Source organism: Ranitomeya imitator, chromosome 1 (assembly GCF_032444005.1).
Source record: "Ranitomeya imitator isolate aRanImi1 chromosome 1, aRanImi1.pri, whole genome shotgun sequence".
NCBI lineage: Eukaryota > Metazoa > Chordata > Amphibia > Anura > Dendrobatidae > Ranitomeya > Ranitomeya imitator.
The window spans coordinates 253,486,672-253,558,760 of NC_091282.1; the positions used below are offsets into that span (position 1 = coordinate 253,486,672).

The following is a 72,089-nucleotide window of genomic DNA, read 5'->3' on the forward strand; positions in this document are numbered from 1 at the left end:
GTGCGGCGACCACTACTCACCTAATACATGATGGCGTGCGGCGACCACTACGCACCTAATACATGATGGCGCCCGGTGAGCACGACTCACCTAATACATGATGGTGCACGGCGACCATGACTCACCTAATACATCATGGCGCCCGGCGACCACTACTCACCTAATACATGATGGCTCCCGGCGGCCACTACTCACCTAATACATGATAGCGCGCAACGACGACTACTCACCCAATACATGATGGCGCCTGGCGACCACTACTCACCTAATACATTATGGCGTGCGGCGACCACTACTCAGCTAATACATGATGGCGTGCGGCAACCACTACTCACCTAATACATGATGGCGTGCGGCGACCACTACGCACCTAATACATGATGGCACCCGGCGACCACGACTCACCTAATACATGATGGCGCATGGCGACCATGACTCACCTAATACATGATGGTGCCCGGCGACCACTACTCACCTAATACATTATGGCGCCCAGCGACCACTACTCACCTAATACATGATGGCTCCCGGCGGCCACTACTCACCTAATACATGATAGCGCGCAACGACGACTACTCACCCAATACATGATGGCGCCTGGCGACCACTACTCACCTAATACATTATGGCGTGCGGCGACCACTACTCAGCTAATACATGATGGCGTGCGGCAACCACTACTCACCTGATACATGAATGCGCCTGGTGACCACTACTCAGCTAATACATGATGGCGCGGCGACCACTACTCACCCAATACATGATGGCGCGGCGACCACTACTCACCTAATACATGATGGCGCGCAGCGACCACTACTCCCCTAAGGCTACGTTCACATTTGTGTTGTGCGCCGCTGGGTCGGCGACACAACGCACAATGCAAATAAAAACGCACCTAAACGCACGCTAAAACGCTGCATTTTGCGACGCATGCGTCCTTTTTTGCCGAAACTTGTTGCGTTTTCTGCGCCCAACGCGGCAAAAAAACCGCATGCGTTGCACAACACAGCACAACGCATGTCCATGCGCCCCACATGTTAAATATAGGGGCGCATGACGCATGCGTCGCCGCTGCGGCGCCCGACGCAAACACGCAAAACGCTAATGTGAACGTAGCCTAATACATGATGGCGTGCGGCGACCACTACTCACCTAATACATGATGGCGTGCGGCGACCACTACTCACCTAATACATGATGGCGTGCGGTGACCACTACGCACCTAATACATGATGGCGCCCGGTGAGCACGACTCACCTAATACATGATGGCGCGCGGTGACCACTACTCACCCAATACATGATGGCGTGCGGCGACCACTACTCACCTAATACATGATGGCGTGCGGCGACCACTACGCACCTAATACATAATGGTGCCCGGCGACCACGACTCACCTAATACATGATGGCGCGCGGCGACCACGACTCACCTAATACATGATGGTGCCCGGCGACCACTACTCACCTAATACATTATGGCGCCCGGCGACCACTACTCACCTAATACATGATGGCTCCCGGCGGCCACTACTCACCTAATACATGATGGCGCTCAACGACGACTACTCACCCAATACATGATGGCGCCTGGCGACCACTACTCACCTAATACATTATGGCGTGCTGCGACCACTACTCAGCTAATACATGATGGCGTGCGGCAACCACTACTCACCTAATACATGAAGGCGCCTGGTGACCACTACTCACCTAATACATGATGGCGCGGCGACCACTACTCACCCAATACATGATGGCGCGGCGACCACTACTCACCTAATACATGATGGCGCACAGCGACCACTACTCACCTAATACATTATGGCGCCCAGTGACCAGTACTCACCTAATACATGATGGCGTGCGGCGACCAGTACTCACCTAATACGTGATGGCGTGCGGCGACCACTACGCACCTAATACATGATGGCGCCCGGCGACCATGACTCACCTAATACATGATGGCGCGCGGCGACCACGACTCACCTAATACATGATGGTGCCCGGCGACCACTACTCACCTAATACATTATGGCGCCCGGCGACCACTACTCACCTAATATATGATGGCTCCCGGCGGCCACTACTCACCTAATACATGATGGCGCGCAACGACGACTACTCACCCAATACATGATGGCGCCTGGCGACCACTACTCACCTAATACATTATGGCGTGCTGCGACCACTACTCAGCTAATACATGATGGCGTGCGGCAACCACTACTCACCTAATACATGAATGCGCCTGGTGACCACTACTCAGCTAATACATGATGGCGCGGCGACCACTACTCACCCAATACATGATGGCGCGGCGACCACTACTCACCTAATACATGATGGCACGCAGCGACCACTACTCACCTAATACATTATGGCGCCCAGTGACCAGTACTCACCTAATACATGATGGCGTGCGGCGACCAGTACTCACCTAATACGTGATGGCGTGCGGCGACCACTACGCACCTAATACATGATGGCGCCCGGCGACCACGACTCACCTAATACATGATGGCGCGTGGCGACCACGACTCACCTAATACATGATGGTGCCCGGCGACCACTACTCACCTAATATATGATGGCTCCCGGCGGCCACTACTCACCTAATACATGATGGCGCGCAACGACGACTACTCACCCAATACATGATGGCGCCTGGCGACCACTACTCACCTAATACATTATGGCGTGCGGCGACCAATACTCAGCTAATACATGATGGCGTGCGGCAACCACTACTCACCTAATACATGAATGCACCTGGTGACCACTACTCACCTAATACATGATGGCGCACAGCGACCATTACTCCCCTAAGGCTACGTTCACATTTGCGTTGTGCGCCGCTGCGTCGACGACACAACGCACAATGCAAATAAAATCGCACCTAAACGCACGCTACAACGCTGCATTTTGCGACGCATGCGTCCTTTTTTGCTGAAATTTGGACGCAAAAAAAATGCAACTTGTTGCGTTTTCTGCGCCCAACGCTTGCGGCAAAAAAAACGCATGCGTCGCACAACACAGCACAACGCATGTCCATGCGCCCCCCATGTTAAATATAGGGGCGCATGACGCATGCGTCGCGACGGCGGCGCCCGACGCAAACACGCAAAACGCTAATGTGAACGTAGCCTAATACATGATGGCGTGCGGCGACCACTACTCACCTAATACATGATGGCGTGCGGCGACCACTACGCATCTAATACATGATGGCGCCCGGTGAGCACGACTCACCTAATACATGATGGCGCGCTGTGACCACTACTCACCCAATACATGATGGCGTGCGGCGACCACTACTCACCTAATACATGATGGCGTGCGGCGACCACTACGCACCTAATACATGATGGCGCCCGGCGACCATGACTCACCTAATACATGATGGCGCGCGGTGACCACGACTCACCTAATACATGATGGTGCCCGGCGACCACTGCTCACCTACTACATTATGGCGCCCGGCGACCACTACTCACCTAATACATGATGGCTCCCGGCGGCCACTACTCACCTAATACATTATGGTGCCCAGCGACCAGTACTCACCTAATACATGATGGCGTGCGGCGACCAGTACTCACCTAATACATGATGGCTCCCGGCGGCCACTACTCACCTAATACATTATGGCGCCCAGCGACCAGTACTCACCTAATACATGATGGCGTGCGGCGACCAGTACTCACCTAATACATGATGGCGTGCGGCGACCAGCACTCACCTAATACATGATGGCGCCCAGCGACCACGACTCACCTAATACATGATGGTGTGCGGCAACCACTACGCACCCAATACATGATGGCGCCCAGCGACCACTACTCACCTAATACAATCTGGAATGCTGTAGATAAGCCCCCGATGTAACCTGAAAGATAAGAAAAACAGGTTATATTATACTCACCCAGGGGCGGTCGGGTGTGGTCCGGTCCGGATGGCGTCACGGTCTGAGTCCAGTGCCTCCCATCTTCATGCGATGACGTCCTCCTTTTTTGCTTCCTGTCCCGGCTCCTGCGCAGGCGTACTGATTTGCCCTGTTCAGGGCAGAGCAAAGTACTGCAGTGAGCAGGGAAAGGTCAGAGAGGCCCAGCGCCTGCGCACTGCAGTACTTTGCTCTGCCCTCAACAGGGCAAATCCGTACGCCTGCGCAGGAGCCGAGACAGGAAGCAAAGAAAAGAATGTCATCGTATGAAGATGGGAGGCGCTGGACCCAGACCGCGACGCCCATCGGACCGGACCGCATCGGGACCGCCCCTCGGTGAGTATAATCTAACTTGTTTTTCTTATCTTTCAGGTTACATCGGGGGCTTATCTACAGCATTACAGAATGCTGTACATAAGCCCCTGATGGCGGTGGCCGCAGCTTATAGGCCAAAAATGAGGTGACAGATTCCCTTTAAGGCCGGCCTCACACTTGCGAGTTTTACGGACGTAAGAGCGCAGAAACTACGTCCGTAAAACTCGCAAAAAATACGGCACAATTATTCTCTATGCCCCTGCTCCTATCTGCCGTATTTTACTGATCAGTATTATACGGCTTTCTACGGCCGTACAAAATCGCAGCATGCTGCGTTTGTCACCGTACTGCGCAAGAAATACGCCAATGAAAGTCTATGGAAGCGTGAAAAATACGGATTACACACGGACAAGCAGTGTGACTTGCGAGAAATACGCAGCGGTGTTAGAGAGAAAAGCCGGTAATTCAGTGCGGTGTACAGTAAAATCACACTGACAGCTTACAGTAGAATAGGTAGAATAAATGTGTACACATAGAATAGGTATATATATATATATATATATATATATATGTCAGTGAGACACATATATGTATATATATTAATATTTATTCCAGCGCTATACAGCTTGAAAGCCGGTAATTCAATTACCGGCTTTTTCTTTCTCCTTCCTAAAACCCGACATGATTTGAGACATGGTTTACATACAGTAAACCATGTCTTCTCTCCATTTTTTTGCAGATTCCACACTACTAATGTCAGTAGTGTGTATCTGCAAAATTTGGCCGTTCTAGCTCTTAAAATAAAGGGTTAAATGGCGGAAAAAATTGGCGTGGGCTCCCGCGCAATTTTCTCCGCCAGAGTAGTAAAGCCAGTGACTGAGGGCAGATATTAATAGCCTGGAGAGGGTCCATGGTTATTGCCCCCCCCCCTGGCTACAAATATCTGCCCCCAGCCACCCCAGAAAAGGCACATCTGGAAGATGCGCCTATTCTGGCACTTGGCCACTCTCTTCCCATTCCCGTGTAGCGGTGGGATATGGGGTAATGAAGGGTTAATGCCACCTTGCTATTATAAGGTGACATTAAGCCTAATTAATAATGGAGAGGCGTCAATTATGACACCTATCCATTATTAATCCAATTGTAGTAAAGGGTTAAATAAAACACAAACACATTATTTAAAATTATTTTAATGAAATAAAAACAATGGTTGTTGGAGTATTTTATTCTACGCCCAATCCAGTCACTGAAGACCCTCGTTCTGTGAAAGAAAAAACATAATAAACCAACAATATACTTACCCTCCGCAGATCTGTAACGTCCAACGATGTAAATCCTTCTGAAGGGGTTAAAACATTTTGCAGCAAGGAGCTTTGCTAATGCAATGCTACTCCTCGCTGCAAAACCCCGGGGAATGAGTCTAAATATAGATCAATGAGCTATATTTAGCTTCATTTGCGGTGAGGCTCCCTCTGCTGGCTGTTCATAGATCGTGGGAACTTTCCTAGAAAGCCTGGGAGCTTTCTAGGTAAGTTCCCACGATCTATGAACAGCCAGCAGAGGGCGCCTCACCGCAAATGAAGCTAAATATAGCTCATTGATCTATATTTAGACTCATTCCCCGGGGTTTTGCAGCGAGGAGTAGCATTGCATTAGCAAAGCTCCTTGCTGCAAAATGTTTTAACCCCTTCAGAAGGATTTACATCGTTGGACGTTACAGATCTGCGGAGGGTAAGTATATTGTTGGTTTATTATGTTTTTTCTTTCACAGAACGAGGGTCTTCAGTGACTGGATTGGGCGTAGAATAAAATACTCCAACAACCATTGTTTTTGTTTCATTAAAATAATTTTAAATAATGTGTTTGTGTTTTATTTAACCCTTTACTACAATTGGATTAATAATGGATAGGTGTCATAATTGACGCCTCTCCATTATTAATTAGGCTTAATGTCACCTTACAATAGCAAGGTGGCATTAACCCTTCATTACCCCATATCCTACAGCTACACGGGAATGGGAAGAGAGTGGCCAAGTGCCAGAATAGGCGCATCTTCCAGATGTGCCTTTTCTGGGGTGGCTGGGGGCAGATATTTGTAGCCAGGGGGGGGCAATAACCATGGACCCTCTCCAGGCTATTAATATCTGCCCTCAGTCACTGGCTTTACTACTCTGGCGGAGAAAATTGCGCGGGAGCCCACGCCAATTTTTTCCGCCATTTAACCCTTTATTTTAAGAGCTAGAACGGCCAAATTTTGCAGATACACTCTACTGACATTAGTAGTGTGGAATCTGCAAAAAAAATGGAGAGAAGACATGGTTTACTGTATGTAAACCATGTCTCAAATCATGTCGGGTTTTAGGAAGGAGAAAGAAAAAGCCGGTAATTGAATTACCGGCTTTCAAGCTGTATAGCGCTGGAAAAAATATTAATATATATACATATATGTGTCTAATGACATATATATATATATATATATATATATATATATATATATATATATATATAGACAGTATATATATATATTTTTTTTTCTTTTTGGGACACATGGATCATTTCTATAGCGGTATGTTGGTTTTGCAAGCCTGCGAGAAAACCACACAGTACGGATGCCATACGGATTACATACGGAGGATGCCATGCGCAAAAAACGCTGACACACCCTGCCTACGGAGGAGCTACGGACCACTATTTTCGGGACATTTCAGCGTATTACGGCCGTAATATACGGACCGTATTTTCATACGCTGAGTGTGAAGCCGGCCTAAGAAGTCCAATTCTAGACAAAACGCCAGTGCAAATAATACAATAAGGAGTCGGGTTCCTATACTCTGGAACTATTTTTTTTTTCTAGTCACGCACAATTCTTGGAGTACAGTGTGCACTAGAGGTGAAGTGAGATATCGCGGGTGGCTTCAGTGTGGACAGGTCACCTCATGCAGGCGATGGACTCTCGCCACAGAATCCTCTCCTGGCCAGCATGCCTTTCGCCGTGCTGGCCAGCAGAGGGAGCCATTCTCTCTTCCTAACCTCTGCGCATCTCGCGAGACTTGACTCAGTTGGACGTTATTTCACGTTGGCTCGGGAACTGGACCTGTATCCTGTAAAGTTCGCAGGTCGGTGTAATAATGTGGGCGCCATCATGGCCGCCCGTGCTTCATCAGTGTATAGTCAGGCTGTACACATTGCAGCAGCCCGGGTCTGTGCCTGCAGGGCGCCATAGTACTGTGCATAGAGGGGTGAGGATGGGACAATTGTGGAGGGCAGTGTAGCAGCTTATTGTCTGTTGTCTCTTGTCAGTGTGTCCTTGTGATGACCAGACCTCATGAACGCCGCACCTCCCTCTCCACAGGTACAGAAAGCTCATGTGTGCATGAACCAGGGTGTTAGAGGCTGGCATGCTCAGTGAATCCTCACTCTTGTTTGTAGAATTTTGCATTAGAGAAATGCAAATGAGCTGCAAGTGCAGCGGGGCAGGACATTGCAGTGCAGCGGGGCGGGACATTGCACTACAGCAGGGCGGGACATTGCAGTGCAGCGGGGCGGGACATTGCACTACAGCAGGGCGGGACATTGCAGTGCAGCGGGGCGGGACATTGCACTACAGCAGGGCGGGACATTGCAGTGCAGCGGGGCGAGACATTGCACTACAGCGGGGCGGGACATTGCACTACAGCGGGGCGGGACATTGCACTACAGCGGGGCGAGACATTGCACTACAGCGGGGCGGGACATTGCAGTGCAGCGGGGCGGGACATTGCAGTGCAGCGGGGCGGGACATTGCAGTGCAGCGGGGCGGGACATTGCAGTGCAGCGGGGCGGGACATTGCACTACAGCAGGGCGGGACATTGCAGTGCAGCGGGGCGGGACATTGCACTGCAGCAGGGCGGGACATTGCAGTGCAGCGGGGCGAGACATTGCACTACAGCGGGGCGGGACATTGCACTACAGCGGGGCGGGACATTGCACTACAGCGGGGCGAGACATTGCACTACAGCGGGGCGGGACATTGCAGTGCAGCGGGGCGGGACATTGCAGTGCAGCGGGGCGGGACATTGCAGTGCAGCGGGACATTGCAGTGCAGCGGGGCGGGACATTGCAGTGCAGCGGGGCGGGACATTGCACTACAGCAGGGCGGGACATTGCAGTGCAGCGGGGCGGGACATTGCACTGCAGCAGGGCGGGACATTGCAGTGCAGCGGGGCGAGACATTGCACTACAGCGGGGCGGGACATTGCACTACAGCGGGGCGGGACATTGCACTACAGCGGGGCGAGACATTGCACTACAGCGGGGCGGGACATTGCAGTGCAGCGGGGCGGGACATTGCAGTGCAGCGGGGCGGGACATTGCAGTGCAGCGGGGCGGGACATTGCAATGCAGCGGGGCGGGACATTGCAGTGCAGCGGGGCGGGACATTGCAGTGCAGCGGGGCGGGAAATTGCACTGTAGCGGGGTGGGACATTGCAGTGCAGCGGGACATTGCAGTGCAGCGGGGCGGGACATCGCACTGCAGCTCTCCGTCTCTGGCTGACAGGTCACTTTTTCTTCAGTGTGTCCTACCTCTCATGCCCGAGATTTCACACTAAACCCCTTGTTGCCTGTCGCGGTGCATGTTCACTAACATACTGATAACATTGTAAGAGCTGGGCTATTGATCTACGCATACTCCGCCCTCCCTGCGACTCCAGGCAATGATGGCACCATTATCTCTGCATGCATGTAGTGGCGCTCATTGGCCCACCATGACTCGATCATGGGGAAGTAAAGTGCTACCATGGCAGCTGGAGACTTGCTGGAAAACATTTCAGAAATTTGTAAAAAATAAAAATTTCCCTTGTCATTTTCCAAGACTTGTAACGTTTTACATTTTTGGTCATTGGGGCTTTGTGAGACCTTATTTTTTGTGCCTTGAGTTGTCGTTTTTATTGATACCATTTTGGGGTAGATCTGTTGTTTTGATTGATTCTTTTTGCATTTTTTGCATTGTTGCAGAATCCGAAAAAACACAATTCCAGCATTAGGCCATGTGCACACGTCGCGGTTTTTCCCGCGGATCCGCAGCGTTTTTGACGCTGCAGATCTGCAGCAGTTTTCTATGCGTTTACAGTAACATGTAAACCTATGCAAAACCAAATTCACTGTGCACATGCTGCGGGAAAAAACGTGCGCAAATGCAGCGTTTTTTTCCGCAGCATGTCCATTCTTTGTGCGGATCTGTAGCGTTTCTGCAGCTCCTCTCCGCATTCCTTGCAGTTCCGCTCTGCTTAGCTTTTGCTGCTGCAGAAACCTTTTGCTGCAGCTCCTCTCTGCATTCCTTGCGGTTCCGCTTTGCTTAGCTTCTGTTGCTGCACCATCTCTTGCTGCTCTACCACTCCTATCCGCAGCCTTGTGGTTCTCTTCCTGTGTGAACAGGTCCCAACCTGTTCCTTCACATTTCATTCCTTCCTGCTTGTTTACATACCTGCATCTCCTGTTTGAACAGGTCCCAACCTGTTCCTTCATACTCCATTCCTTCCTGCTTGTTTTCTTACCTGCACCTCCTGTGTGAACAAGTCCCAACCTGTTCCTTCATAATTCATATTCGTACCTTCACCTCCTGTGTGAGCAGGTCCCTACCTGTTCCTTCACAAACCTGTTATGAAAGGCAATTCAGGAACACAATGTACATAGCGATCAGAGCACACACAGTGATCTGACAACAACCCAAAATAACAGAACGAGCTCTGAGACGTGGGAACTCTGTAGACCGCAATTCCTAATCCTCTCCAAACACAACTAGAGGCAGCTGTGGATTGCGCCTAACACTCCCTATGCAACTCGGCACAGCCTGAGAAACTAGCTAGCCTGAAGATAGAAAATAAGCCTACCTTGCCTCAGAGAAATACCCCAAAGGAAAAGGCAGCCCCCCACATATAATGACTGTGAGTAAGATGAAAAGACAAACGTAGGGATGAAATAGATTCAGCAAAGTGAGGCCCGATATTCTAGACAGAACTAGGATAGGAAAGATAACTTTGCGGTCTACACAAAACCCTAAAGAAAACCACGCAAAGGGGGCAAAAAGACCCTCCGTACCGAACTAACGGCACGGAGGTACACCCCTTGCATCCCAGAGCTTCCAGCAAAACAAATAGACAAGCTGGACAGAAAAAATAGCAAAGAAGCACTTAGCTATGCAGAGCAGCAGGCCACAGGAATGATCCAGAGAAACACAAGTCCAACACTGGAACATTGACAGGAAGCATGAATCAAAGCATTAGGTGGAGTTAAGTAGAGAAGCAGCTAACGACCTCACCAGATCACCTGAGGGAGGAAACTCAGAAGCTGCAGTACCACTTTCCTCCACAAACGGAAGCTCCCAGAGAGAAGCAGCCGAAGTACCACTTGTGACCACAGGAGTGAACTCTGCCACAGAATTCACAACAGTACCCCCCCCCTTGAGGAGGGGTCACCGAACCCTCACCAGAGCCCCCAGGCCGACCAGGATGAGCCACATGAAAGGCACGAACAAGATCGGGAGCATGGACATCAGAGGCAAAAACCCAGGAATTATCTTCCTCAGCATAACCCTTCCATTTAACCAGATACTGGAGTTTCCGTCTTGAAACACGAGAATCCAAAATCTTCTCCACAATATACTCCAATTCCCCCTCCACCAAAACCGGGGCAGGAGGGTCAACAGATGGAACCATAGGTGCCACGTATCTCCGCAACAATGACCTATGGAATACGTTATGTATGGAAAAAGAATCTGGGAGGGTCAGACGAAAAGACACAGGATTAAGAACCTCAGAAATCCTATACGGACCAATAAAACGAGGTTTAAACTTAGGAGAGGAAACCTTCATAGGAATATGACGAGAAGATAACCAAACCAGATCCCCAACACGAAGTCGGGGACCCACACGGCGTCTGCGATTAGCGAAAAGTTGAGCCTTCTCCTGGGACAAGGTCAAATTGTCCACTACCTGAGTCCAAATCTGCTGCAACCTGTCCACCACAGTATCCACACCAGGACAGTCCGAAGACTCAACCTGTCCTGAAGAGAAACGAGGATGGAACCCAGAATTGCAGAAAAACGGTGAAACCAGGGTAGCCGAGCTGGCCCGATTATTAAGGGCGAACTCAGCCAAAGGCAAAAAGGACACCCAGTCATCCTGATCAGCAGAAACAAAGCATCTCAGATATGTTTCCAAGGTCTGATTGGTTCGTTCGGTCTAGCCATTAGTCTGAGGGTGGAAAGCCGAGGAAAAAGACAAGTCAATGCCCATCCTACCACAAAGGGCTCGCCAAAACCTCGAAACAAACTGGGAACCTCTGTCAGAAACGATATTCTCTGGAATGCCATGTAAACGAACCACATGCTGGAAGAACAAAGGCACCAAATCAGAGGAGGAAGGCAATTTAGACAAGGGTACCAGATGGACCATCTTAGAAAAGCGATCACAGACCACCCAAATGACTGACATCTTTTGAGAAACGGGAAGGTCAGAAATAGAATCCATAGAGATATGTGTCCAAGGCCTCTTCGGGACCGGCAAGGGCAAAAGCAACCCACTGGCACGAGAACAGCAGGGCTTAGCCCGAGCACAAATCCCACAGGACTGCACAAAAGTACGCACATCCCGCGACAGAGACGGCCACCAAAAGGATCTAGCCACTAACTCTCTGGTACCAAAGATTCCAGGATGACCAGCCAACACCGAACAATGAAGTTCAGAGATAACTCTATTCGTCCACTTATCAGGGACAAACAGTTTCTCCGCTGGGCAAGGTTTATTAGCCTGAAATTTTTGCAGCACCCGCCGCAAATCAGGGGAGATGGCAGACACAATTACTCCTTCCTTGAGGATACCCGCCGGCTCAGATAAACCCGGAGAGTCGGGCACAAAACTCCTAGACAGAGCATCCGCCTTCACATTTTTAGAGCCCGGAAGGTACGAAATCACAAAGTCAAAACGGGCAAAAAACAACGACCAACGAGCCTGTCTAGGATTCAAGCGCTTGGCAGACTCGAGATAAGTCAAGTTCTTATGATCAGTCAATACCACCACGCGATGCTTAGCTCCTTCAAGCCAATGACGCCACTCCTCGAATGCCCACTTCATGGCCAGCAACTCTCGGTTGCCCACATCATAATTTCGCTCAGCAGGCGAAAACTTCCTGGAAAAGAAAGCGCATGGTTTCATCACTGAGCAATCAGAACCTCTCTGCGACAAAACAGCCCCTGCTCCAATCTCAGAAGCATCAACCTCGACCTGGAACCGAAGAGAAACATCTGGTTGACACAACACAGGGGCAGAGGAAAAACGACGCTTCAACTCTTGAAAAGCTTCCACAGCAGCAGAAGACCAATTAACCACATCAGCACCCTTCTTGGTCAAATCGGTCAATGGTTTAGCAATACTAGAGAAATTGCAGATGAAGCGACGATAAAAATTAGCAAAGCCCAGGAACTTTTGCAGACTTTTCAGAGATGTCGGCTGAGTCCAATCATGGATGGCCTGGACCTTAACAGGATCCATCTCGATAGTAGAAGGGGAAAAGATGAACCCCAAAAATGAAACCTTCTGCACACCAAAGAGACACTTTGATCCCTTCACAAACAAAGAATTAGCACGCAGGACCTGAAAAACCGCTCTGACCTGCTTCACATGAGACTCCCAATCATCCGAGAAGATCAAAATGTCATCCAAGTACACAATCAGGAATTTATCCAGGTACTCTCGGAAGATGTCATGCATAAAGGACTGAAACACTGATGGAGCATTGGCAAGTCCGAACGGCATCACTAGATACTCAAAATGACCCTCGGGCGTATTAAATGCAGTTTTCCATTCATCGCCTTGCTTAATTCGCACCAGATTATACGCACCACGAAGATCTATCTTTGTAAACCAACTAGCCCCCTTAATCCGAGCAAACAGGTCAGATAACAATGGCAAGGGGTACTGAAATTTAACCGTGATCTTATTAAGAAGGCGGTAATCTATACAAGGTCTCAGCGAACCATCCTTCTTGGCTACAAAAAAGAACCCTGCTCCTAATGGCGACGATGACGGGCGAATATGCCCCTTCTCCAGGGATTCCTTCACATAACTGCGCATAGCGGTGTGCTCAGGTACGGATAAATTAAACAATCGACCTTTTGGGAATTTACTACCAGGAATCAAATTGATAGCACAATCACAATCCCTATGCGGAGGTAGGGTATCGGACTTGGGCTCATCAAATACATCCCGGTAATCAGACAAGAACTCTGGGACCTCAGAAGGGGTGGATGACGAAATTGACAGAAATGGAACATCACCATGTACCCCCTGACAACCCCAGCTCGACACCGACATGGATTTCCAATCTAATACTGGATTATGGACTTGTAGCCATGGCAACCCCAACACGACCACATCATGCAGATTATGCAACACCAGAAAGCGAATATCCTCCTGATGTGCAGGAGCCATGCACATGGTCAGCTGGGTCCAGTACTGAGGCTTATTCTTGGCCAAAGGTGTAGCATCAATTCCTCTTAATGGAATAGGACACTGCAAGGGCTCCAAGAAAACCCACAACGCTTAGCATAATCCAAGTCCATCAAATTCAGGGCAGCGCCCGAATCCACAAACGCCATGACAGAATATGATGACAAAGAGCATATCAAGGTAACGGACAGAAGAAATTTTGACTGTACTGCACCAATGGTGGCAAACCTAGCGAACCGCTTAGAGCGCTTAGGACAATCAGAAATGGCATGAGTGGAATCACCACAGTAGAAACACAGACCATTCAGACGTCTGTGTTCATGCCGTTCAACTCTGGACAAAGTCCTATCGCACTGCATAGGCTTAGGTTTAATCTCAGGTAATGCCGCCAAATGGTGCACAGCTTTACGCTCACGCAAGCGTCGACCCATCTGAATGGCCAAAGACATAGATTCATTCAGACCATCAGGCATAGGAAATCCCACCATGACATCTTTAAGGGCTTCAGAGAGACCCTTTCTGAAAATCGCTGCGAGCGCAGCTTCATTCCATTGAGTGAGTACAGACCACTTTCTAAATTTCTGACAGTATACCTCTATCTCATCCTGACCCTGACACAAAGCCAGCAAATTTTTCTCTGCCTGATCCACTGAATTAGGCTCATCGTACAGCAATCCGAGGGCCAGGAATAACGCATCAATATTACCCAATGCAGGATCTCCCGGCGCAAGGGAAAATGCCCAGTCTTGAGGGTCCCCACGCAAAAAAGAAATAATAATTCTCACTTGTTGAGCTGGGTCACCAGAGGAGTGAGGTTTCAAGGCCAAAAACAGCTTGCAATTATTTTTGAAATTCATAAACTTGACTCTATCACCAAAAAACAAATCAGGAATAGGAATTTTAGGTTCTAACATAGGCTTCTGAACCACCAAGTCTTGAATCTTTTGTACATTTATAACGAGATTATCCATTGAAGAGTACAGACCCTGAATATCCATGTCCACACCTGTGTCCTGAACCACCCAAAATAACAGAACGAGCTCTGAGACGTGGGAACTCTGTAGACCGCAATTCCTAATCCTCTCCAAACACAACTAGAGGCAGCTGTGGATTGCGCCTAACGCTCCCTATGCAACTCGGCACAGCCTGAGAAACTAACTAGCCTGAAGATAGAAAAATAAGCCTACCTTGCCTCAGAGAAATACCCCAAAGGAAAAGGCAGCCCCCCACATATAATGACTGTGAGTAAGATGAAAAGACAAACGTAGGGATGAAATAGATTCAGCAAAGTGAGGCCCGATATTCTAGACAGAACGAGGATAGGAAAGATAACTTTGCGGTCTACACAAAACCCTAAAGAAAACCACGCAAAGGGGGCAAAAAGACCCTCCGTACCGAACTAACGGCACGGAGGTACACCCCTTGCGTCCCAGAGCTTCCAGCAAAACAAATAGACAAGCTGGACAGAAAAAATAGCAAAGAAGCACTTAGCTATGCAGAGCAGCAGGCCACAGGAATGATCCAGAGAAACACAAGTCCAACACTGGAACATTGACAGGAAGCATGAATCAAAGCATTAGGTGGAGTTAAGTAGAGAAGCAGCTAATGACCTCACCAGATCACCTGAGGGAGGAAACTCAGAAGCTGCAGTACCACTTTCCTCCACAAACGGAAGCTCCCAGAGAGAATCAGCCGAAGTACCACTTGTGACCACAGGAGTGAACTCTGCCACAGAATTCACAACACAAACCACACCAATCTGCCGTGCCTGCCAGCCCTGTGTCTCTGCCGTGCCTGCCAGCCCTGTGTCTCTGCCGTGCCGTCTGCACCTGTCCTAGTATTCCTGTCTCCCAAGTGGGATCAGCAGCCACAGCCAGACACCACCCTGGAGTAGCACCTGGCAGCTGCCTGCTGCACAAGCCTGTCCTCACCATCAGAGGCTCCAGTGAAAACCAAGGCAGCTGTCATAGTCACGCCCCTTCCAGGGTAGTTTGGTTCGTGGCACAGTGGGGCCACAAACCCCCGAGCTCACGCCCACCAGTCAGAGCGTGAGCATGACACATATCTATCTATGTATCGATAGACAGAAGGAATGAGATAGATAGACAGATAGTTAGATATATAGAAGGAATTAGATAGCTAAATCTATAGAGAGATAGAAGGAATGAGATATATAGATTATTAGATAGAAGGAATGAGATAGATAGAAGGAATGAGATAGAAGGAATGAGAGATAGATAGAAGGAATGAGATAGAAGGAATGAGATAGAAGGAATGAGAGATAGATAGAAGGAATGAGATAGAAGGAATGAGATAGATAGAAGGTATAAGATAGAAGGAATGAGAGATAGATAGATCTATAGATAGATAATATATATCGATCTATGTATAGATCTATCATCTATCTCATTCCCTCTATTATCTATCTGTCTATCTATATGTAATAGAGTGTGGGGTGGACAAATGTAAAAGAGGAGGTTGGACCAGTAATGACATCACAAATCTTTTTTTTTTTTTGTTCAATAATACATCTTTATTAAGCTTTCAAAAATGCATACAAAACCGCATCAAAAAACACATCAAAACTGCGCAAAAAATGCACCTGTATTTTCTGCCAAGAGGTGCGGATTCAGTGCGGAAAAATCCGCGGGCAAATCCGCAACGTGTGCTCACAGCCTTAAGATTTTTTTTTCTGATTATATCATTTAACGGTCACGTCAATTTAATATTTTTATAGATTGGACCTTTCCCAATGTAGTAGTACCAAATATGTGTTTTTTTTTCCTCATGTTTTTAAAAACGTTATTTTTGTGCTTTTTACTGTATTTGTTAGTCCCCTTTGAAGACTTGAACCTGCGAACATCCAATCTCTTGCACTATACACAGCAGTGCTACAGTATTGCAGTGTATAGTGAAAATCTTCATCTCATATGAATGCTGGCCACGGGTTGGCCTTCACAAGAGAACTGTCATGATGGGCACAATGGTCTTCAGCAGACCCCAAGCCATCATGGCAACCCATCGGTACCTCCCGATCATGTCACGGGCTCAACCCGTGGCTGTTAGAGGCAGATGATGGCTGATTATCATAGCCACCATCTGAGAAAGATGGGAAGATGTGGGCTTGTAAGCCAAGCCGGCATAGGACATAACTACATGTGATATGTCGGTAAAAGGTTAAAAGATTTGTTACTAATTGGCGCTAGATATCACAGGACAACTTCGGAGGGCTTGCTGAATTCATGTTTCGAATAGTCAGAACTTTTTTGGCAGCGTAAGGGGAACCAGCACAAATTTTATTGGATTGTTCCCATCTCGACTGTTCATTAGCTAAAGCGGTAGTAGTTTCGCCTGTGATTGGTGACAATCCCAGTAAAAATACTAAATTTATTTACTATTGCCAAACTTTTCAAAAGGTTTGAAGAAAATGGTTTTCATAATCTTCCTCCTGTATGCAACAGTGAGTTCAGAAAACAGAAATGTGCTTTATTAATAAATAACATTCTATAGTCAGACTGTATACTGTACGCTTCTACAATATACACTGTATTTTCCTTTGATACCTCATATGATTTTTTCGTCTCGTCCCCTCTCTTAAGTTTGTTTGTACAGATCTTGAAAATTCTACTATCCAGAAGCAAAGGACAGAACTCCAATTATTGATCGCCGAGCTTAAAGATAGAGACAAGGAGCTGAATGATATGGTGTTGGTGCATCAGAGGCAGCTGCTCTCCTGGGAGAATGATAGACAGCATGTTCTTAGACTGGAACAGAAGTGTGCCCGGCTAGAAAGTATAGTTTCCATGTATTTTATACCCATGTCTGTTTATACACACTTTTTTAAAAACTGCACTTTAGGATTTGTAAAATGCAAGAAATGTTCCATATAAAATAAGAAAAGAAAAGTATTATTACATGTGTATCATGCACATAAGGGGAGCTAAGCGAGTCTAGTCAACTGGAAATTCATCCAGCAAAGCTGATGTATTTGTCTGATAGCACGTCGCCTTATAACGGTTTGATTTAGGCTAAGTTAACACCCAGTGTTAGATGTGTACTATGGAATTAGCCTGGAAATCTACACCAAAATAAACAAATTTTAAGTTGCAATTTACACTTTGGCAGTATTATCATTATTGTTTATTTTTTAAGCACCTTTGATTCCATGTCAAAGGGTTTACATACAAAATATAAATTGCAATGTTCAAGCTAATAATGACAGACTGGTACAGAGGGGAGTGGGTCCTGCAATCGTGGGCTTAAAGTCTACAGTGTAATGGGTAAGGAGACAGTAGGTTGGGGGAGGTGGAGCAGCTCCGATGGTGTTGTGGCAGTGGACTCATTGCAGGCGGTAGGCTTTTTTGAAGAGTTGAGTTTTCAGGTTACATCTGAAGGTTTCAGTGGTGGCAGACAACTGGAAACTGGATGAGGCCCTGAATTCTGTTTGAGAAAAGTCTTGGAGGCGATTGGAGGTGAACGTACAAGAGAAGAGAAGTAGGTTATTTGAGGGTACGAAATGTATCTCCCATTAAAGGGAACCTGTGAGATCCACTGACTGTTCCACTTACAAAAAATAACTTTAATCTTGCAGAATCACATATAATAATGAGGCAGGACTTGTTTGCAAGCTGTCTCTTCCCTGGATTAGTCCTGGCTCGGATACTCTAGCCACGCTTTTTCTGTGTATTGGTGACAACTTCTATACACTCCTTGTTATTGTAGAGCTGTTGGGCATCTCCCAGGGAGATGTGATTATAAGAACTGAGCCAGGACTAGCATATGTGAAGAGGCACCTTGCCGAACTAATCTTGTTTAATTTATTTCAAAAACCTGACCGGCACATCCAAACATAGACTTAAGGCCCCTTCACATTTAGCGACGCTGCAGCGATACCGACAACGATCCGGATCGCTGCAGCGTCGCTGTTTGGTCGCTGGAGAGCTGTCACACAGACCGCACTCCAGTGACCAACGATGCCGGTAACCAGGGTAAACATCGGGTAACTAAGCGCAGGGCCGCGCTTAGTAACCCGATGTTTACCCTGGTTACCATCCTAAAAGTAAAAAAAAACAAACACTACATACTTACCTACAGCCATCTGTCCTCCAGCGCTGCGCTCTGCTTCTCTGCTCTCCTCCTGTACTGTCTGGGAGCCGGAAAGCAGAGCGGTGACGTCACCGCTCTGCTTTCCGGCTCACAGCCAGTACAGGAGGAGTGCAGAGCACAGCGCTGGAGGACAGACGGCTGTAGGTAAGTATCTAGTGTTTGTTTTTTTTTACTTTTAGCATGGTAACGAGGGTAAACATCGGGTTACTAAGCGCGGCCCTGCGCTTAGTTACCCGATGTTTACCCTGGTTACCAGTGAAGACATCGCTGGATCGGTGTCACACACGCCGATCCAGCGATGTCTCCAGGGAGTCCAGCGACGAAATAAAGTTCTGGACTTTATTCAGCGACCAACGATCTCCCAGCAGGGGCCTGATCGTTGGTCGCTGTCACACATAACGATTTCATTAACGATATCGTTGCTACGTCACAAATAGCAACGATATCGTTAACAATATCGTTATGTGTGAAGGTACCTTAAGTGTGAACAGGTGCTGAACCTAGAGTCGCCAACTCGTATATAGTTAAGTAAATAAGGCAGCACACTGCAGCGCTGAAACATGCAAACTTGAAACACGAAATTTGAACTGCATTACTGCACTAGAAATATGAAAAATGAGAGCGTTTAGCGCATAAAAATGGCCAATTTTATGTGTACCTGGTAGCCCCTTTACGGCATCTCTCTTATACCAGGTCCTACACTTGCCTTACCTCGCTGAGAATAAACGTCTCCATCTGCATGGGTACATGTGAAACCTCTTCCTAGACTAAAATTCTCTCTCTCTATGGAGGGGTATTGGACCTGCTGTAATTAAAACACCTGAGGCTAGGAGGCAGTGTGCTGCCTTATTTACTTAACTATATACGAGTTGGCGACTCTAGGTTCAGCACCTGTTCACACTTAGTCTATGTTTGGATGTGCCAGTCAGGTTTTTGAAATGTATTCTTTAGCCTTCTGATCGTGCACGCCGCCTCCTAGCCTCAGGTGTTTTAATTACAGCAGGTCCAATACCCCTCCATAGAGAGAGAGAATTTTAGTCCAGGAAGAGGTTTCACATGTACCCATGCAGATGGAGACGTTTATTCTCAGCGAGGTAAGGCAAGTGTAGGACCTGGTATAAGAGAGATGCCGTAAAGGGGCTACCAGGTACACATAAAATTGGCCTTTTTGATGCGCTAAACGCTCTCATTTTTCATATTTCTAGTGCAGTAATGCAGTTCAAATTTCGTGTTTCAAGTTTGCATGTTTCAGCGCTGCAGCGTGCTGCCTTATTTACTTAACTATATACGAGTTGGCGACTCTAGGTTCAGCACCTGTTCACACTTAGTCTATGTTTGGATGTGCCGGTCAGGTTTTTGAAATGTATTCTTTAGCCTTCTGATCGTGCACTCCGCCTCCTAGCCTCAGGTGTTTTAATTACAGCAGGTCCAATACCCCTCCATAGAGAGAGAGAATTTTAATCTTGTTTAATAGCATATGTGACCCTGCTAGATGAAAATCCATTTTTCAAACAGTGCAGCTTTCGTAAGCCTCGTGAACATCTTTTCTCCTTCGCCACATTGGGGGACACAGGTCCATGGACCATGGGTGTTATGCTGCTGTCACTAGGAGGCTGACACTAAGCTGAGACAAAAAAAAAAGGTTAGCTCCTCCCCTGCAGTATACACCCTTATGCTGGCTTTCAGAGACCCAGTTCAAGCGTGTCTGTAGGAGGCACACTGGATTTAATTCTCTTCCCTTTTTTTATCGGACGAAGGGGCGACGGAACCTTTCAAAGCTCCGATCTCCCCGAACCAACAACAGGCGAGCACGGGAGTTTACCTCTCCGTATCCTCTCCTGTGACGTGGGATGCCACTGCCTGAGCTGATTTTTGGGGGAGACGGGCCCTTTCTAAGGACCGATCTCCCCCCCTCCCCTCCTTACAGACGAGCACATGGAGTGTTCTCCACGTATCCTCTTCTGCAGCCAGGTCTTTTTTGCCTGACATCTGCCCTGCCCACCAGGTTTTCCCTCGGCTGCTCAGAGGCACTCTGCATTGTGGCGTCCGTGCAGCCCCCACTGAGAAAGCGGATGATGGAAGGAGGCGGACGGTTCCTCTCCAGCCCCCTCTCATGGGGATGGTGGATAGAGGCTTCCCCAACCCTGCACCGTCCTGCTCACCCCGGGCACAGCTCACCAAGAAGCTTCCTGCAGATCCCCTTCGGGGTAAGTGCCACAGGGGTGGGGTCAGTTGTTCTGCGGTTCCGGAGGGCTCCCTCTTAGCAGCGGTGCGCTTTTCCAGGGTCCTCATAGTTTCCGGCGCTCAGCGGCTGCGCGCCGGGCCGAAGCCGCAAATTTAGCCCCCGGCTTCGGCCTAGCACAGGCCGCATCCCGACAGGCTCCGCCCACCTTTCGCGTCATTTTGTGGCTCCGCCCCCCAGTCCTGGCGCTTCTCGCTCTCTGCGAGATTACCCTCCCAACTCCCGGCGGCCATCTTTCTTCCTTCTCTGCACGCCGCAGCTCTCCCAGCCGCAGCTCCACTCCTCCACATGCAGCACTCTGAACGCCGGCTGTCGCCCCTGCAGCACCGCCGCTGCCTCTCCCTCTGCGGGACACAGGACCACGGGTAAGGAGACCAAGTCAGGTTCTCCCTTGCAGCGTCGCCCTCTCTTCCATAGTTATAGACCCTGAGGTCTATCTTACATTAGGGTACATCATGTCCCAGTCAAAGACTAAAAAGTCCTTAAAGGTGCATACTACCTTTTTTTCTGCATGTACCACCTGCCAGGCTCCACTTCCTCGGCCTCAGTGTTCCCCCCTCTGCTCAGCCTGTGATGCCCCAAGTGCCCAGGAGCCCTCCACCGCCGCCGACCCCAGTGTATCTAGTCCCCCTGAGTGGGTCGCATCACTGTCACAGTCCGTGGATTCTTTATCTCTCGATGCAGCGGACTGTGCAGCAACTGCGGCTTCGAACGCCATCACCATCAGAAGAGCTATCTGGCTCAGAGAGTGGCGCGCAGATTCCTCCTCAAAAAAGTCTCTGATTTCCCTTCCTTTTCGGAGCGGGCGTCTTTTCGGAGAAAAGCTAGACCAGCTTATTTCCGACGCTACAGGAGGAAAGAGCAAGTTCCTCCCCCAACATAGGCCCAAAGCTGCTTTTCAGCGCCAACAATATTTCTGTTTTCGGCCCTTTCGTAGCAGTCCATCCTGGTCCAATCCTGCCGCCTCATCCAGATCAGACCGATCCGCTCGCTCAGACAGAAACTCTCGACCCTCTTTCAGGCCGAATCAGTCCTGGCGAGGAAAGCCTAGGCAACCCAGAACCAGAGGGTCCAGGCCTGCCAGATTCCCTTCGCAATGACTCGGGAACTATTCCAGTCGACACCTCCAAAGTAGGCGGACGTCTGCTTCTTTTTCAGCACGACGAATGGGTCAGGGATCTGGTGTCGTCTGGCTGCAAAATAGAGTTCTCTGCCTCCCCTCCAGCACGTTTTTTTCCCTCTCGTCTCCCGAGTTTGGGGGCTCAGTCTCGCGCACTTCATTGCGCCATTCATTCCCTCCGCCAAAGCGAGGTCATTGTTCCGGTTCCGGAACACGAGAGGTTCAGAGGCTTTTACTCAAACCTCTTCGTCGTGCCAAAAAAGGACGGGAAGTGTTGTGAATTCTGTGGTCAAGCTCCCTCCTGTGGTCATGAGTGGTACTTCGGCTGGTTCTGTCTATGAGCTTCCTCTGGTGGATGTGAGTGGGGCTGCGGCTTCTGAGTTTCCTTCCTCAGGTGACGAGGTTAAGTCGTTAGGTGCTGCTCTATTTAACTCCACCTAGTTCTTTGTTCCTGGCCTCCAGTCAATGTTCCAGTATTGGTCTTGCTCTCTCCTGGATCGTTCTTGTGGCCTGTCTGCCCTTCATAAGCTAAGTTCTGCTTGTGTTACTTTTGTTTGCTATTTTTTCTGTCCAGCTTGCTATATTGGTTTTTCTTCCTTGCTGGAAGCTCTGGGACGCAGAGGAAGCACCTCCGTGCCGTTAGTCGGTACGGAGGGTCTTTTTGCGCCCTCTGCGTGGTTGTTTGTAGGTTTTTGTGCTGACCGCAAAGCTATCTTTCCTATCCTCGGTCTATTCAGTAAGTCGGGCCTCACTTTGCTAAAACCTATTTCATCTCTGTGTTTGTATTTTCAACTTTACTCACAGTCATTATATGTGGGGGGCTGCCTTTTCCTTTGGGGAATTTCTCTGAGGCAAGGTAGGCTTATTTTTCTATCTTCAGGGCTAGCTAGTTTCTCAGGCTGTGCCCGAGGCGCCTAGGTCTGGTCAGGAGCGCTCCACGGCTACCTCTAGTGTGGTGTGATAGGATTAGGGATTGCGGTCAGCAGAGTTCCCACGTCTCAGAGCTCGTCCTATGTTATTAGTAACTATCAGGTCACTTTGTGTGCTCTTAACCACCAGGTCCATTGTGTTTCTGAATCACCAGTTCATAACAGTACTGGAGGCCCAAAGTACTAATGCTTCTCAATAGAGGGAAAAGAGAAGTTCTGAGACCATTTTTTTTTCTCTGCACTGTGTTTTGTCTTTCTTTTCCCCTAGACATTTGGGTGGTTCAGGACACAGGTGTAGTGATGGACATTAAAGGTCTGTCTTCTTGTGTGGATAATCTCACTGCAAGAGTACAAAAAATTCAAGACATTATGGTTCAGAAATCTATGTTAGAACCTAGAATTCCTATTCCTGATTTATTTTCTGGAGATAGAGCTAAGTTTCTGAATTTCAAAAATAATTGCAAACTGTTTCTGGCTTTGAAACCCCGCTCCTCTGGTGACCCAGTTCAACAAGTTAAGATCATTATTTCTTTATTACGTGGCGACCCTCAAGACTGGGCATTTTCCCTTGCGCCAGGAGATCCTGCATTATGTAATATTGATGCGTTTTTTCTGGCGCTCGGATTGCTTTATGATGAACCTAATTCAGTGGATCAGGCAGAGAAAAACTTGCTGGCTCTGTGTCAGGGTCAGGATGAGGTAGAGATATATTGTCAGAAGTTTAGGAAGTGGTCTGTGCTCACTCAATGGAATGAATGTGCGCTGGCAGCAATTTTCAGAAAGGGTCTCTCTGAAGCCCTTCAGGATGTCATGGTGGGATTTCCTATGCCTGCTGGTCTGAATGAGTCTATGTCTTGGGCCATTCAGATCGATCGACGCTTACGTGAGCGTAAAACTGTGCACCATTTGGCGGTATTATCTGAGTATAAACCTGAACCTATGCAATGTGATAGGACTTTGACCAGAGCTGAACGGCAAGAACCCAGACGTCGGAATGAGCTGTGTTTTTACTGTGGTGATTCCACTCATGCTATTTCCGATTGTCCTAAGCGCACTAAGCGGTTCGCTAGGTCTGCCACCATTGGTACGGTACAGTCGAAATTTCTTTTGTCCGTTACTTTGATCTGCTCTTTGTCATCCTATTCTGTCATGGCATTTGTGGATTCAGGCGCTGCCCTGAATTTGATGGACTTGGAGTTTGCTAGGCGCTGTGGGTTTTTCTTGGAGCCCTTGCAGTATCCTATTCCATTGAGAGGAATTGATGCTATGCCTTTGGCCAAGAATAAGCCTCAGTACTGGACCCAACTGACCATGTGCATGGCTCCTGCGCATCAGGAGGATATTCGCTTTCTGGTGTTGCAGAATCTGCATGATGTGGTCGTGTTGGGGTTGCCATGGCTACAAGTCCATAACCCAGTATTGGATTGGAAGTCTATGTCTGTGTCCAGCTGGGGTTGTCAGGGGGTACATGGTGATCTTCCATTTCTGTCTATTTCATCATCCACCCCTTCTGAGGTCCCAGAGTTCTTGTCAGATTACCGGGATGTATTTGATGAGCCCAAGTCCAGTGCCCTACCTCCGCATAGGGATTGCGATTGTGCTATCGATTTGATTTCTGGTAGTAAGTTTCCTAAAGGTCGACTGTTTAATTTGTCTGTGCCTGAGCACGCCGCTATGCGGAGTTACGTAAAGGAATCCTTGGAGAAGGGTCATATTCGCCCGTCGTCGTCGCCATTGGGAGCAGGGTTCTTTTTTGTGGCTAAGAAGGATGGTTCGTTGAGACCTTGTATTGATTACCGCCTTCTAAATAAAATCACAATCAAATTTCAGTACCCCTTGCCGCTGCTGTCTGATTTGTTTGCTCGGATTAAGGGGGCTAGTTGGTTCACCAAGATAGATCTTCGTTGTGCGTATAATCTTGTGCGTATTAAACAGGGCGATGAATGGAAAACAGCATTTAATACGCCCGAGGGCCATTTTGAGTACCTGGTTATGCCATTCGGGCTTTCCAATGCTCCATCAGTATTTCAGTCCTTTATGCATGACATCTTCCGAGAGTACCTGGATAAATTCCTGATTGTATACTTGGATGATATTTTGGTCTTCTCGGATGATTGGGAGTCTCACGTGAAGCAGGTCAGAATGGTGTTCCAGGTCCTGCGTGCGAATTCTTTGTTTGTGAAGGGGTCAAAGTGTCTCTTTGGTGTTCAGAAGGTTTCATTTTGGGTTTCATTTTTTCCCCTTCTACTATCGAGATGGACCCTGTTAAAATTCAGGCCATTTATGATTGGACTCAGCCGACATCTCTGAAGAGTCTGCAAAAGTTCTTGGGCTTTGCTAATTTTTATCGTCGCTTCTTCAATAATTTTTCTAGTATTGCCAAACCGTTGACTGATTTAACCAAGAAGGGTGCTGATGTGGTCAATTGGTCTTCTGCTTCTGTGGAAGCTTTTCAGGAGTTGAAGCGTCGTTTTTCTTCTGCCCCTGTGTTGTGCCAACCAGATGTTTCGCTCCCGTTCCAGGTCGAGGTTGATGCTTCTGAGATTGGAGCAGGGGCTGTTTTGTCGCAAAGAAGTTCTGATGGCTCGGTGATGAAACCATGTGCCTTCTTTTCCAGGAAGTTTTCGCCTGCTGAGCGTAATTATGATGTTGGCAATCGAGAGTTGCTGGCCATGAAGTGGGCATTCGAGGAGTGGCGTCATTGGCTTGAAGGAGCTAAGCATCGCGTGGTGGTCTTGACTGATCACAAGAACTTGACTTATCTCGAGTCTGCCAAACGGTTGAATCCTAGACAGGCTCGTTGGTCGCTATTTTTCTCCCGTTTTGACTTTGTGGTTTCGTACCTTCCGGGCTCTAAAAATGTGAAGGCGGATGCCCTGTCTAGGAGTTTTGTGCCCGACTCTCCGGGTTTGCCTGAGCCGGCGGGTATTCTCAAAGAGGGGGTAATTTTGTCTGCCATCTCCCCTGATTTGCGGCGGGTGCTGCAAAAGTTTCAGGCTAATAGACCTGACCGTTGCCCAGCGGAGAAACTGTTTGTCCCTGATAAATGGATTAGTAGAGTTATCTCTGAGGTTCATTGTTCGGTGTTGGCTGGTCATCCTGGAATCTTTGGTACCAGAGATTTGGTGGCTAGATCCTTTTGGTGGCCGTCTCTGTCGCGGGATGTGCGTTCGTTTGTGCAGTCCTGTGGGATTTGTGCTCAGGCTAAGCCCTGCTGTTCTCGTGCCAGTGGGTTGCTTTTGCCCTTGCCGGTCCCGAAGAGGCCCTGGACACATATCTCTATGGATTTTATTTCGGATCTCCCCGTCTCTCAAAAGATGTCGGTCATTTGGGTGGTTTGTGATCGCTTCTCTAAGATGGTCCATTTGGTACCCTTGTCTAAATTGCCTTCCTCCTCTGATTTGGTGCCATTGTTTTTCCAGCATGTGGTTCGTTTACATGGCATTCCAGAGAACATCGTTTCTGACAGAGGTTCCCAGTTTGTTTCGAGGTTTTGGCGAGCCTTTTGTGCTAGGATGGACATTGATTTGTCTTTTTCCTCGGCTTTCCATCCTCAGACAAATGGCCAAACTGAACGAACCAATCAGACCTTGGAAACATATCTGAGATGTTTTGTTTCTGCTGATCAGGATGACTGGGTGTCCTTTTTGCCTTTGGCTGAGTTCGCCCTTAATAATCGGGCCAGCTCGGCTACTTTGGTTTCGCCGTTTTTCTGCAATTCTGGTTTCCATCCTCGTTTCTCTTCAGGGCAGGTTGAGTCTTCAGACTGTCCGGGTGTGGATACTGTGGTGGATAGGCTGCAGCAGATTTGGACTCATGTAGTGGACAATTTGACATTGTCCCAGGAGAAGGCTCAACGTTTCGCTAACCGCAGGCGCTGTGTGGGTCCCCGACTTCGTGTTGGGGATTTGGTTTGGTTGTCGTCTCGTTATATTCCTATGAAAGTTTCCTCTCCTAAGTTTAAGCCTCGTTTCATTGGTCCGTATAGGATTTCTGAGGTTCTTAATCCTGTGTCTTTTCGTTTGACCCTTCCAGCTTCTTTTTCCATCCATAATGTATTCCATAGGTCATTGTTGCGGAGATACGTGGCACCTGTGGTTCCATCCGTTGATCCTCCTGCCCCGATTTTGGTTGAGGGGGAGTTAGAGTATATAGTGGAGAAGATTTTGGATTCTCGTATTTCGAGACGGAAACTCCAGTACCTGGTTAAGTGGAAGGGTTATGGTCAGGAAGATAATTCCTGGGTCTTTGCCTCTGATGTTCATGCTGCCGATCTGGTTCGTGCCTTTCATTTGGCTCATCCTGGTCGGCCTGGGAGCTCTGGTGAGGGTTCGGTGACCCCTCCTCAAGGGGGGGTACTATTGTGAATTCTGTGGTCAAGCTCCCTCCTGTGGTCATGAGTGGTACTTCGGCTGGTTCTGTCTATGAGCTTCCTCTGGTGGATGTGAGTGGGGCTGCGGCTTCTGAGTTTCCTTCCTCAGGTGACGAGGTTAAGTCGTTAGGTGCTCCTCTATTTAACTCCACCTAGTTCTTTGTTCCTGGCCTCCAGTCAATGTTCCAGTATTGGTCTTGCTCTCTCCTGGATCGTTCTTGTGGCCTGTCTGCCCTGCATAAGCTAAGTTCTGCTTGTGTTACTTTTGTTTGCTATTTTTTCTGTCCAGCTTGCTATATTGGTTTTTCTTGCTTGCTGGAAGCTCTGGGACGCAGAGGAAGCACCTCTGTGCCGTTAGTCGGTACGGAGGGTCTTTTTGCGCCCTCTGCGTGGTTGTTTGTAGGTTTTTGTGCTGACCGCAAAGCTATCTTTCCTATCCTCGGTCTATTCAGTAAGTCGGGCCTCACTTTGCTAAAACCTATTTCATCTCTGTGTTTGTATTTTCATCTTTACTCACAGTCATTATATGTGGGGGGCTGCCATTTCCTTTGGGGAATTTCTCTGAGGCAAGGTAGGCTTATTTTTCTATCTTCAGGGCTAGCTAGTTTCTCAGGCTGTGCCCGAGGCGCCTAGGTCTGGTCAGGAGCGCTCCACGGCTACCTCTAGTGTGGTGTGATAGGATTAGGGATTGCGGTCAGCAGAGTTCCCACATCTCAGAGCTCGTCCTATGTTATTAGTAACTATCAGGTCACTTTGTGTGCTCTTAACCACCAGGTCCATTGTGTTTCTGAATCACCAGTTCATAACAGGGAAGGTGCGCCCCATTTTGGACCTGAAGCTCCTAAACAAGTGCATAAAAGTACGGCACTTCAGAATGGAATCTCTCCGGTCGGTCATCTCCTCGATGGAGAGAGGGGAATACCTGGCATCTATAGACATCAAAGATGCCTATCTTCATATCTCAATATTCCCGCCACATCAAAGGTTCCTCCGTTTTGCCATCCTAGAGGACCATTTCCAATTCACGGCCTTACCCTTCGGTCTTGCCACGGCGCCCAGGGTATTCACAAAAGTCATGGCGGCTGTCAGGGCCATTCTTCACTCTCGAGGAGTGGTCGTGTTGCCTTACTTAGACGACCTCATAAAAGGTCCATCTTATCAGGCCTGCGAAGCAAGCGTCCGCATTACCTTGGATTCTCTTTCGCGCCTGGGCTGGTTGATCAACTCGGTCAAGTCCTCCCCCGTTCCTTCCCGACGGATCTCTTTCCTAGGAATGATCCTGGACACCTCAAGTGGACTGGTCTTGCTTCCTCGGTCCAAGGCCCAAGAGCTTCAGCAAGGAGCTCGGACGCTCTGCCATCCTCGCCCGCGACCCATTCGGTTTGCCATGAAGATCCTGGGCAAAATGGTAGCCGCAATAGAAGCGGTCCCCTTCGCTCAACTCCATCTCCGCCCCTTACAACAGGCTCTGCTGGACAACTGGGACAGGAGTCCCTTATCCCTCGATCGTTCATGCCCTCTGTCCCCGCGGATCAGGCAATCCCTCACATGGTGGACCCTGGGACCATCTCTCCTCCAGGGGAAGTCTTTTCTCCCTATCCGCTGGCTAGTGGTAACCACCGACGCCAGTCTCCTCGGCTGGGGAGCGGTGTTTCTTCACCACTCTGCCCAGGGGCGTTGGACAATTCGGGAGTCGAGGCTCCCTATAAACATCCTGGAGATTCGTGCGATCAGACTCGCCCTGAGACGCTTTCACCCCCTGCTCGCGGGTCACCCAATTCGAGTCCAATCGGACAATGTCACAGCGGTGGCATATATAAACCATCAAGGGGGTACTCGCAGCAGGGCGGCGATGCAGGAAGTCTCCCACATTCTTCGTTGGGCCGAAGCCAACCACTCCACCATTTCCGCGGTGCACATTCTGGGCGTCAAAAACTGGGTGGCGGACTTTCTCAGCCGTCAGGGCCTTGCCTCGGGGGAGTGGGAACTCCATCCAGAGGTTTTCCGGAAAATCTGCCTTCGCTGGGGGACCCCGGACGTGGATCTGATGGCGTCCAGATTGAACGCCAAGGTTCACAATTTCATAGCACGTTCTCGGGATCCCCAGGCTATCGGAGTGGACGTGCTGATATCCCCGTGGCATCAGTTCCAACTCCCGTACGTGTTCCTTCCAATTCCCTTACTGCCGAAGGTGATCCGGAAAATCAAGACGGAGAGGGTTCCGTTCATTCTTGTCGCCCCAGATTGGCCACGTCGCGCTTGGTACGCGGAGCTCGTTCAGCTCGTATCTGACGTCCCCTGGCGGTTACCAGACCGCCCAGATCTGCTTCGCCAAAGGCCGATCTGCCACCAGAGCTCAGGCGCCCTACGTTAAACGGCGTGGCTTTTGAAACCTGGATTCTTACTCGAGCTGGTTTCTCTCAGCAGGTCATTCCCACCATGATAAGTTCTCGCAAGGCGTCTTCCGCTTCCATCTATCACCGCACCTGGAAAACCTTCTTCTCGTGGTGCAGGCTCCGAGGTCGCCCTCTGCTCGTTTTCTCAATCCCTTGCATTTTGGATTTCCTTCAGTCCGGCTTGGATTCCCGGCTTGGCGCTGAGTTCCCTCAAGGGTCAGATCTCAGCGTTATCCGTGTTATTCCAACGTAGGATCGCTGCCAACCTACAAGTCAAGACCTTCATTCAGGGGGTCTCCCATGTGGTACCCCCCTACAGAATGCCGTTAGAGACCTGGGATCTCAACTTGGTTCTGGGGGTTCTTCAGGAACCTCCGTTTGAGCCTCTTCAGGACATTCCGCTAACTGTCCTCTCCTGGAAGGTTGCCTTCCTTGTAGCTGTGACGTCTATCAGACGGGTCTCAGAATTGGCCGCTTTATCCTGCCGGGCTCCTTTTCTTGCCTTCCACCAGGACAAGGTAGTCCTATGCCCATCTCCGGCCTTTCTCCCTAAGGTGGTCTCAACTTTTCACCTTAACGAGGACATCATTCTTCCCTCTTTCTGCCCGCAGCCAAAACACAGGGTCGAAAAAGCCCTTCATACCCTGGACGTGGTACGGGCCCTTAGGAGGTACATTTCCAGAACGGCTCATTTCCGAAAATCCGACTCCCTCTTCGTTCTCCCGGAGGGTCACAGAAAGGGTTTGGCTGCCTCTAAAGCCACAATAGCCAGATGGATTCGATCTGCTATCCAAGAATCCTATCGGGTCAGGGGTAGACCTATCCCGGCGGGGATTAGAGCACACTCCACTCGGTAGATGGGTGCTTCCTGGGCCATTCGGCACCAGGCAACGGCGGAGCAGGTTTGCAAGGCCGCAACGTGGTCCAGCCTGCATACTTTCACAAAGCACTACAATGTCCACATTCATTCCTCTGCGGATGCGGCCTTTGGCAGACGTATTCTGCAAGCGGCCGTCGCGCATTTATAGTCAGATGGTACACAGAGTTATTTGGTTGTATTGTTCCCCTCCCAGGGACTGCTTTGGGACGTCCCATGGTCATGTGTCCCCCAATGTGGCGAAGGAGAAATAGGGATTTTTGTGTGTACTCACCATAAAATCCTTTTCTCCGAGCCACTCATTGGGGGACACAGCACCCACCCTGTTAGCCTGTTCGGCTCTTTACCTTTTTCGGTTTTTGACTTTCTTTGACATGTTATACTCTAATGTTACATGATATATTGTTATTATTCTCCTACTGCTTTTGCACTGAACTGGGTCTCTGGAAGCCAGCATGAGGGTGTATACTGCAGGGGAGGAGCTAACCTTTTTTTTTTGTCTCAGCTTAGTGTCAGCCTCCTAGTGACAGCCGCATAACACCCATGGTCCTGTGTCCCCCAATGAGTGGCTCGGAGAAAAGGATTTTACGGTGAGTACACACAAAAATCCCTATATCTAGTGATGAGCGAATATACTCGTTACTCAAGATTTCCCGAGCACGCTCAGGTGTCCTCCGAGTATTTTTTAGTGCTCGGAGTTTTAGTTTTCATCGCCCCAGCTGAATGACTTACAGCTATTAGCCAGGCTGAGTACATGTGGGGGTTGCCTGGTTGCTAGGGAATCCCCACATGTAATCAAGCTAGCTAACAGATGTAAATCATTCAGCTGAGGCGATGAAAACTAAATCTCCAAAAATTACTCGGAGGACAGCCGAGTGTGCTCGGGAAATCTCGAGTAACGAGTATATTCGCTCATCACTAATCTTATTGAGTTAAAGAGATTTCCATGCGAAGCGTTTATTAGCAGTCAGGAACAGTAAAGGGATTGGATAGATTTCTTTTAAGGTGCAATATATTACTGTAGTGTCTCCATCACTGTACCTTTCATATGTTATATCCACTAACATTTGGTTATTTGATGAGAAAAAATAAACTGATACATTTGTTTACTTTAGATGAACTTCAAAGACGGAGTGAGATAATAAGATCAATAACCAAAAGGATCAAATTATTGGAAGCACATCAGCAGGATCGAAAGACAAAACTAGAGAATACCCAACAGCAACTTCAGGAAGTGTGTCTTAAAGCTTCTGAAACTAACAACCATTGTCAAGACTTGGAGGTAGGTTTAAAGCATCAGTAATAAACTTTGGCTTGTGCCAACTTACTCAGCTTTTTCTTTTGTTACATGCAGTAGCCATATACATGGAAGTTCGGTGGGTCTGTATTACTTGAAAAACAGTGTATTGCATTCTTGTGAATATACCCTGTAATGCAGTGTGCAATGGAGCACTCCATGTATATCATGTAAAAAAATCCCACCAATGTGTATATACAGAATGGGGCCATAGCTGACAATAGCTGCTTTATTATAGATTAGTGGTAAATAAGTGTCAGTGGGATTCTAAGAGGTAATTGTACAGTAGTGGAATGTAAAGGATTTTACAGTAAAGTAGTTTTGTGAATTGATGTTATGTTAATGTGGTAATGTAGGAATTTGACTTTTTAAAAGCCTGAACTTATTTGACTTGTCTTATTAGGAAAAAAATCAAAGTTTGAATTATTCTGTTTTGGAGCTGTCTGCCCAAGTGGGACGACTAAAGGCTGGGGAGCAGGAGCTTTCCACTTTGTTGAAGCTGAAGGTAATGGTGTATTCTTTCTAACCAATAATCTATATCTAATATATAATTGCCTAGAATACTACTTCCTGCAATTTGTGCCAACTTCCGTGGCTTTGTCCGGAGCTAATGTCCGGAGCTAATGTCCGGAGCTAATGTCCGGAGCTAATGTCCGGAGATAAGTGACGTCAACAGTGTCCAGTGTCTGATTGGTTGCCGCCTGCTGCGAGCGACCAATCAGAAACGTGCCGTACTGTGACACACTTCGCCCGCCATTTTGGTGTGATTTTTGAATTTTTACCTCACAGCAAGTTTCTACTGCGTGGAGGCGGCCCAGTGACGTTGCTCTTCAAGCTCCTGCCGAATTTCGTCAAAAAAATGATAATACCATTTACCAAAACTATATATATTTAGTTGTGAAGTGGTTCAGTGACATTTTCACACCAATTTTGAACTTTTGTTTGGTGTTTTCTCCATATACTGCCTATTATTTTTGTTCTTTCTTACTATTATTTATTAATAGTATTATTCTTACATTTGAATAAATAAAGTATATATGGATTCTAGACTCCCGATTCTTTAGAATCGGGCTGCCATCTAGTATATATATAATTGCCTAAGGGGTACTTCCGTCTATCTGTCTGTAACTTCCGTAACGGAAATCCTGGGTCGCTGATCGTCCGCGACCAATCAGCAAGATTGGGGCGGGAATTAAACACCGCTTCACTTTTTACTATTGATGCTGCCTATGCAGCATCAATAGTAAAAACATAGAATGTTAAAAATAATAAAAAAAACCAAAAACATTATATTCTCACCTTCCGAAGTCTGCCGCAGCCTTTCCCGCTCCTCGCGCTCCGGTCCCAAGAATGCATTGCGGCAATGACTCGAGATCACGTAGCGGTCTCACAAGATGATGACATAGCAGTCTCGCGAGACTGCTACATGATCACGGGTTATTGCCGAAAGGCATTACTGGGAACGGAGCGTCGCGAGGAGCATCGGTAAAGGCCTCGGCTGGATCCGGGGGCCGACGGAAGGTGAGTATATAACTATTTTTTATTTTAATTGTTTTTTTTAACAGGGATATGGTGCCCACATTGCTATATACTATGTGGGCTGTGTTATGTACTACGTGGCTTGTGTTATATTCTGCGTGGCCTGTGTTATATACTACGTGGGCTGTGCTATATACTACGTACCTGTGCAATATAGTACGTGGCTGTGTTATATACTTCGTGGGCTGTGCTACATACTACACGGGCTGTGCAATCTACTACGTGGGCTGTGCTATATACTACGTGCCTGTGCAATATAGCACTGGCAGTGTTATATACTGTGTGGGCTGTGCTGTATACTATGTGGGCTGTGCTATATACTACGTGGGCTGTGTTATATACTACGTGGCTGTGCTATATACTACGTTTGATACCGTGCCGCACAAGAGGTTGGTACACAAAATGAGAATGCTTGGTCTGGGGGAAAATGTGTGTAAATGGGTTAGTAACTGGCTTAGTGATAGAAAGCAGAGGGTGGTTATAAATGGTATAGTCTCTAACTGGGTCGCTGTGACCAGTGGGGTACCGCAGGGGTCAGTATTGGGACCTGTTCTCTTCAACATATTCATTAATGATCTGGTAGAAGGTTTACACAGTAAAATATCGATATTTGCAGATGATACAAAACTATGTAAAGCAGTTAATACAAGAGAAGATAGTATTCTGCTACAGATGGATCTGGATAAGTTGGAAACTTGGGCTGAAAGGTGGCAGATGAGGTTTAACAATGATAAATGTAAGGTTATACACATGGGAAGAAGGAATCAATATCACCATTACACACTGAATGGGAAACCACTGGGTAAATCTGACAGGGAGAAGGACTTGGGTATCCTAGTTAATGATAAACTTACCTGGAGCAGCCAGTGCCAGGCAGCAGCTGCCAAGGCAAACAGGATCATGGGGTGCATTAAAAGAGGTCTGGATACACATGATGAGAGCATTATACTGCCTCTGTACAAATCCCTAGTTAGACCGCACATGGAGTACTGTGTCCAGTTTTGGGCACCGGTGCTCATGAAGGATATAATGGAACTAGAGAGAGTACAAAGGAGGGCAACAAAATTAATAAAGGGGATGGGAGAACTACAATACCCAGATAGATTAGCGAAATTAGGATTATTTAGTCTAGAAAAAAGACGACTGAGGGGCGATCTAATAACCATGTATAAGTTTATAAGGGGACAATACAAATATCTCGCTGACGATCTGTTTATACCAAGGAAGGTGACGGGCACAAGGGGGCATTCTTTGCGTCTGGAGGAGAGAAGGTTTTTCCACCAACATAGAAGAGGATTCTTTACTGTTAGGGCAGTGAGAATCTGGAATTGCTTGCCTGAGGAGATGGTGAGGGCGAACTCAGTCGAGGGGTTCAAGAGAGGCCTGGATGTCTTCCTGGAGCAGAACAATATTGTATCATACAATTATTAGGTTCTGTAGAAGGACGTAGATCTGTGGATTTATTATGATGGAATATAGGCTGAACTGGATGGACAAATGTCTTTTTTCAGCCTTACTAACTATGTTACTATGTTACTATGTGTCTGTGCAATATACTACCTGGCTGTGCAATATACTATGTGCCTGTGCTATATGCTGCGTGGGCTGTGCAATATACTGCGTGGGCTGTGCAATATACTGCGTGGGCTGTGCAATATGCTGCGTGGGCTGTGCAATATACTGCGTGGGCTGTGTTATATACTGCGTGGGCTGTGTTATATACTGCATGGGCTGTGTTATATACTGCATGGGCTGTGTTATATACTGCGTGGGCTGTGCAATCTACTACGTGGGCTGTGTTCTATACTACGTGGCTGTGCATTCTAGAATACCCGTTGTGCTACACCACAGTAGTCAGTAATAGAGTGCACATGGCATGAAGACGTCCGCTAATGCTGATGTGGCATGTTTAAATTCAACTACCCGATTCTTTTCTCCTTTGACATCTCGACATACAGATATAATGGTCGGCCTAGTCGAAATACAGTTAGGTCCACATATATTTGGACAGAGACAACATTTTTCTAATTTTGGTTATAGACATTACCACAATGAATTATAAACAAAACAATTCAGATGCAGTTGAAGTTCAGTCTTTCAGCTTTCATTTGAGGGTATCCACACTAAAATTGGATGAAGGGTTTAGGAGTTTCAGCTCCTTAACAAGTGCCACCCTGTTTTTAAAGGGACCAAAAGTAATAGGACAGATTAAATAATTGTTATTAAAATGTTCATTTTTAGTACTTGGTTGAAAACCCTTTGTTGGCAATGACTGCCTGAAGTCTTGAACTCATGGACATCACCAGACGCTGTGTTTCCTCCTTTTTGATGCTCAGCCAGGTCTTCACTGCGGTGGTTTTCAGTTGCTGTTTGTTTGTGGGCCTTTCTGTCTGAAGTTTAGTCTTTAACAAGTGAAATGCTGCTCAATTGGGTTGAGATCAGGTGACTGACTTGGTCATTCAGGAATATTCCACTTCTTTGCTTTAATAAACTCCTGGGTTGCTTTGGCTTTATGTTTTGGGTCATTGTCATCTGTAGTATGAAATGACAACCAATCTGTTTTGCTGCATTTGGCTGGATCTGAGCACACAGTATGTCTCTGAATACCTCAGAATTCATTCGGCTGCTTCTGTCCTGTGTCACATCATCAATAAACACTTGTGACCCAGTGCCACTGGCAGCCATGCATGCCCAAGCGATCACGCTGCCTCCGCCGGGTTTTACAGATGATGTGGTATGCTTTGGACCATGAGCTGGACCACGCCTTCGCCATACTTTTCTCTTTCCATCATTCTGGTAGAGGTTGATCTTGGTTTCATCTGTCCAAAGAATGTTCTTCCAGAACTGTGCTGGCTTTTTTAGATGTTTTTTAGCAAAGTCCAGTCTAGCCTTTTTCTTCTTGATGCTTATGAGTGGCTTGCACCGTGCAGTGAACCCTCTGTATTTACCTTCATGCAGTCTTCTCTTTATGGTAGATTTGGATATTGATAAGCCGACCTCCTGGAGAGTGTTGGTCACTTGGTTGGCTGTTGTGAAGGGGTTTCTCTTCACCATGGAGATTATTCTGCAATCATCCACCACTGTTGTCTTCCGTGGGCGCCCAGGTCTTTTTGCATTGATGAGTTCACCAGTGCTTTCTTTCTTTCTCAGGATGGACCAAACTGTAGATTTTGCCACTCCTAATATTGTAGCAATTTCTTGGATGGGTTTTTTCTGTTTTCGCAGCTTAAGGACGGCTTGTTTCACCTGCATGGAGAACTCCATTGACCACGTTTACTTCACAGCAAAACCTTCCAAATGCAAGTACCACACCTCAAATCACCTCCTGGCCTTTGATCTTCTTAATTGAGAATGACATAACGAAGGGATTGCCCACCCCTGTCCATGAAATAGCCTTGGAGTCAATTGTCCAATTAGTTTTGGTCCCTTTAAAAATAGGGTGGCACATGTTAAGGAGCTGAAACTCCTAAACCCTTCATCCAATTTTAATGTGGATACCCTCAAATGAAAGCTGAAAGTCTGAACTTCAACTGCATCTGAATTGTTTTGTTTAAAATTCATTGTGGTAATGTCTATAACCAAAATTAGTAAAATGTTGTCTCTGTCCAAATATATATGGACCTAACTGTATATGCTAAGGAAATCTTTCTTCACCCGTGCAACATTTCATCTAGAAACACCCAGCTTGGAAAAGCCGTTTTGTAGCAGAATTGTTGTATGGGTAAATGTAGATATCTGCTGCTTGAAGGGCTTCCTTGGTTTTTATATTAGGACATTGTGCCAATTGCTCCCCTGCTAAACAAGGAAGGATGGGAGACAGATTAGACTCGCCTGTATTAGACTGAATGGTGACAAATGGCACATACTTTAGCTAGTCTGAGATCAGCGGACTTGTACTTCAGAAGCATTGGGTGGCTCCTTGGCTACTTGCTTATGTCTGGAAACTATCTTTCGTCAGACAGAAAACCTGGCCAAGAAGTTCTGCACTTGCTCTGCACAATCCCTCTTGAGAACCTGACCATATTCTGTAAGAACATGTGGGCAGTGCAAGTGATGCTATCACTCCAGGACCATGAAATCAAGGGTGTCAAAAATAAATACTGAATGGGACTAGATAGTCTACAGAATGGTGTATAATAAAAAAAGGAAGTAAGATATTTACAAATAAACTTCATTTTACCTAAGGAACTGATTTAAAGAAGAGATGGTAATACAATGTTAACAGAAACTGTTACTTTTCTTTGATTTTTCTATTCTTAGTGTCCTTTTAGTGTACAAGTAGTAGGTTTAGGAATCTGCATCCTGCAAGAGAAGAAGCAATTTAACCAATTACATAACCATATATCAGCCACTGTAGGCTCAATGAAATACAGTTGACACAAGGAAGTGTCTAAATAGTAGAAATGGTAGAGTGAAAAAGACTCTATGTAACACAATTGTGTTACAATGTAACACAATTGTTTAAGCCGTAGAGTAGCCTCAATTCTTGAAGACAGTAACTGAGTCAACCTCCCGATGTCAGCAGCACAGTGCCACACCATTATAATGTTCAGCAAGTGAACAATAGATCCTGGTGGATGGTAGCTAGTGTTCTCATCAAGATGGCAGACATCTTGGCAAAACACAATAGACTCCAATCAATGTGGTTCTTTGGGCACCATTGTGTAAGCTGTATTCTGCATCTGGCACAGTTTCCTGACCATGTCTGATTTTATTTTTACTGACAAAAAATACATTTACTGACCGAAATACATATATATGTATATATGGCACAATTAAATAATTTTGTTCTCGACTAGTTGCCTAATTAAGTCTTTTCCTGGTTCTAACCAAACCACATCTTATGTTTTTCTGTAGGACAAAGATATAATAGAAGCAACTAACCACATCACAGAGTTCACTTATCGGCTTAGAGACCTGGAGACAGCGTTACGTGAGACAAGACTGAAGGAAGCTTCAGCTAAGAAAGAAATGCAAGGGCTAAAGCCCAGAATAAAAGGCTTGGAGACTGAACTTGAGAAAGTAAATGGTATGGGATTATTATGACAACTATGAGCGTCAAAGGTTTGAACACCTCTTGCAATGGCAGCACAAGCTCTGATGTGTAAACTGTGTGGTGAAAACTCTTCTCATGTGGTGTATTTTTGACCCTTTAAACTGCTTGTAGGCCACCAAAATCTTATTTAGTTGGGATCTGCTGCATGTAAGTCTGAAATTATGTTTTAGAATCTTATGGGTAAGTCAGCAACTGCATGAAGATTGTGCTGCTTCACCAGCGGTAAGCTAGCTGCTAGAGAACGCAGACATAGTTTATTACCATGTGTCTTACTGATCATTGTATACACTGTGTTGAATGAGAGCTGTGTTTATAGTATTGAAAGCACTAACAGCGCTTCCTCCTCTGGCCAAGCGACCATGTAATCGCCAGCTGGTGCAGTAGAAATAGGCGAACCCGAACAGTGAAGGTCCGTACCTAATGCCTTCTGATCGGGCACAGACCCCAAACACTGACTTCACCGGGAAGTCTGTGTTACTGTTTGGTTTCGGCCCCCCGAACACCAGCAGCTCTGATCGGCGGTAAAATTATTACCACCGGCCAGAGCACTGCAGCTCCCATGCTGTCAGATGACAGCATGAGCTCGCAGCTGTGACCCTAGGTAAAAAGTTTACCCCCGGTAGCAGCTGATGGGACTACTACTCGCATCCACCTACGCCAGCTGCCAAGAGCAGGCATGGCTGATGGGAGTATTCATCAGCATGCGCTATAAATAAATGATGAAAAAAAGTGACTTGGGTTCCCCTATATTTTTGATAACCAGCCAGACAAAACTGATAGCTGTGGGCTGCAACCCCCAGCTTTCAGATTTATCATGGCCGATTATCAAGAATAAAAGTGTCCCTACGCCATTTTTTTTTAAATTATTTAAATAAATAATTTTTTTTTAACTGTGTGTGGTCCTCCCTCATTTTTGATAACCAGCCAGGCCAAAGCAGACAGCTGGGTACTGGGAAGGTCTATTAGTTGTGCCAATTCTGGTGCTTTGCCCTGCTCTTCCCTGTGGCGTTGGCAAGTGGGCATCATATTTGTGGGGTCGATGTCACCTTTGTATTTTCCGGTGACATCAAGCCAACGGCTTAGTAATGCAGAAGTGTCTATAAGACGCCTATAAATTACTAATCCTATAGTTATATTTCAAATAAACACACAGCAAGTATAAAGTTCTATATTTGAAATAAAAAAAATACACTTTTACTGGTTTTCAACTGGTTAAAATAAGGATGTGAAGTGCTTTAACAAAGGTTTTTTACTGATCAGGTCATGAGGAGACCCACCAAAGCTTAGACTGTGCTTATATTACACGTCATGAGGGGCGCACGCATGGTTTCTGTGTTAGCTCTGTACATCTTGAGCATCCCAGCTCCAAGATCATTTAGAGCAAAAAATACTGACAGCAAAAAAAAACTGAACAGCAGCAGGTCACAGAAGGCAGGAACCGGCTGCTGCGGCTAAAGCCTGTGCCCGCTGCTAAAGAGAAATGAATATTCACTGCATTCCACACCCATGGGCGTGGAGGGCAATGTATATTAATTTCTCTATAATAGCATCCTGGTATGATTGGCCCCCATCCCTTTCCTGGTATGCATGGCCACATCAGAAAAACAGTAAAAAAAAATAAATATTACTTTTACCTTTCTGCGCTCCCTCGCAGCGTCTTGTTCTGGTGCCAGCAGCTGTTTTATGCTTGTAAGCAGCGCATAGCAGGGATATCATGCTCTGCTTACAAGCTAAAGGACAGCTGCTGGAATACTCACGCCGGGACTATGTGCGTGGAGGGCAGTGAGTATTCATTGCTCTTTAGTAGTGCACACAGTGTCAGCCTCCGGCTCCCTGCAGCTACCGGCGGTCACGTGTGCCTGCTACTTAAGACAAATGAATATTCACCGAATTCCATGCCCATGGAAGTGGAATACGGTGAATATTAATTTCTCTTAAGTAGTGGGCACAGGTGACCGCCCTGCCTCTGCAGGAACCGGCAGCTGACACTGTGATCTGCTGTGAAGACACTGAGCTTGAATTGTGGTGACATCATGACTGACTTTTTCCCACGATGCTGAGGTCACCGCAGTTCAGCCCTGCTAGGAACGCAGCCTCACTGACCGGTGGTAACCACAATGATGTCACTGCAGGTCAATGATGCAGCTCATTCACCAGTGGTTCTCAGCCAGGACGGTCACATCTTGACGCTGTCCAGGTTGAAAACTATTTATTCCCCAGACATGGTTGACGGCGTGGGACAGAAAGACGGAGAGGTTAGGGATATGGTTGTTTTTTATTTTCGTTTTATTACAGAAGACGAAGGCTTCAATGGAATTAGGCGTTAGGTGAGTATAACTGTGTTTATTTTCTCCTTCGCCACATTGGGGGACACAGGACCGTTGGTGCATGCTGCTGCCACTAGGAGGCTGACACTAAGTGAATACAAAAAAAGAGTTAGCTCCTCCTCTCCAGTATACACCACCCATTGGCTCCAGACAGAACCAGTTTTTGCTTGGTGTCCGTAGGAGGTACACAGGTCTGGTTTTCAGTCCTAAACTTTTTTATTATATTTTTTGTCTTTTTCATTTTTGATTTTGATTTTTACTACAGATGAATGGGGCGACGGATCCTTTCAAGGTTCTGATCTCCTCGAACCATCAACAGGCGAGCACGGAGAGTGTCGCCTCTCTGTATCCTCTCCTGCGACGTGGGATGCCACGCCTGAGCTGAATTTTTTTTTTTAGGGGCGACGGGGCCCATCAAGGGCACCAATCTCCCCACACCTTACCGATGAGTACATGGAGTGTCGCCTCCACGTATCCTCTTCCACAGCCAGGCCTAATGCTGGACATTAGCCCTGTCCCATCCTAGGGGATTAACCCTTTGGATGTACAGAGGTCCACCTCGTAGCGTCCGAGCAGCCCCCACTGCACCACCACTGTTAAAGTGGATGGTACAAGGAGGGGGACGGTCCCTCTCCACCTCCCCATTAAAGGAATGGTGGATCGAGGATGATTCCTTTATCGTTGCATCGTCCAAGACCAGCTGCGGCAGGAGGACATGTAGCTGCCGCATATCGCTGGCTTACCTGCCACCCGGCAGTTTCTCCGGGTAAGTGCCGGGGCTGGAGGGCTCTGGGTAGGCAGTCTGTGGCGGCGCTGGATAGAGGGGGGCAGTGCTCCCTGGCCTTTCCGGTACCGGCGCCGATAAATTTAGTCCCCAGCTTCGGTTCTCTGCTAGGCCGCATACGGTAACTCCGCCCCCGCTATGATGCTTCCCAGCGGCTCTGCCCACCTTTCTGGCGCTTTTCGTACAGGACGAGAAGCACCTTTTCTAATCTCGGCAGCCATCTCCCCTCCTCCCACGGACCCTACGGACACACACTGGAACATCTGGCAGTGATCTCTGAGGCAATTTGTCGGGAACATCTGAGCCGCAACGTCAGCACTCTCTGGGGAGGCTCAGCAGCTACAGTGCCACGCAGAAGGACCTGGGGACACAGGATCTGGGTAAGAGAGCGATGTGTTAGACCACCCTCCTCCTCCCTGCTGTAACCTTTTCACTGCAGGAATTCCCTACGCTTTTAAAGGGAACACTTAGAAGGGTACAATGTCCCAACTTAAAGCAGAGGTCATATGATCAGCTATGACCCCCAAATGACCCCAGGGGCCCTCCGCCGCCACCGAGCCCAGTGTACCTAGCCCCCCTGAGTGGGCTTCGTCACTGTCACAATCCATGGCTTCTCAGGCCAAAGCAATTGAGTCCCTCCATGATCCCTCCAGGGATTGGAGTATGCGCAGGTCTGACAAATGGATCCTCTCCCATACGGGAGCAGCCGGTCAGCAGGGGCCAAGAGCACTCTAGAACCCTACAGGTGTCTAGGCAAAGGATCCGCAGCACGTCCCCAGAGCATTCTAGTGCTTTCTTGTCCGCGAGTTCTTCTTGCTCTCCCTCTCCAGGGGTCAGTAACGACCGCGATTCTGAGTATGAATCGGACAGCTCCTTGGACTTGGATTCACCAGACTTCCAGGTGCTCATTTCGGCAGCATATATACTAAAATTGGAACTATACAGAGGATTAGCATGGCCCTTGCACCAGGAGGACACGCAAATTCGTGAAGCGTTCCGTAAAAACGGTGAATGCGCTGATTGAGGCGGTCAATCTGACATTAAACGTTGATGAGAAATCTGATTCCATTCCAGATCAAGCCGTGTCCTTTGACAGGACTAAACACCCCCATAAGACTTTTACAGTCCACCCTGAGTTTACGGCCACACTCAATCGTTACAGGGACAAAAGTCTCTGGAAGCGAAATATCCTTTTTCGGCTGTGCTGAGGAAGGACTGGGCTGAATCCCCTGTTGTAGACCCGCCAGTGTCTCGCCTGGCATCCAAGACCCTTTTATCTGTACCGGATGGGTCATCTCTTAAAATATCACAGACCGTCAGATAGAACACCTGGCTCGCTCTGTTTTTTGAGGCCTCTGGCTCGGCCCTCTGTCCTTTATTCGCTGCAGCATGAATTTCTAAGGTGATAGTCTTCTGTGCAGATACCCTGGCCAAATCCATTCAGAGTGGTAATTATCTTGCCAGCCAAATTTCTTGAACTGGAGATAACCTGGTACATGCATCTTGGATGCGGCTGACTGTTCTGCTCCATCGGCAGCGAGTGCAGTCACGATAAGCAGAGCATTATGCTCGGAGAGTGGAAAGCGCTTGATATCTCTGCCTTTCCAGTGCGGTGGCCTATTTGATGAGAACATGGATCAGCTTTTTTCTGATGCCACAGGAGGAAAGAGTAAATTTCTTCCCCAGCAGAGGCTTAGGTGTCCTTTTCGGAGACAACAACAGTTCCAACCCGGGTTGGTCCACCACCACTACCTCCCTGGGACAGGGCGCTCCCCACACAGGGACAGAGGTTCTCGATTCTCCTACAGATCTAGTCGACAATGGTAATCTCGCCCTAAACAGTCGAGATCTAAGGGATCTAGGTGTCAGAGATTTTCTGCCGCTGACTCCTGGTGTCGTCTGGTCGACACCGGCAGGGTGGCCGGCCGCCTACTTTTATTCAGTCAGGCCTGTCTATCCGTCGTTTACAAGACCTCAAACTTCTAAATAAGGTTTGTCATTTTCGCAGGGAATGTCTGCGTTCAGTCTTCGCTTCTATGGAAGAGGGAGAGTTTTTTGGCATCCATCGACATCTGCGATGCTTACCTACATATCCCGATCTTTCCCCCCCACCAGAGATTCCTTTGTTTCGCCATTCATGACCAGCATTTCCCATGCTGAGTCACTCCGCAAGATGGGGTCATTACCCCGGTTTCGGGAAACGAGAAGTTCAAGGGTTTCTATTCGAATCTGTTTGGGGTCCCAAAAGAGGATGGTACAGCCAGGGCCATCCTGGACCTAAAGCTTCGGAAACATTTTGTCAGAGTACGGCATTTGAAGATGCCGTCTCCCCTCTCCAAGGGTTCCTGCGCTTCGCCATCCGCGAAGAACATTTTCATCTCAGCCTTACCCTTTGGCTTGGTCATCTTGCTAGCCCTTCAGCAAGAGGCCCGAGCACTTTGCAGCCATCTCTTCTGTACATTCGCCTTGGCATGAGGGACAACATGCGCTTTTGGACGCATGTGACAGGAGCCTCTTCTCCCTCGTCATCACACTGCCCAGGGGAATTGGTCTCCTCAGGAGTCTTCTCTTCCCATGAATGTCCTGGAGAACCGAGCGATCCGGCTGTTCCATCGTCTCCTGACAGGCCATCCCATCCAAATTCAATCAGACATTGCCACGGCCGTGGCTTACAGATGGGGCATTCGCAGCAAAGCGGCAATGCGCGAGGTGGAACATATCCTTCGCTGGGCCAATAGGAAACACTTGGTTATCACGGCTGTTCACTCCTGAGCATGGAAAACTAGGCTGCGGACTTCCTCACCCGTCAAAGCCTGACCTTGGGACAGTGGTCTCTCCAACCGGAGATTTTCCAGCTAGCCTGTCTTCACTAGAGGACTTCGGACGTGGACCTAATAGCGTCCTGATTGAATGCAAAGATGCTCGAATTTGTAGCTCGATCCTGGGACCCGAGAGCCATCGGGTGGACGCGTTCGTCCCTCCGTGGAGTTAGTTTTCATCTTCACTACCTGCCCCCATTGCTTTTGCTTCCGAAGTAATCAGAAAGATCAAAGCGGAGGGAGTACCGGTGATCCTAGTTGCTCCAAACTGGCCACTCCGAGCGTAGTATGCAAAATTAGTGCAGCTTGTCGCAGAAGTCCCTTGGTGACTACCAGATCGAGCGGACCTGCCTTTGAAGGGCCCTTTTGACCACCATAACTCGGCCCTTGGCCGTTGAATCCTGGGTTCTAACCGTAGCTGGTTTCTCCCAAGAGGCAGTTTCCACCATGGTTAACGCTCAGAAGCTGGTGTCGGTACGCATCTATCATTGGACCTGGAAAGCCTTTTTTGATTGGTGTATAGGCCGAGGTCGTCCTCCTCTGTTTTTCTCCATTCCCTTTTTTGAATTCCTTCAGTCCGGTCTGGACTCGGGCCTAGCACCGAGCTCCCTCAAAGGGCAGGTCTACCTTATCCGTATTGTTTCAGCGTAAAGCCTCTTCCAAACCGCGGGTGAGAACTTTCTTCTGGTAGTCTCTCGTGTGGTTCGTCCCTACAGAGCGCCCTTAGACGCCTGGGGCCTTAACTTGGTCCTAGGTTTCCTATAGGAATCTACCTTCAAACAGTTACAGGGTTGTCTCTCTCTCCCACCTCCCATGGAAGGTCACCTTCCTAGTCGCAGTAACATCAATCAGAAGTGTCTCGGAGTTAGTTGCTCTCTCCTGCCGAGCTCCTTTTCTCTCACTAGGTACGTGTCTAGCACGGCGCCTTTTCACCAGACACCCTGTTCGTGCTCCCGGAGGGGCACCGGAAGGGATCGGCCGCTTCTAAGTCAACAATAGCCAGATGGATTCGGTCGGCTATTCAAGAAGCTTAACGTGTCAGCGGCAAGCCTATTCCAGCTGGGATCAAGGCACACTCCACTCGGTTGGTAGGTGTTTCATGGGCCATTCGGCATCAAGCGTCTGCGGAGCAGTTTTGTAAGGTGGTGACCTGGTCTAGCCTGCACACCTTCTCAGAGCATTACAATGTCCATACTCAGGCACCAGCAGATGCGGGCCTGGGTAGACAGATTTTTCAGGCAGAGGTAGCGCGTCTTTAGACAGCGGATTCCGGGAGTTTACTCTGTTATGATGTTATTTCCCACCCAGGGACTGCTTTTTTTGACGTCCCACGGTCATGTGTCCCCCAATGTGGCGAAGGAAAAACCTGATTTTTGTGTACTCACCGTAAAATCCTTTCCTCTGGGCCACTCATTGGGGGAGACAGCACCCACCCTGTTGGCCTCATGGCTATTATTGTTTTTCTAATTTAACATGTTGTACCTACATTTTGTACCTATTCTTGATGATTACTCTCCTACTGCTTGGTCACTAAACTGGTACTGTCTGGAGCCAGTGGGTGGTGTATACTGCAGAGGAGGAGCTAACTCTTTTTTGTATTCACTTAGTGTCAGCCTCCTAGTGGCAGCAGTATACACCAATGGTCCTGTGTCCCCCAATGAGTGGCTTGGAGAAAAGGATTTTACGGTGAGTACACAAAAATCCCTGTTTTAAATAAAAATGGAAAACTGTGTTTTGTTTTACTTCTAATAAAATACTTTAAACTAGCTGTGTCTTTATTTACCATACAACTATGGGATTAGTAATGGAGGTGTTTCATAGACACTTCTCCATTAGTAATCCACGGGCTTTATGTCACCTGACAATACAAAGGTGACATCAACCCCACTTGCCACCGCCACAAGGCAAGTGGGAAGAGCCAGGCAAAGCGCCAGAATTGGTGCATTTAATAGATGCGCCTTTTCTGGGCAGCTGGGGCTGCTATTTTTAGGTTGGGGGGGACAATATCAATTGCCTCTTACCAGCCTGAGAATACCAGCTGTCAGCTTTAGCAAGGCTGGTTGTCAAAAATGGGTGGGACCCCACGCCATTTTTTTAAATTTAGATTAAAAAAAAACTGTGGAGACCTCACTATTCTTGATAACTAGCTGAAGCTGACAGCTGAGGGTTGCAGCCTCCAGCTGTCAGTTTTGCCTGGCTGGTTATAGAAAATAGAACCCACACCAGTTTTTTTTTTTCATTCATTTATTTACAGCGCAGGCGGTGGGTGTGGAATACTCTCATCAGCCACTCCTGCTGTTACTGTTATTAGCGGCACCAGGTGTAGGCTGATGGGAGTAATAGTCCCATCAGCCGCCGCCTGCTGTTATTGGTGTCTCTTGAATACAATTCTCATCATTCTTCCCTGCTCATGCTGATCGCTAGCAGAGCATCAGACGAGAGCATCTTCAGCACCCGATGCCGGGGAACAGCGCTTACTGTAGCAAGTATTACACATAGGGACACTGTCCTCTCTAGTACCGTTTTTTTTTCCGGTACTGGAAATATCATGACGTGTGAAACTGGCCTTAGAGTTGTTCAGAAGTTAGCAACATTTAGGTGGTAAACATAACATTTTTTTGTCCTGTCATACCACTTTGCATTATTTCTGGAAAGGCACCTGAAGGGTTAATAAATGACCTGACAGCAGTTTTGAATATGTTAAGTTGTGCAGTTTTTAAAATTGTATCACTTTAAAGGGTTTTACAATTTATAGGTCCAAAGTCACTTCAAAACCAAATAGGTCCCTTAAAAAAATTAGTTATGTAAGATTCCTTGAAAAAAAAAAAGGAAAATTACTGCAACATTTATTAAAGCGTCTAACATCCTAACAAAATAAAAGAAAACTTTACAGATGATGCTAATGTAAAGCAGACATGAGGGAAATGTTAGTTATTAACTATTTTGTGTGATATCAATTGTCTAGTTTAAAGGGATAATCATTCAAAGTTTGAAAATTGCTAAGTTTCATAAATGTGTCATTTCAGAGATTGTTATAAACGCAAAACATATCAACATAAATTTATTATTATCTTAACCCTGCTGTTGTCTTCGGTCAAAAACGACCGACCTTGAACTTCAATATTCTTTCAAATATTCAAGATGCGGCTCTGAAACCCGTGGCTGACCGACCCATCCTCATTTAAGTCAATCAACCACAAGTTTCAGAACCGCATCTTGAACACCCCCAAAAATACCAAAGTTCAAAATCGGTCTCCCCAGATCGAAGACAACAGCAGGGTTAAAATATAATGTGTCATGACAAAACAATATCAGAAACATTTCAGAGTTATTGCCACATAAGCGACATGTAAGATTTGAAAAATTTAGCCCAGTCACAAAGGGGTTAATTTTTGTCCTCACAAAAAAGAAACAAAGATTGAAAGAACTACTGGATATGTCAACATGAGCTTCCAAGTCATCCAAATGTCGGTTTAACTTTGGTGTCAGACAGGTGTTCTTTTGAACTGGCATTCATCAGTGCATTGTTTTATGATGTTTAAGATGACCTCAGCCAAAAGACTGTAGAAAACAATGAGCAGAGGGAAGAGATCATTCGTCTCAAGCAGGAAAGTGCATACTTGCAGGCTGAGCTGGTCTTTGCAGGTGAGTAACATTGAATTACAATAACCTCCATCACATGAATGGTGTTTACATCATGTAAATTCTACGTTACAGCTGAAAGAGAGAAACGTAAAGATCAACTCCTTCAGCTAGCAAAATCCAAGCAAGAAAGAACAAGCACAGAACTGCAGAACTTACGACAGGTAAAGCGTTCCAGAGTTATTCCCACATAAAGTAACACTGGTCAGAATTGAAAAATATTAGCCTGGTCAGGTAGGTGAAAACAAGCTGGGGCCGTGGGCGTGAAGGGGTTAAGCATTATGGCCATAGGTTTTTATTGCAAAGAAAATGTTTTAGTGTTTTTATACTTTGTGATAACCTATATACAAAACTTGTGACATTCTACAGGCTTGCATTCAGCAGGCTGTGTGATTCCACTGGGCCAACCTGTTAAGGGAACTGATGCTTAAAATACAGGGCATGCTTTATTGTGGCCAGATGCATAGGAGTTTGGGGGCCAATTGAAAAATAGGCGAGACTTTAAGGGGTTGTCCGACCCTGGAGCACAAGTCTGCATTCGCTCTTGTTAATCCTCACAGCACACGTTGGGAGTGGGCGTTCATGTGACAGTGAGTATGCAATTTGCGTACTTCCGGCCACATTCCAACTAGACGTGTCTGCCTCACTCAATTCCCTTGCATTGAGCAAGGCCGTGCATGTCTAGTCGGCATTAGCCCATGTATGCAAACCGCATACCAGCGGTCACGCTCCCACTCCTGGCACATAGAGTACTCCAAGTGTTTTGAGTGATGCTAGGATAAGTATGCTAGATATCAGCGGTGTGGACAAGAAAGCTGTACTGTGTCTACTATTGGCTCCTCCACAGATTTACATGAAGCAGCAGCTCGACCTGCAGTTTCTTCACCTAACATTGGAGAGTTCCTGTGACAAAATGCAGAAGCAAGTTGATGTCAGGTAAATCCTTACACCCAGATGGGAGAAGGAAGAGAGAATGTGTTGTTGCATTTTACAATTTAGTAAAATTAAATATATTGTTCTATTTTAGAAATGAATTCATCAATAATCCCACTAGTAAAATGTTTTTAAAATGGTTTGTTCGAGCATAGGTATTAATGACCTACGGACAGGATAGTTAATCAGTAGCAGATCAGTGGGGGTCCCTGGCATCTGTTATCAGCTGCTATCTGGTCTTAGACACTTTGAGCAGGGCTCCTGAACACAGCTCTATTCTATGTGTAGCAGCGGTTTCTGGCTACTGCAGTATAAACTCTTAATCAAAGAAATGAGACCTGTGCTCATATTGCTGGCAACAATCGGCAGCGGCTGCTACACTTTCAATGAAACTGCTCTCTGCACCTCCATTCAGTGTGTTTACATCTAGCCGCCTAAATTACAGTTGATCAGTGGGGTGCTGGGTGTTGGATCCCCACCGATATGCTATTTGTGACCTATTGTATGCATAAGTAATTAATACCTAAGCTCGGGCAAACTTTATAAGTTTTATTATGTTTTTATGGTACTGTCTGGTGACTGTCATGGTGAGATTAAAGGGGTAGTCCGAAGGCAAAGCATTTTACTCCTAACTCCCTCTCTATTTAGTCCTATAATTCTAAGCTATTTTCTAAAATACTTGCTTTACAAATTTCCTACTGTTCCCTAAATGAACTGTGTAACTTTTTGTATTTTTTTTTTTAATTCCCTGACTGATGATTTGAGTATCACCAGTGCATGCTGGGATACTAAAACAAAGCATGATCAGGGGGGCAGGGTCTGTGGTCACTGTCACAACCTCTGCCTCCTCCCTGAAACGAAGTGTCATCTGTGTCGCTCATTTCAGGGGCGGTGCTGTCCCTCGGTGTCTCCTTTGTGCAGGGTCTTCCTTGTGCAGGGTCTCTGTTCACCCCTGCGATGCGCGCAGCATCCGGCCTGTTGTCTGTATACCCTGCAGAGACCAGTGAAGTTACTAACAGGTGGTAGTACACGTGCATACATATCATTTATCCACTTTCTACTTCTAGCTGTGGTCCATCAGATTTCAATTTGGATTCTACTGAAAATGATGTATTAATAGCAAACCACCAGAGTCCACCATTATGCATGGAAGACCTGAATATGCCTTTAATGCAGTCATCCCTGAAAGACTCAGAACCTCTCAGACACCAGGTTAGTGCTTTCATCTCCTATGTGCCCCAGTAAACCGTAACATGCCTCATTTTTAGTGTTACTTATTGCATTGTATTGTATCCTAGATAAAAAATATTGGGACCAGATTTTATGTTAAAATCTCTAGAAAATGATTAAAGTCAACATATGCAGTTTTGTATGTTCTGTTCTTGAGATAAATTGCAGATGCAGCATAAAAACATGACGAAAATATTGAGAGAAAGCGTTATGAAACCCACTTTTTGGTATGGAAGTTTATGGTATTTTTACATAGTGTTGACAAAATAGTGCGAGTGACATTGCCGGAGGACTAAATGTGATTTTATGCAATAATCTCCTTAGATTCTAAAAACTGAATTATTGCAATTCTTAGATCTTAGCTGGCCATGCTCCATGGCCTGGGGAAATGAAGGCCTTGAGGTGCTAGTCCCCTCACATTGAAAACATTAGAATTTAGTGGTTTCACATCCAGCTTATAAGACTGCTTGACCCCATTTAGTCGAATTTGAGCAGCACTCCCATGTACTATAGATGTATTCAAGATTTTTTTTTTTGGGGGGGTGCGTTTTGAGATTGTTGAAGTCGCAAAGTAGTGTATGTATATAGCTATGCTACCCTTGTTACATGGGATGTACTGGGAGGATAGAAGTTGTAGACTGTGCTGCTGATGTAATTCAAGAAATCCAGAAGACGTTATACAGAATTAACTATGCTGTTTATTCTCAAAGTGTTTTGAAATTGGTCCAACTTTATCAGGAGAACCGCATCTCCTGTGCATAGTTCTCCTGATGAAGTCTTCTGGATTTCATGAATGACATCTCAGTCTACTACTCCTATCCTCCAACTACTTGCTCTACACAGCAGGATCTCCCAACCTGAGGGTACTGCAGAAGTCAATCCTCTAGTCATTGGTTGTGGGTTAAACAACTCACATAAAGGTACCTTCACACATAACGAGATCGTTAACGATATCGTTGCAACGTCACGCTTTTTGTGACGTAGCAACAATCCCGCTAACGATCTCGTTATGTGTGACAGCGACCAACGATCAGGCCCCTGCTGGGAGATCGTTGGTCGCTGGGGAATGATCAGGACCTTTTTTTGGTCGCTGATCACCCGCTGTCATCGCTGGATCGGCGTGTGTGACGCCGATGTGTTCACTTGTAACCAGGGTAAATATTGGGTTACTAAGCGCAGGGCCGCGCTTAGTAACCCGATATTTACCCTGGTTACCATTGTAAAAGTTAAAAAAAAACAACCAGTACATACTCACATTCCGATGTCTGTCACGTCCCCCGCCGTCAGCTTCCCTGCACTGACTGTCAGCACCGGCCGTAAAGCAGAGCACAGCGGTGACGTCACCGCTGTGCTCTGCTTTACGGCCGGCACTAACACAGTCAGTGCGGGAAGCTGACGGCGGGGGACGTGACAGACATCGGAATGTGAGTATGTAGTGTTTTTTTTTTTTTTTACTTTTACAATGGTAACCAGGATAAATATCGGGTTACTAAGCGCGGCCCTGCACTTAGTAACCCGATGTTTACCCTGGTTACCCGGGGACTTCGGCATCGTTGAAGACAGTTTCAACGATGCCGAAGTCGTTCCCCGGATCGTTGGTCGCTGGAGAGAGCTGTCTGTGTGACAGCTCCCCAGTGACCACACAACGACTTACCAACGATCACGGCCAGGTCGTATCGCTGGTCGTGATAGTTGGTAAGTCGTTTAGTGTAACGGTACCTTTAGATGAGCAGTTTACCCCTCACCTATACAAACTTGTCTGTTGGATAAGACCGTATTTTACTGGGTGTTCCCTTTTCTCTTTTACACATCTTTCATAGAAATCAATGGTTCAGCCTGTCAATGAGTTATTTATTATCTTTCTGGTATTATTGATCTATTCTACGTTATTTACTGATTTGCTTGGCAGGCAAACTCTGCAATAAATTCTCTGAGGTATGCTAGGTGTAAATGTAAAACATTTCCGTTAGTTTGTTTCCTCATTTTGTACAAAGACAAAGTAAGGCTATGTGCACACGTTCAGGTTTTTTCACGCTAAAAACGCTATAAAAACTCATACATTATGCATCCTATCATTTAGAATGCATTCTGCATGTTTTGTGCACATGGATGCGTTTTTTTCCGCGAAAAAAACGCATCGCGGTAAAAAAAAATGAGCATGTTCAATATTTTTGCGGATTTTCTGCGTTTATCCCGCAATTCTATGCATTTGGGAAAAAACGCACCAAAAACACGTCAAAAACGCAGTAAAATCGCGGTGAAAACGCATGCGGATTTCTGGCAGAAATGTCTGCAAGAAATCCTGACGTGTGCACATACCCTAAAGCCAAATATTGCACATGTATGAAAATTTGCTTGTATGTATTGTTACAGTATAAGGAATTGCTTTCACTTAAAATGGGCTTACACTGGTTATGAAAAAATAAAAGTAATGCTCTCACCAGTGATCTCCAGCTCTTGTTCTGATAATTTCCCAGTGTCCGCTGGTCTCTACTTGACGCACTGAAAATGGACAGAAATGCCCACTAAGGCTACTTTCAACTAGCGTTGTTTGCTGTACGTCGCAATGCGTCATTTTGGAGAAAAAAATGCATACTGCAAATGTGCTTGCAGGATGCGCTTTTTCTCCATAGACTTACATTAACGTTGCATGGCCACACGTCGCATCTGTCGTGTTTTGGCGGACCGTCGACACAAAAAATGTTACATGTAACTTTTTTGTGCGTCGAGTCCGCCATTTCCGACTGCGCATGCGCGGCCGGAACTCCGCCCCCTCCTCCCCGGACCTTACAATGGGGCAGCGGATGCGTTGTAAAACTGCATCCGCTGCCCCCGTTGTTCATTATTTTCGCAGTTTGCTTCGGTACGTCGGGCCGACGCATGGCGACGGCCCCGTACCGACGCTAGTGTGAAAGTAGCTTAAGCCAATCACTGACCGTAGAGGTGAACTTCTTTATCTTGTGATTGATAGAGCAAGAATTTAAAGGGAACCTGTCACCCCCAAAATCGAAAGTGAGCTAAGCCCACCGGCATCGGGCTTATCTACAACATTCTGGAATGCTGTAGATAAGCCCCCAATGTATCCTGAAAGATGAGAAAAAGAGGTTTTAGTATACTCACCCCTCACCCAGGGGAGGTCCCGCTGCGGTCCGGTCCAAAGGGTATCGCGGTCCGGTCCAAAGGGTATCGCGGTCCGGTCCGGGGCCTCCCATCTTCATAGGATGACGTCCTCTTCTTCAATCTGCGGCTCCGGCATAGGCGTACTTTGTCTGCCCTATTGAGGGCAGAACAAAGTACTGCAGTGCGCAGGCACCGAGCCTCTCTGACCTTTCCCGGCGCCTGCGCACTGCAGTACTTTGCTCTGCCCTGAACAGGGCAGACAAAGTACGCCTGCGCCGGAGCCGCAGCGTGAAGACAAGGAGAGGACGTCATCGTAAGAAGATGGGAGGCACTAGACCGGACCGCGACGCCCATCGGATCGGACTGCCCACCCAGGTGAGTATAATCTAACCTCTTTTTCTCATCTTTCAGGTTACATCGGGGGCTTATCTACAGCATTACAGAATGCATAATGCGGTCCGTTAACGCTGCCATTAACCCTGTGTGAGCGCTGACTGGAGGGGAGTATGGAGCGGGCACTGACTGTGGGGAGTAAGGAGCGGCCATTTTGCCACCGGACTGTGCCCGTCGCTGATTGGTCGTGGCTGTTTTGCCGCGACCAATCAGCGACTTGGGATTTCCATGACAGACAGACAGAAGGACAGACAGAAAGGCGGAAGTGACCCTTAGACAATTATGTAGTAGACTAGATGGTAGCCCGATTCTAACGCATCGGGTATTCTAGAATCTGTTTGCAGTTTATTTATGAAGATTTTAGAATAATACATTGAATACACAGGATTCGGCCGGCCACGACCAATTAGCGAAGTGTGGTTCAAATCCCGCGCCAATTCGCGGCCGGACTGCACCTGTCGCTGATTATTCGCGGCCGGCCACGTAGTATATAGCACAGCCACGTAGTATATAACAGCCCACGTAGTATATAGCACAGCCACGTAGTATATTGCACAGCCACGTAGTATATAGCAGAGCCACGTAGTATATAGCACAGCCACGTAGTATATAGCAGAGCCCACTGAGTATATAGCACAGCCACGTAGTATATAACACAGCCCACGGAGTATATAGCACAGCCATGTAGTATATAGCACAGCCCACGGAGTGTATAACAGCCCACATAGCATATAACACAGCCACATAGTTTATAACAGCCCACGTAGCATATAACACAGCTCACGTAGTTTATAACAGCCCATGCACGCAGTATATAACACAGCCCTCGTAGTGTATAACACAGGCCACGTAGTGTATAACACAGGCCACTTAGTGTATAACACCGGCCACGTAGTGTATAACACAGGCCACGTAGTGTATAACACAGGCCACGTAGTGTATAGCACAGCCCACGTAGTATATAGCACAGCCACAGTATATTGCACAGCCACGTAGTAGTTTGCACAGCCCACGTAGTATATTGCACAGCCCACGTAGTACATTGCACAGCCCACGTAGTACATTGCACAGCCCACGTAGTATATTGCACAGCCCACGTAGTATATAGCACAGCCGACGCAGTATATTGCACAGCCCACACAGTATATTGCACAGCCCACGCAGTATATTGCACAGCCCACGCAGTATATTGCACAGCCCACGCAGTATATTGCACAGCCCACGCAGTATATTGCACAGCCCACGCAGTATATTGCACAGCCCACTCAGTATATTGCACAGCCCACGTAGTATATTGCACAGCCCACATAGTATATAGCAATGTGGGCATCATATCCCTGTTAAAAAAACAAAAAGAATTAAAATAAAATATAGTTATATACTCACCTTCCGTTGGCCCCCGGATCCAGGCGAAGCGTTTACCGATGCTCCTCGCGCGCTCCGGTCTCAATAGTGCATTGCGGTGTCATGAGATGATGACGTAGCGGTCTCGCGAGACCTCTACGTCATCATCTCGCGAGATCGCAATGCATGGAGCGGTCACTGGAGCGTCGCGAGGAGCGGGAAAGGCCTGTTCTGGATCCGAAGGGCCGACGGACGGTGAGTATATAACTATTTTTTATTTTTTTTATTATTTTTAGCATTAGATCTTTTTACTATTGATGCTGCATAGGCAGCATCAATAGTAAAAAGTTGGTCACACAGGGTTAATAGCAGCGTGAACGGAGTGCGTTACACCGCAGCATAACGCGGTCCGTTAGCGCTGCCATTAACCCTGTGTGAGCACTGACTGGAGAGGAATATGGAGCGGGCACTGACTGCGGGGAGTAAGGAGCGGCCATTTTGCCGCCGGACTGTGCCCGTCGCTGATTGGTCGTGGCTGTTTTGCCGCGACCAATCAGCGACTTGGGATTTCCGTTACAGACAGACAGACAGAAAGACGGAAATGACCCTTAGACAATTATATAGTAGATTAGATTAGATATCAGGGACCATGGCAGTCAAATGATAATATGTGTTTGGTTGTGTTTTGGGATTTTCTGACTGTTAAGTGATGTGAAATTAGTTGGCATTATACAAAATGGTATGCTGCCAAAAGAAATCCCTATCCTAGATCATCTCAAAGCATGCTTTCCATGTCACACTTACCAGTGTACCTCAGAAATTGGAATAAGTCACACAGAGCTTTATAGGCCTAAAATTCTAGCATGACCTAGGAAGGAAAGGCAAAAGTTGTGTTAACAACATAAATAATAAAAGGTTACAAAGGTCTTCTTGAGGACACTATCAAATTGATTATTTTTTTATGTAACTGTATTTTTTCTATTCATATAGCAGTTGTATTCCCCAACAACTAAGTTGCAGAACCTGTTGGCAAAGTCTCGCCAGATGGTTGCAGATCTTGAACTTGGCTTATTGCTCAATGACACACATGGCAGCTCTTTCAAAATGGTATGTTACCATGGACTGTAAAATTACTCCTTAAAATGACAGATAAGTTGTTACACCTCATGCTAGTGTCACTGTGTACTGTATGTTTAAAAAGTTTTCTATATTGCAACTCCCAATTATCCAGTTTTTAAAGTCTTGCTGGCAATGATAAATTAATGGGTGAACAATATTACAGGGGTTTCCTGGTCTAAGATGAAAAGGTTGCAGTCACTTTATGTAATTGCAGACTGCCGAATTGTGACACTGTACAATGCGTACGCTGTCCTGAATCTCATTTTCCCCATGCATTCACAAGACTATATATATATAAATATATCTATATATATATATATATATATATATATATATATATATATCTATGTATGTGATATGCATACTTGTGGTTATCTTTCAACTAGTCTCATTTGACTGCTTCCAATAGAAGTAAATTGAGAGAAGCCAAATAAGACTAGTAGGCGCATGACCGCAAGTACCCAAATCACATACATGCGACATGACCGCACACTACCACAATTTAATTCAGTGGAATCATGACAGTGTGTTTGTTGCACACTGTCACAATTCATGTGATTTCCGACTTTTCTTCTTAGACAAGAAATTCCTGTTAACCATTAAAAGGCATTGGTAAGATTTGGATGTATTTCTAGTTCTTTGTTTAAAAAATAGTAATCAGCCAAAGGTACGATACAATGGTAATCATTCATAATCTCTTTACAGCATACAAGAGAAAGCTCCTTATACTGTATTCCTTCAGAACCTGAGAGCACAGAAGACAAACCGGAGACATTGGACAATTGATGGCAGCCTTATAAATGATAGCATACTGATTTTAGAAGATGGCAAATTCCATGGCAGAGTACTGTCTAAGTAACATCATAGAGGGCAGAAATACTTTCCTTCCTGTCAGATTGTGTGTTAGGCTTAAATTAAGGTAAACCATCATGTAAAATAATGCTATTAACTTGCAGATATGGGGTTAATCTGTAGGTAATAGCATTCTCAAACTATGCAACGCCAGTACTGAGAGCCCCACTGCCGGTACGAAATTAACTTTATTCCTCCCGGCAGGCTTTCAGTCACAGGGGTGGTGCCGGCATGTCTTCAGTCACTGCTCAGTGTATAGAGAGCGTGGGGGTAACCGCACCCCCCAGCACTGACAGCAGGCCCAGGCCCCTATATCCAGCATGAGCCCTCACATAGCCCCCTATATGCAGTCAAACATCCCATACAGTTATGAAGGAAAAACACATGCTCAGCTTTCTCCCGTTCCACTAGTGTTTTGCTCCAGTCTCCGGTGCACCGACTGTCTGCACCGCAGATGCGATGAAGTGATTAACTCTGCTGGCTTAGTCGCACACGCTGATTGGTGGAATAAAGAATTGGCGGCCCCTCCGGCACTGATGTATTCACTGCTGTCTGCATCTCGATGATGGAGATAGCGGTGGCAGTGGACGGCAGGCGAGTGCATGGTGCCGCCCGTGGGCCACTGTTCAGCCCTTTGGTTGTCTTTGCTCTATACATTTCCTGAGAAATGGCACTTTATGTAGTGCTATTTTTTATGGTCTTTACCGTGGCATGGATCACAGGATTCTCTGGCGGCGTCTCTCTAGGCTGTTCTGCATTCTTACTCTTTCAGCAACGCCTCCTTGGTAAATACCAAATACTATGTAAAAAGGCCCATATCCCTGGAACCATTTGGTGGCTTTAAAAAAAAAAAAAACTTGACTCTGGAAACGCCCGGTTGAACTACAGGCAATGATTTTACATGATGCACGCCAAAGATAACAAATGTGAATATAATGTGACAAATTGCAAAACTGGAAAAAATGGCAGAATCAAGGGGAGCTCAGGGAGTTTCACCTCACTTTAATTTTGTGAGCAAGTGACAAGTCCTCTTTAAGTTAAACCAAAAATTGTCATAATTTATGGTGTAAATCTATGCCTGCTCTAAGTGACTTTTTGCGCCATTTATGAAAGTGAGCAGGGCCCCTCAAAAACCTGTCCAAATTCATTATAACGTACACTAGAAATTGGCATAAATTGTGGCACAATTCTTTGCCTGCTAATAGCTGACTATATTTGCTTTTGTGTTCGTGCACAAACAGCCAAAAAATGACATTTTTTTAACGCGTGCATTGTTCTTCACCTCATTTTAGGTTAAAAATGGCATAAAAAGCCAGCCTTAATAAAATCCCTGCAGTATTTTTAACAGCAAGAACATTCTTTGGGCATTTAATGAAGTTTCTTCTCAGGTACCAGTATTTCTTCAGCTAACAAGTGTAAGGATCAGTTGGAAGATACTGTATATAGATCATGTATAAAAATAAGTTCTGTATAGTACTGGTTTGTTTGTATTATAAAGACATTCCGTGCTAGAAATGATATGTAAGAAATGTTCATCTGGATACTGAATTAAACAATTGGATCAAAACATAAATAAAAAAAGATTGTTTTAAGATTTCTGCTGTTGTGTGCTTGTTATTCCATTGGGTAGAGGCATTCATTTTACGGTTACATAGTATCGATAAAACAAAAAAGTTAATTGAGAGAGGATGTGGATTAGAAGATAGGGGAATCCCATTTTCACTAATAATCCAGAGAAAAGCAACAGATCCTCATAAGACATAAGCGAGTCTGCCTTAAAGGGAACATGTCATGATATCTGATTTGCAGGCAGGAGGAGCTGAGTCCAGTGGGCAGTCCTGTGCAGAGATGGACAGTCTTCCCTGTATGACTTTGTATGCAGAGATAGATATCAATCACTGAGTAGGACCGCCTACTGGACTCTTATGCATAGAAACACCAAGGACTTCAAATAATAAAATACAAATACTGAATATTTTCCAACATTTATCATTTTACTCAGCTTCTCTATATCATGCTTTTAACAGATCGGACTGCACATACAACTTAACCGGTTCCCTTTAAAAGGGTTATCCACACTTGAAAATATAGAAAAAAAATGCAGAATTCTTTAAAATAAAGTTTAACCTTTTTTCCCCTGCAATTAAATTTCAGGCAACATATTGGGGACAAAGGATAGATTTCAGTTTTGTTGTGACAGACAAGCATGGAGGTGTCAATCAGAATTCCTCTCTGATCCAGTATCACCTCTGTCTGAGAGAGTTCCCCTACATATTGTCTCCCAAAATCTAAACAATTTTGGACATCTCCATACAACCTAGAACGAATCTGCCGCAGACCAAACTCTTTCCCTTTAAAGGGGTTTTCCCCTGAACAAAAGTTCATTTTCATCAATAGATCTTGGAATAATAATTTCCACAATTAGATGTGTTTAAATAAAATGTTCCTGTGCTGAGATAATCTTAGAAATGTGCCTCTGCTGTGTACTGTGTAATGGCTGTGTCTGACCGTACAGAGACATGGTATAATCATACCACAGCTCCTGGGCAGGAGAGTAAGCAAAAGAGAATACAGACAGGACAGCATGGAGTCACCGCTGATTCTTTTTGTGAGATAAAGCATTTCCCTGCCTGTTTTTAAAGGGAGCCTGTCACCCCCCTCAGGCGTTTGTAACTAAAAGAGCCACCTTGTGCAGCACAAATGCTGCATTTTGACAAGGTGACTCTTTTAGTTATGATGCCTGCACACGCTGAAGTTAGCCTTTATAAAAAGTGCCCCCTCATACCGTAAAATGTCCCCGGAGGCGGGTCTTTCCCCCCTAATCAGAAGCAGCACAGCCATCACTCCGGGCCTGTGCGTGCCGGCTCCTCTTGCTGCGTTATCGATCCCGGCGCCTGCGCATTAAGTTTTTTTTCTGGGCGTGCGCAGTTGTGCTGCCCTTCGTACTTACAGCGCAGGCGCCGGGGACGATAATGCAGCAAGAGGAGGCGGCGCCTGGCACGCACAGTCCGGAGTGACTGTCCCGCTGCGGTCTGGTCCGATGGGCGTCGTGGTCCGGGGCCTCCCATCTTCTTACGATGACGTCCTCTTCTTGCATTCACGCTGCGGCACTGGCACAGGCGTACTTTGTCTGCCCTGTTGAGGGTAGAAGAAAGTACTGCAGTGTGCAGGCGCCGGGAAAGGTCAGAGTAGCCCGGCACCTGCGCACTACAGTACTTTGCTCTGCCCTCAACAGGGCAGACAAAGTACGCCTGTGCTGGAGCCGCAGCGTGAAGACAAAAAGAGGACGTCATCCTAAGAAGATGGGTGGCCCCAGATTGGACTCCTACGCCCATCGGATCGTACCGCAACGCCCATCGGATCAGACAGCCCACCCACCCAGGTGAGTATAATCTAACTTCTTTTCTTTATCGCCTCTCATTGGGGGACACAGGAACTATGGGGTGTATGCTGCTGCCACTAGGAGGCTGACACTATGCACAAAAAAAGGTTAGCTCCTCCTCTGCAGTGTACACCCCACCGACTGGCATTATACTCTTCAGTTTAGCTTAGTGTCAGTAGGAGCTGGATACGGGTCTTTCATTAGACCCTTATCTACCTCAATATGCGTTGTTTTTCTTTCCAGGTTTCCGGAGGGATACAGGGTGAACAGTTACACCTGTAGTCCCACAATACGGACTATGAGTACGGCGTGTAAGCCACCCCGTATCCTCATAGATCCGACTGCAGGACCAAAGACCCCCTCACTGGGAATGCCTGGCACACAAGCATGCTCAGAAGATCGGTCGTGCCTTCGTCCCCCACCCACTCGCCCACCAGAGCCTGTCAGCTGGAGGAGACGAGGATGTCCATCACAGCTCCACGGACGTCTGATACCTTCCACGGTCTGAGGTTAGTAACGGACGGCGTGGGATGTGTACGTGAGTATCCCTTTCCTTCCCACCTGCCCTTCTGTCCCCTAACCTTCGGTCTCCTCAGCTCATGGGGGGTCCCTGCGGATTCCCTGTTACAGGGTGCGCCTGCGACCGCATCTTTACTCGGTGCGGCGCCCTATGGCAGCCGCGCTGCTGTTACTGCAGCCGTACTTTTCCCCTGTCCCGGTGACCGCACTTTTATAGACAACCACCCTGCCTTGCCTGCGACTGCATCTTTGCTCGGTGGAAGGGGCGTCGGTCACGGCGCTGTGCCCTATGGCAGCCGCACTGCTGTTACTGCGGCCGCACTTTTCCCCTGTCCCGGCGGCCGCACTTTTACAGGCAGCCACTCTGCCTTGTCTGCGGCTGTATCTTTGGTCCGTGCGGCACGGCCCCCTACAGACAGCCACGCTTTTGCCTCTGGCGGCCGTACCGTTTTCGGTCCTGCGGCCCTCTCCGGCGGCCGCCAGTTTCTAATTTAGGCCCCGGCTTCTCTCGGGGCCTACTTCTGGCCGCGACTCCGCCCACTTCCTGCGTTCTGGGGCGGGCTTTTCTCCCGCCCGACTGTCTCTGCGAGCTCCGCCCCCAGCGCCTTCTTGGTGCTCCGGGCCACACAATTAGCCCTGCCCACCCCAGGTACGCTTTGTAACGCCTCCCCCTCCAAGAGCGCGAATCCTGGTGTCCTCCTCACTTGCGGTCGCCTCAGCCCCACAGCTGGTCCCGGACAGGAGAGTTTCAGAGGTCTGCTCCGTCTGCCTGCACTCCTGCTTCAGGGATCAACACTGAAGCACATCTTCAAAACTGCAGCCCTCCATCTGGACAACGCTTCACCTGTCGTGAGTAGCTCTGCTCTGCAGACTGACACTCTCCTCTGCCCTTCTGTCCCCTAACCTTCTGGCATTTCTCGGGTTCGTTCGCCATATCTAATTCCAAGGGAGGTCGCTCTCGTCCTCCTACTTCTTCCTCTGTCTTAGTCAAACACTTTGCGTGTTCAACTTGTAACTGCAAACTTCCGTCAGGTCAGTCCTCTCCCCTCTGTCAGGCCTGCAACAACCCCATTATGCCCACCGCCCAGGACCCCCCTGCTGTTCCGCCCAAGAGCGAAGCCTCCACCCCAGCCTGGGCTTCCTCTCTGTCACAATCCATAGCGTATCTAACATGGGTTTCTCAAACTCTTGTGTCCGTGCTTGATAAGTTGCCTGTTGTGATAGGCAATTCAGTATCACAATGGACATAGCGGTCAGAGCACATACAGTGATCTGACAATAACCCAAAATAATAGAACGAGCTCTGAGACGTGGGAACTCTGCAGACCGCAATCCCTAATCCTCTCCAAACAACACTAGAGGCAGCCGTGGATTGCGCCTAACTCTGCCTATGCAACTCGGCACAGCCTGAGAAACTAACTAGCCTGAAGATAGAAAATAAGCCTACCTTGCCTCAGAGAAATACCCCAAAGGAAAAGGCAGCCCCCCACATATAATGACTGTGAGTTAAGATGAAAAGACAAACGTAGGGATGAAATAGATTCAGCAAAGTGAGGCCCGACTTTCTTAACAGAGCGAGGATAGGAAAGATAACTTTGCGGTCTACACAAAACCCTAAAAAAAACCACGCAAAGGGGGCAAAAAGACCCTCCGTACTGAACTAACGGCACGGAGGTACACCCTTTGCGTCCCAGAGCTTCCAGCAAAACAAATAAACAAGCTGGACAGAAAAAAATAGCAAACAAATAGCAAAGAAGAACTTAGCTATGCAGAGCAGCAGGCCACAGGAATGATCCAGGGAAAAACAAGTCCAACACTGGAACATTGACAGGAAGCATGGATCAAAGCATTTGGTGGAGTTAAGTAGAGAAGCACCTAACGACCTCACCAGATCACCTGAGGGAGGAAACTCAGAAGCCGCAGTACCACTTTCCTCCACAAACGGAAGCTCCCAGAGAGAATCAGCCGAAGTACCACTTGTGACCACAGGAGGGAGCTCTGCCACAGAATTCACAACAGTACCCCCCCCTTGAGGAGGGGTCACCGAACCCTCACCAGAGCCCCCAGGCCGACCAGGATGAGCCACATGAAAGGCACGAACAAGATCGGGAGCATGGACATCAGAGGCAAAAACCCAGGAATTATCTTCCTGAGCATAACCCTTCCATTTAACCAGATACTGGAGTTTCCGTCTTGAAACACGAGAATCCAAAATCTTCTCCACAATATACTCCAATTCCCCCTCCACCAAAACCGGGGCAGGAGGATCAACAGATGGAACCATAGGTACCACGTATCTCCGCAACAATGACCTATGGAATACGTTATGTATGGAAAAAGAATCTGGAAGGGTCAGACGAAAAGACACAGGATTAAGAACCTCAGAAATCCTATACGGATCAATGAAACGAGGTTTAAACTTAGGAGAGGAAACCTTCATAGGAATATGACGAGAAGATAACCAAACCAGATCCCCAACACGAAGTCGGGGACCCACACGGCGTCTGCGATTAGCGAAACGTTCAGCCTTCTCCTGGGACAAGGTCAAATTGTCCACTACACGAGTCCAAATCTGCTGCAACCTGTCCACCACAGTATCCACACCAGGACAGTCCGAAGACTCAACTTGTCCTGAAGAGAAACGAGGATGGAACCCAGAATTGCAGAAAAATGGCGAAACCAAGGTAGCCGAACTGGCCCGATTATTAAGGGCGAACTTAGCCAAAGACAAAAAGGACACCCAGTCATCCTGATCGGCAGAAACAAAGCATCTCAGATAGGTTTCCAAGGTCTGATTGGTTCGTTCGGTCTGGCCATTAGTCTGAGGATGGAAAGCTGAGGAAAAAGACAAGTCAATGCCCATCCTACCACAAAAGGCTCGCCAAAACCTCAAAACAAACTGGGAACCTCTGTCAGAAACGATATTCTCTGGAATGCCATGCAAACGAACCACATGCTGGAAGAACAATGGCACCAAATCAGAGGAGGAAGGCAATTTAGACAAGGGTACCAGATGGACCATCTTAGAAAAGCGATCACAGACCACCCAAATGACTGACATCTTTTGAGAAACGGGAAGATCTGAAATAAAATCCATAGAGATATGTGTCCAAGGCCTCTTCGGGACCGGCAAGGGCAAAAGCAACCCACTGGCACGAGAACAGCAGGGCTTAGCCCGAGCACATATCCCACAGGACTGCACAAAAGTACGCACATCCCGCGACAGAGATGGCCACCAAAAGGATCTAGCCACTAACTCTCTGGTACCAAAGATTCCAGGATGACCAGCCAACACCGAACAATGAACCTCAGAGATAACTTTATTCGTCCACCTATCAGGGACAAACAGTTTCTCTGCTGGACAACGATCAGGTTTATTAGCCTGAAATTTTTGCAGCACTCGCCGCAAATCAGGGGAGATGGCAGACACAATTACTCCTTACTTGAGGATACCCGCCGGCTCAGATAAACCCGGAGAGTCGGGCACAAAACTCCTAGACAGAGCATCCGCCTTCACATTTTTAGAGCCCGGAAGGTACGAAATCACAAAGTCAAAAAGGGCAAAAAAACAGCGACCAACGAGCCTGTCTAGGATTCAAACGCTTAGCAGACTCGAGATAAGTCAAGTTCTTATGATCAGTCAATACCACCACGCGATGCTTAGCTCCTTCAAGCCAATGACGCCACTCCTCGAATGCCCACTTCATGGCCAGCAACTCTCGGTTGCCCACATCATAATTTCGCTCAGCAGGCGAAAACTTCCTGGAAAAAAAAGCGCATGGTTTCATCACTGAGCAATCAGAACCTCTCTGCGACAAAACAGCCCCTGCTCCAATCTCAGAAGCATCAACCTCGACCTGGAACGGAAGAGAAACATCTGGTTGACACAACACAGGGGCAGAAGAAAAACGACGCTTCAACTCTTGAAAAGCTTCCACAGCAGCAGAAGACCAATTGACCAAATCAGCACCCTTCTTGGTCAAATCGGTCAATGGTTTGGCAATACTAGAAAAATTGCAGATGAAGCGACGATAAAAATTAGCAAAGCCCAGGAACTTTTGCAGACTTTTCAGAGATGTCGGCTGAGTCCAATCATGGATGGCTTGGACCTTAACAGGATCCATCTCGATAGTAGAAGGGGAAAAGATGAACCCCAAAAATGAAACCTTCTGCACACCAAAGAGACACTTTGATCCCTTCACAAACAAAGAATTAGCACGCAGGACCTGAAAAACCGTTCTGACCTGCTTCACATGAGACTCCCAATCATCCGAGAAGATCAAAATGTCATCCAAGTACACAATCAGGAATTTATCCAGGTACTCTCGGAAGATGTCATGCATAAAGGACTGAAACACTGATGGAGCATTGGCAAGTCCGAATGGCATCACTAGATACTCAAAATGACCCTCGGGCGTATTAAATGCAGTTTTCCATTCATCGCCTCGCCTGATTCGCACCAGATTATACGCACCACGAAGATCTATCTTTGTGAACCAACTAGCCCCCTTAATCCGAGCAAACAAATCAGATAACAATGGCAAGGGGTACTGAAATTTAATAGTGATCTTATTAAGAAGGCGGTAATCTATACAAGGTCTCAGCGAACCATCCTTCTTGGCTACAAAAAAGAACCCTGCTCCTAATGGCGACGATGACGGGCGAATATGCCCCTTCTCAAGGGATTCCTTCACATAACTGCGCATAGCGGTGTGCTCAGGCACGGATAAATTAAACAGTCGACCTTTTGGGAATTTACTACCAGGAATCAAATTGATAGCACAATCACAATCCCTATGCGGAGGTAGGGCATCGGACTTGGGCTCATCAAATACATCCCGGTAATCAGACAAGAACTCTGGAACCTCAGAAGGGGTGGATGACGAAATTGACAGAAATGGAACATCACCATGTACCCCCTGACAACCCCAGCTGGACACCGACATGGATTTCCAATCCAATACTGGATTATGGGCTTGTAGCCATGGCAACCCCAACACGACCACATCATGCAGATTATGCAACACCAGAAAGCGAATAACCTCCTGATGTGCAGGAGCCATGCACATTGTCAGCTGGGTCCAGTATTGAGGCTTATTCTTGGCCAAAGGCGTAGCATCAATTCCTCTCAATGGAATAGGACACTGCAAGGGCTCCAAGAAAAACCCACAACGCTTAGCATATTCCAAGTCCATCAAATTCAGGGCAGCGCCTGAATCCACAAACGCCATGACAGAATACGATGACAAAGAGCAGATCAAGGTAACGGACAGAAGAAATTTTGACTGTACTGTACCAATGGTGGCAGACCTAGCGAACCGCTTAGTGCGCTTAGGACAATCAGAGATAGCATGAGTGGAATCACCACAGTAGAAACACAGCCCATTCAGACGTCTGTGTTCTTGCCGTTCAACTCTGGTCATAGTCGTATCGCACTGCATAGACTTAGGTTTAATCTCAGGTAATACCGCCAAATGGTGCACAGATTTACGCTCACGCAAGCGTCGACCGATCTGAATGGCCAAAGACATAGACTCATTCAAACAGCAGGCATAGGAAATCCCACTATGACATCCTTAAGGGCTTCAGAGAGACCCTTTCTGAATATAGCTGCCAGCGCAGATTCATTCCATTGAGTGAGAACGGACCACTTTCTAAATTTCTGACAATATACCTCTATCTCATCCTGAGCCTGACAAAGAGCCAGCAAATTTTTTTCTGCCTGATCCACTGAATTAGGCTCATCGTACAGCAATCCAAGCGCCAGGAAAAACGCATCGATATTACTTAATGCAGGATCTCCTGACGCAAGAGAAAATGCCCAGTCCTGAGGGTCGCCACGCAAAAAAGAAATGACGATCCTAACCTGTTGAACTGGGTCACCAGAGGAGCGAGGTTTCAAAGCCAGAAATAGTTTACAATTATTTTTGAAACTCAGAAATTTAGTTCTATCTTCAAAAAAACAAATCTGGAATAGGAATTCTCGGTTCTAACAAAGAATTCTGAACCACAAAATCTTGAATATTTTGAACTCTTGCCGTGAGCTGATCCACACATGAAGACAGACCTTTAATGTCCATTGCTACACCTGTGTCCTGAACCACCCAAATGTCTAGGGGAAAAAAAAGGCAAAACACAGTGCAAAGAAAAAAAAATGGTCTCAGAACTTCTTTTTTCCCTCTATTGAGAATCATAATAATAATAATAATAATAATCTTTATTTTTATATAGCGCTAACATATTCCGCAGCGCTTTACAGTTTTTGCACACATTATCATCGCTGTCCCCGATGGGGCTCACAATCTAGAATCCCTATTAGTATATCATTAGCACTTTTGGCTTCCTGTACTGTTGTGATAGGCAATTCAGTATCACAATGGACATAGCGGTCAGAGCACATACAGTGATCTGACAATAACCCAAAATAATAGAACGAGCTCTGAGACGTGGGAACTCTGCAGACCGCAATCCCTAATCCTCTCCAAACAACACTAGAGGCAGCCGTGGATTGCGCCTAACTCTGCCTATGCAACTCGGCACAGCCTGAGAAACTAACTAGGCTGAAGATAGAAAATAAGCCTACCTTGCCTCAGAGAAATACCCCAAAGGAAAAGGCAGCCCCCCACATATAATGACTGTGAGTTAAGATGAAAAGACAAACGTAGGGATGAAATAGATTCAGCAAAGTGAGGCCCGACTTTCTTAACAGAGCGAGGATAGGAAAGATAACTTTGCGGTCTACACAAAACCCTAAAGAAAACCACGCAAAGGGGGCAAAAAGATCCTCCGTACCGAACTAACGGCACGGAGGTACACCCTTTGCGTCCCAGAGCTTCCAGCAAAACAAATAAACAAGCTGGACAGAAAAAAATAGCAAACAAATAGCAAAGAAGAACTTAGCTATGCAGAGCAGCAGGCCACAGGAATGATCCAGGGAAAAACAAGTCCAACACTGGAACATTGACAGGAAGCATGGATCAAAGCATTAGGTGGAGTTAAGTAGAGAAGCACCTAACGACCTCACCAGATCACCTGAGGGAGGAAACTCAGAAGCCGCAGTACCACTTTCCGCCACAAACGGAAGCTCCCAGAGAGAATCAGCCGAAATACCACTTGTGACCACAGGAGGGAGCTCTGCCACAGAATTCACAACAGTTGCCCCTGCAGACCCCCGCAGTAGCCAGCGGGTCACAGGAGGCCCGGTCCGAGCCTTCCGTTATAGGCCGCAAAAGGTCCAGACAGGAACGCCGGACTGAGTCCTCTTCCCGTTCCATCTCGCCCCACGGTCCTTCTCTGCAGTTGGCTTCCCCCCGTTCCTCCTCTCCTAAGTCAGGCGAGGCGTTCTCTGATGGGCCTTCGGAGGATATTTCGGAGCTGGATTCTAACCAAATCTCCATGAGGGATATGGTTCAGAACCTCATTGAAGCGATAAATCAGACCTGTGGCATCAAAGATTCCTCTACGGAACCCGCAGACCAGGCGGGTCTTGTTTCCAGGACAAAAATAATTCAAAGTCAAAAAATATAGTTCTTACCGATAACGGTATTTCTCTGAGCCCATGGCGGCACCACGGAGAGAGGGGATCTCCCCACCAAGGACAGGAAACCTACAGATAAAAAGGCGGTACCACTCTCCCGCATCAGTTGTTTACTAGAGAACGATGGGAGACTATGGAACTGCTTATTAGTTTCAACATTACTTTTAAATTAACTTAGTTGAGATAACGCGTGACCTATCATAAGTAACCTATGACTTATATTAACGTGCACACCCAAAAGTGAAGGGAGGGAATGTACAGGTGTCGTCATGGGCTCAGAGAAATACTGTTATCGGTAAGAACTATATTTTTCTCTGTCGCCCATGACGGCACCACGGAGAGATTTCATAGACTGTACATTCAGGGAGGGACCACCGCTTCCAGCACCCTTTTACCGAAGGTAAGGTCTGAAGAGGCGATAAGGTCCAATCTATAGTGCCTATAGAATGTGGAAGGTGATGACCAAGTAGCAGCTTTACATATCTGGTCAATAGAAGCTCCGGCCTTCTCCGCCCAGGAAGCTGCCACTGCCCTCGTTGAGTGAGCCTTGACCTCCCCTGGAACGGACATTCCACTTGATGAGTATGATAGGCTGATAGCGTCCGTGATCCATCTCGCCAGAGTGGCTTTGGAGGCTTTTTTCCCCTTTCGGGGGCCCTGAAAGCACACAAAAAGAGAGGTATCCTCCCTACTCTCTCTGGGGGCTTCTAAGTACTGCATGAGACATCTCCTTACATCTAGTGTATGTAATGCTTCCTCCTCCTTATTTTTAGGGTTTGGACAAAAGGAGGGAAGAGATATCTCTTGAGTTCTGTGAAACCGGGATGCCACTTTTGGGAGGTATGCAGGGTCTATTTTGAGAATCACTCTGTCCTCTAAAAACTGTGTGTATGGAGGGTTAGCAGATAATGCTTGTATGTCGCTAACTCTACGAGCAGATGTGAGGGTGACTAGCAGGGATGTCTTGAGGGATAGGAGTTTTAACGGGACATCCTCCAAGGGTTCGAAGGGTGGTTTAGTCAGAGCTTTAAGGACCAAATTTAAATCCCATTGAGCGACAGTTTTTATTGGAAGTGGCCTCGATCTGCCTGCTGCCCTGATGAACCTTGAAACCCACCGATTACCTGCCAAATCATAATTAAACAGGGCTGCCAATGCTGCCACATGGACTTTCAGGGTGCTCGTGGCTAAACCGATCTCCAACCCGTTCTGTAAAAATTCTAATATGGTTCTAAGGGGAACCCTTTCTCCTATTTTGGTGCCCGATGATGACAGGAATTTTTTCCATATCTTTCCATATTGCTTTGTTGTAACCGGTTTCCTACTTTGTAAGAGAGTGGATACCAGCCCTGGTGAAAACCCTCTATCCTCTAGTAGCTTCCTCTCAAATGCCAGGCTGTCAAGTGTAAGCTCGTAACTTGTGGATGGTTGACTGGCCCTTGGGAGAGTAAGCCTGGAAGGTCTGGGAGAACCAATGGGTCGGATATCGACATTCTCCTCATCCACGAGAACCAAGGTCTCTTCGGCCAGAACGGGGCTACTAAGATTGCATGAGCCCCGTCCTCCCGAATCTTCCTCAGCACTGCCGGAATCCGAGCAAATGGGGGAAAAGCGTAGGCCAGCTGATGCAGCCATGGGATCAGGAACGCGTCCAGAGCTACTGGATTCCCCCGAGGAGTTATGGAGCAGAAGGAGGCTACTTTTTTGCGTTGTTGGCAAAGAGGTCTATGTCGGAAACCCCCCATTTTTCTGTAATCTGGGTGAATACTGTCTGACTTAGCTCCCATTCCCCTTGCCTTAGACTGGAGCTGCTCAGAAAGTCCGCTTTGTAGTTGTCCACTCCCCGTATATGCAGACTTGTCAGGGATAAAAGGTTGCCCTCGACTATTTGGTGATTTCCTCGGTAACGTTCGTCAGATTTTTGGAGCGAGTCCCCCCCCTGGTGATTTAGGTATGCCACTACCACCCTGTTGTCTGACATGACTCTGACGTGGTTGGAGTGAAGGGCCCCCAAGAATTCCTGCAGCGAGAACTTGACCGCTAGGAGCTCTTTCATGTTGGAAGATTCCTTCCGTAGGGATGTCGACCAGGTGCCTTGAGCTACTAGGTCGCCCAAGTGAGCCCCCCACCCGCTAGGGCTTGCATCTGTTGTCAGTATTTTTGAGATTGGGGTTACCCACGGGACTCCCTGGGAAAGATTCTTTTGTGATGCCCACCAGGTTAGTGACTGAGTTGTGTTTGGAGATAATCTCAACTGACTTTCTAAACGCCCTCCCAGAGAAATCTCCTCTGACAAAATCTGCCATTGAAGGCGTCTGGAATGGAGCTGAGCCCATTGGACCCCAGGTATGCAAGAAGTCATGGACCCCAAGAGGGACATAGCCTGACGTAGAGTTATAGAAGGGAGAGTTTGTATTTTGGATACTAGTCTTATTATTATCTGTATTTTTTCCCCGGGAAGCCGGCATTCTTCCTTCATAGAGTGCAGAGTGAGACCCAGGTATTCCTGGACCTGGAAAGGCACCACTCTGGACTTTTTAAAATTTATTAGCCAGCCCAGTTCCTCTAGAGACCTCGTCACTGTTTCCAGCTGATTGCTGCAGTGTTGGGGAGAGGAGCCTATCATCAAGAAATCGTCCAGATATGGTACAATCAAGGTGTCTTGCTCTCTGAGATGAGCCATCACCTCCGCAATTAGTTTTGTGAAAATTCTCGGGGCTATTGCTAGCCCGAAGGGTAGGGCTGAAAACTGAAAGAGACGTAATATCCCCCTGATATGAACTGCTATCCTGAGAAACCTCTGGTGATCTATGTGGATAGGGACATGATAGTAGGCATTCCTCAGGTCCAGAACTACCATGAAACACCGAGGAAACAGCATTTTTATAGATGACTTTATTGTCTCCATTTTGAAAAGTTGAACCTCTAGGTATTTGTTCAGGCGTTTCAAGGTTACGATAGTCCTGTACGACCCATCCGTTTTTTTCTCAGGAATAGCGGGGAATAGTAACCTTGCCCTCTTTCTCGTGGGGGAACTTCCAGAAGAACTCCCTTGTCCACTAGTCCCACGACCTTGTTTTCCAATGCCAATTGTTCTTCCACTGAAGATCTTGGAGATGTTACTGAAAAGGAGGGGGGAGGGATTTTTAGAAACGTTAGTTTCAGCCCTGATTTTATTATGCCCAGGATCCATTGGCTGCAGGTAATCTTTTCCCAGGCCGGGAGAAAGAGAGTCTTCCCCCCACCCGGGGCCAACCTTCATTGGGAAGGTTTCTTGTTGTCATTGGGGTTTTTGTTAAAGGGAACCTGTCACCCCGTTTTTTCAGATTGAGATAAAAATACTGTTAAATAGGGCCTGCGCTGTGCGTTACAATAGTGTATGTAGTGTACCCTGATTCCCCACCTATGCTG

General features: G+C 47.1%; 1 protein-coding gene and 1 non-coding gene across 4 annotated transcripts; both read left to right on the top strand.

Moving 5' to 3' along the window:
* The first annotated feature begins 7,291 nt into the window (after window positions 1-7,291).
* Window positions 7,292-58,830, top strand: CCDC62 (coiled-coil domain containing 62). 3 transcript variants are annotated; one of them, XM_069755672.1, is made up of 12 exons: window positions 7,302-7,373; window positions 7,558-7,609; window positions 17,343-17,535; window positions 31,901-32,067; window positions 32,486-32,587; window positions 38,479-38,650; window positions 48,151-48,252; window positions 48,325-48,413; window positions 49,097-49,185; window positions 50,250-50,394; window positions 56,260-56,376; window positions 57,094-58,830. In XM_069755672.1, the coding sequence occupies exons 2-12, from the start codon at window positions 7,583-7,585 to the stop codon at window positions 57,172-57,174; spliced, it is 1,284 nt and encodes a 427-aa protein (XP_069611773.1). In that variant the 5' UTR covers window positions 7,302-7,373; window positions 7,558-7,582; the 3' UTR covers window positions 57,175-58,830. The 3 variants fall into 3 exon arrangements, with proteins under 3 accessions (XP_069611784.1, XP_069611773.1, XP_069611777.1); XM_069755683.1 differs by lacking the exon at window positions 7,558-7,609 and having other exon boundaries at window positions 7,292-7,373; XM_069755676.1 differs by lacking the exon at window positions 56,260-56,376 and having other exon boundaries at window positions 57,094-57,325.
* On the top strand, window positions 42,690-42,794 carry LOC138660480 (U6 spliceosomal RNA). Its single transcript, XR_011317874.1, has one exon. It is a non-coding gene; the product is annotated as a U6 spliceosomal RNA (small nuclear RNA).
* Window positions 58,831-72,089: the final 13,259 nt, after the last annotated feature.

Excerpts from the sequence above, each read along its gene's own strand:
- CCDC62 (XM_069755672.1), top strand. The coding sequence starts at position 7,583 with ATGAACGCCGCACCTCCCTCTCCACAG. Across the intron at positions 32,588-38,478 it reads CCACTTTGTTGAAGCTGAAG|GACAAAGATATAATAGAAGC; the intron begins GTAATGGTGTAT and ends GTTTTTCTGTAG. Across the intron at positions 56,377-57,093 it reads ATGGCAGCTCTTTCAAAATG|CATACAAGAGAAAGCTCCTT; the intron begins GTATGTTACCAT and ends ATCTCTTTACAG.